Consider the following 72089-nt stretch of genomic DNA (forward strand, 5'->3'; position numbering starts at 1 on the left):
TTGTGTTAAATGTTGTGGTTGTAGACGATATCGTGATTAGTGTTGTTGATACTGTTGTGTTAAATATTGTGTTCAGTGTTGTGTTCAATGTTGTGTTCAGTGTTGTGGACACTGTTCTGTTTAGTGTTGTGGACATTGTGGCGCCTTGTGTTGTGGACACTACGGCCTGTTGTATTTAGCGTTGTGGACACTGTTGTGTTCAGTGTTGTTGACAATGTTGTGTTTAATGTTGTGGACCCTGTTGTGTTAAGCGTTGTGGCCACTATCGTGATCAGTGTTGTGGACACTGTTCTGTTTAGTGTTGTGGACATTGTGGTGCTTTGTGTTGTGGACACTAGGGCCTATTGTATTTAGTGTTGTGGACACTATTGTGGTTAGTGTTATGGACACTGTTGTGTTTAGTGTTGTGGACATTGTTGTATTTAGTGTTGTGGACACTTTTGAGTTTAGTGTTGTGGTCAGTGTTATGGACACTGTTGTATCAAATGTTGTGGACACTGTTGTATTATATGTTGTGGACACTGTTGTGTTTAGTGTTGTGGACACTGATGAATTAATTGTTATGGACACTGTTTAGTTTAATGTTGTAGACACTGTTGTATTATATGTTGTGGACACTGTTGTGTTAAGTGTTGTGGACACTGCTTTGTGTAGTGTTGTCTAAATTGTTTAATTAATGTTGCGGCCACTGTTGTATTTAATGGTGTGGACACTGTTGTAGTAAGGGTTGTGTACACTGTTGTATTACATATTGTGGACACTTTCATGAATAGTGTTGTGGACGCTGTTTTGTGTAGTGTTCTGGAAATTGTTATGTTAAGTGTTGTGGACACTGTTGAATTAAGTGGTGTGGACACTGTTGTATTAGTGTTGTGGACACTGTTGTGTTTAGTGTTGTGACCACTGTTATATTAAGTATTCTCGACACTGTTGTATTAAGTGTTGTGGACACTGTTGTATTAAGTGTTGTAGACACTGTTGTTTTTAGTGTTGTGACCACTGTTATATTAAGTGTTGTGGACACTGTTGTGTTTAGTGTTGTGGACACTGTTGTATTAAGTGTTGTAGACACTGTTGTGTTAAGTGTTGTGGACACTGTTATATTAAGTGTTGTGGACACTGTTATATTAAGTGTTGTGGACACTGTTGTGTTTAGTGTTGTGGACACTGTAATATTAAGTGTTGTGGACACTGTTGTGGTAAGTGTTGTTGCCATTGATGTGTCTGAGCTGTACGTATTTTTTTAATGTCGTTATTTTGTACAGATGACAGCTAATTCTTTCTTGTTCACTTTAATTAGTACAAAGAAGTGAATGGATTGCCTCGAAAAATACCTACCGGTAAATGGAACAAATAGCATTATGTTTTTATTCTGGTTATCAATTGTACGTCATTGATTATGTGACCAAATTGATTGCACTATATGGTGACAGCTCTAATTTTCAAAACAAATATTCCACACAAAAAATGATGTTATCTGTTTTTATGTATATGTTTTAGAAAATATTCAGAATTGAGATATACATCAAAACAAAACTGTTTAATACAAGCAAAAACAAAATACAAAACAAAAACAAAAAACGCACTCCCCCTACTTATCCATAAAAGTTGACTGATACAGTGGTGACTTTTTGTTCAACTACAACTACTTCCTTCTCAGTTATCCTCTACCACTTGTAATTGTGGATACCACAATCTCTTTTCTTTAGCGTCAATAACACGTTTACATACATTGAACTTTTTCACAACAATTACGAAGCAAATAAATCAGCTTTATATTATATTTATCACTCTTGTTGGCGCGGATGGTAGCGCACAGGGAGTCGTAATGTGAAAGAATACCGGAGTACTCAAAGAAAACCCACGTGGTCGCGAAGGTGACCTCATACCTTTTCACGTCCGCTAACTCCGGTCGTCTTTGTGAAAGGCGGTCGACTGGGCTATTCACTGCGCCACTCGAACTTTTTTTTACATCAAGACATTTATGGCCATCTCATAATCAGAATATGTCAAGATTTACTTTTAACGAGACGAAAATTAAATGGTCCTTTCACTTCCAAAAACTACCTGAAGGTGACAAAGTAGATTTAATGCATGATTGCTGATTAATGATTTAATGATTGCTAAATTTCATTTCTACGGTAGTAACATATATGCTAGCATTCTCTCTGATATATGGTATACATGTCAGGGTTGATTCGTTATTCCATATCCCATCTTCTTAGTCAAGGTTTCCTATCAGAAATGATTCATTCTACGCTTACTATACGCTATGGACATTTTACTTTCGTTATCGGCAACCTGGTTGTGTATTTACATTTGATTTAGTACTGCCCAATTTGACTTTCCCCATAGACACAAAGCAATTGCGTTTTCTGAAATCATCCCAGTTGTTAATTGATTTATTTACGTGTAGACCAGGCTTCGTTCACTCACGCGTACACAGTGTAAGGAATGATAACTATAGGTAGGGACTGGGCTTCACTCTCTCGATGGACCTTATAAAGACCTTAATTATTTCCACTTCTATTTTTATTTTATACGTGTATTTTCTTAATCTAATTGTTATGCTTATATACTTCCCTTCCTTCCACGATATACGCATGCTGGTAAGTTATTCGTACATTTGCATGCAAGTTTGTTATAATAGAAATTCAGTAATTTAGAGCTGATTGAATATATACAATGTATCCAATTCAATACCTTTTAAACGCAGATAAATTATATGAATTATATGAAAGCTTTATTTAAATTCGGTATAGTTACAAACTACAAAACATAAGCTCTAATGAGCTCTTAACTGAATACATACAAGCATAATTAAACAAAAACATAAAAACAAAAGCGTGCAAGCAAACCAAAAATATAGAAAGCACACATAAAAGTAAGAAGGGACTAAAAATGGCAGATCAATTTATATGTAAGCATATGCTATAAAAAAAAAAGACAATAATAACAAAAAGGCACATTGAAATTAACTGAAAGCATATCTACATGCCGAACAGTGGCATTCTGAACCATTCCAGGACTGTATAAGACTCTTGAAATGAGAGAAACTTTTTTCTGTCCTGAAATGGTCAGGAAGACTGTTCCACAATGTAGCAGCAGCAAATTTATCTGACAAATATGACTTAAGAAGAGAAACTTATTGAGCCGAAACACCATATGCTGACAATTTGTCAAGCAAAATTTCTTGTGGGAGGCAGTCAAAAGCTTTTGAAAGGTCCATCAAAACAGTAGCAATATAAAGGTTCTTATCAAGTGCTAAACGCCAATCTTCAAGTTGTCTTAGTAGTAGTAGTAGTAGTAGTTCCCTCCTCTTGTAGGAGAACCAGCTCGTGAGGCTGTATGTTGATTCTGAAGTCAGATACACTATATTTGACAGGCGGTTTGAAGCTGCATAGCTGAAGTGGGAGACATATACATATGTACCCTATATAAGTCTGTATTGCAATATTTGATGAGTAGTATATGGGAAAGTGGAGCTTAATCATTGATCTTTGTAGACTAAGTTTGGGTGAACTATAAAGTGAGGAGAAAGAGAGAGACAGTATATCTCAGTAATTATGTACAGGGTTAATAAGAACTAACTACCAGTGTATGTACCTATGTGCATCGAATGAGTGGAAATATGTATATACAGGAATAGCCATTATTATTACTTGTCTAGAGTCTCTTGGGGCATTAAATGGCAGAGGTCGGGCACAACGGTCTAGATACTCCCTACAGTGGCAATGTCCAGCAGAATACATCGGCGCAGGTGTAGGGCATAACAAATATTTCTAGAAATTTTCTCTATCTTATACACTGTTTCATCGCTCTGTAGGGTTAGCGGTAGAAGAGGATTGGTTACGTCAAGAACAGTTTGTAGAAACTTGTCAGCATCTCTGATGAGTGTTGAGCCAACTATATGGTCGCAGTTTTTAATGATTTCTTGATGTATGAGCGGCATGTACCGACTCCTGACAGGTTCCAGTGCTGGGCACATAAGTACAAAGTGTCGGATATCCTCACTACTGGCTTGGCACATGAGACATAATGGCTTGCAGTTTTTGATGTATTTCGCTCTGGTGCTTTGAAGCGTGTATGACCCAGCAAGAAGCTTTGCTTTGATGGTGGCTTTCCTCACTGCCAGGGTGTCCATGGGCACCGAATCAAAAACGTTGTGAACTGATGCAATGTGCATGGTGTCATGGTGTAGGTATGACAGCGAGGATTTTCCTTGGCGTAGGTGTTCCACATGTTTTTCTCCAGTAGACATTGATGGCAGTTTTGACGAGGTTTCGCCACTTTCCCACTGTATAGGCGGTGTCCAACAGATGGAGTGCTGACGGGAGTCCATACCGTTCTGTCAGTTGTTATATATGTATAAACCAACTGCTTGATGTTGCACTTTTGATACTCAGTTGTCTTCGGGCGATTTTCCTCTCAGGGGAGTCTGTTCTAATTACATTACCGAAGAGCATTAGGGCTTGCTTGTTTAGATAGGCCTCAACTGGGAGTTCTCCAGATAGGATGTATACTGCAGAGTCGGCGGTAGATGACGGTAGTACCATGATGTGCATTAGGGCTTGTTTATGGTAGCGGTTGATGTTGGGCATGTCCTTTTTGCTCAGGATAGCCGCTTCGAGCCCATACAGCATCCTTGGCCTTACATAAGTATTCAAGAGCTGAATTAGAACCTTGGGGTTCACTCCACTGTACCCGTGTAAGCCGGCTCCCATTAGTGAATAGGCTGTCCTCCTGGCAAGCTGGACCCTTTCTTCTGAGATGTTCATAACAGAATTTTTGCTAGATGATGACCTGTTTATCCCCAGGTGTTTATATGTTGATACTACTTCTAGACTATTGTTTTGAGGTCCAGGCTGACTTGGTCCACTTCAAGGAGTTTCGGTCGATTGAAGATCATGATCTTGCTTTTAGTGGAACACTAAGGGAGTATCGTTCTTTTGAGGCAAAGTGTCCTTGAATGTGGAGCATCACTTGTAGCTCACATGGGTCCTTTGACAGCAGAACTATGTCGTCTGCACAAGTTGGGCTGCTTACATGTGTCGTCCCTATTTTGAGGCCCAGATCTTTTTTCTCCAGGAGGTCCTGGAATGGGTTTATGAACATCTTATATGCTGTTGGCGACCAGCATCCACCCTGACGGACTCCTTGCTGTTCTGAGAAGCATTCTGAGATGTTGCCTTCCCATTTGATGCAGGATTTAGGGTTGTTGTACCACTCTTTCATAAGAAGCCAGGCAGTAGACTGGAGGCCGTATTGGTGGAGACGTCGCAACATGGAATTGCGCCATACTACATCAAAGGCCTTAGAGGCATCGAGGAACGCTGCGTAGAGGGTACTGCCTGTGTCCGTACACTCCGCAATGCATTCCGTCAGTAGTAGTGCCGCATTATTGGGAGACGTTCCTTTAGTGAAGCCCCTTTGCATTTTATTGAGGTGGCCTTCTATGACATTGCTGTTCCTTTGCAGATGTAATTTTTCAAAGGTTTTTCCGATGATGCTGGAGATAGTGATCCTGCGGTATGAGTTTGGGTTATCTATTGGTTTGCCCTGCTTCTTGTAAATAGGGGTGATTATTCCTGACTTGAAGGTTTCTGGGATTGTTTGGTCGTTGTGAATTTTGGTGAACAGTTCCGTCAGGACGATGTGGAGACCAGCATACTTGAGATGTTCTGCTGTTATTTCATCTCCGTCAGCTGCTTTCCCGTTGTGCAAGGTGGTGATGATCTTTCCGATTTCCTCCTGTGTATAAGTTGCTTTGGTAGCTTGTCTACAGTGGAAAGTTATATTTTTGATGTCACTGTTGACTTGTTCCTGGTATTTGTTGTCATAAATATTGCTGGTGTCTGGTTGGCTGAGGTGTTCAAAGAAACGAGCCCATCCAGCAGAGATCTCATCGTTATACTGAAGATATCGGTCGTCAACGAAGAGATGTGAGAGTTTACGGGTGCCGTTTTTTCCTCTCTGTTTGTTAATAAGGTGATGGAACAGTTTCATGGCAGACTTTTGGGCCTCCATTATATCGTTGTATGTTTGCTTCCTATTTTCAGCATTGGTTTGTCTCTGGTGTTTCCTTAGCGCCTTCTTAGCTTCCTTACACTTAATGAGCAGGTGGTTGTATGGACCAGATGGTTTTCCAGATTGTTTCCAGAGTCAGTATGCCTTTTTGCTGTCGGAGCACAACGATTTGAGTTTATCACTCCATTGCCGTTTATGGGTATTCTTTGTTCTGCCTTTCCTGGTAGGACAGGCTGTTTTAGCACATGATTGCAAGGCTGTTGTTATTGTATTAAGGAGATCCTGTGTGTCCATTCCATTGGTGTCAAGTTGGTTCAGTTTTACCGAGATAGACTGTTGATAGTTGTGTATGTTGGCCTTCTTCCAGTTGACTCTTGTTCTATGGGAGGTCGGATGATCTGATGGATTCGATCGGCTCTTTGAAATTACAGGTAGATTGATTGCTGTTGCTCCAGTAACCGGACTATGGGTGGAGAGATTCAATGGGTCTCTGTCACAGACTTGGATTTCGAGCCCAGGTGCTGATGGTGTCCGTAGTATATAGTCAATCAACGATGAATGACCTGTGTAGTGAAGGAACGTCTTAGTTGTTGGGTATGTTGGTTCAGTTATCAATCCCATGTTCTGGATCATGTCTCTAAATTTCCTATCCCGTGAGCTTGGAGGTTGCCTATGTAGAGAAGCATTGAAGTCTCCCATGGCTATAATATCTGAAATAGGTGAGTATTTTTGTATCATCTCGTGCAGCTGAGTCATGGAGTCTTGAAAGTTGTCTTCTGCGCTGCGCCCTCGACATGGGAGATATGAGTTAATTATGATCAAATCTCTGTTGGTCGCTGACAGCTGTATTGCGCAAATGCGCGTACCCCCTTCCATCAGAGTTGTGATATGAGGATCTAGGTCTTTTCTCCATAAGAGTGCCACACCGCCAATGCCCCTCGGCCTCGCTTTGGGGGATATAGGGTCTTCGCCGTCACTGCATTTGATCGTGCACGAGAATCCATTCTCATCAGCAAGTCTTGTTAGCTTCTCCTGTTCGAATGTGAATAGCCAGTGCTCCTGCAGCCAAACGATGTCAGACGTCTTCAGAAGTGATTCTAGAAATATCTGGTTTGTAATGACGTTTTCGACATTAAATGTGGCCAGTTTGATGTTGCGTAGTACACTGGATGACCTATTTGTCGAGGCTGCAGAGGAGCTGGGTTTCTCGACTTTAAGTATATTGCCAGAGGGTAATGTGGCATCATTAAAGATGTTTGGTTGGTCACAGCTTGATGTTTGAGTGGTATGGTTGTAGGTTTTGGGTGGTGCCTCTGTTTCTTCTTCTTGCCAACTTTCCTTTGGCCCCATCCTAAAAAATGGTTCTGTTCATTATTAGTGGTTCCAGAGTGTTTTTGTTGTTCTGGAATAGAGTAATGCATAGGGGAGTCATTCTGGTTCTGTCGAGCTCTTAGTTTCGTTGGAGAGCAGTCTCCCGTGTGGGTAATAGGATGATCTTCAATAACCACATGGCTGATCTGGGTACTGTCCCTTGATTCCACTTGTGGTGCTATTTCAGGTGGTGCTGTCCTTTTAAGATCTTGCGCAGGTTGGTTGTTTAGATTCTTTCTTATTAGAGTTGTGTGGTTGTATATTAGTTGACTGGGTTGTGCTGTCCTTGGTTGTGCTGTCCTGGAGTCCAGCATTGGTGTTATGCAGCTGTTTAGTTTTCATTTCCATTGGTGTATCTAACATCCCCATCATACTATTCATTCTGTTTTCGAGCATGTCCACTCTCATAGATAGTAATCCTGACTCCATTTTCTGCATTCTCGACTTTAAGTATTTGTCGCTGAGTATGTCTTGCATGCTGCTCACATTTCCAGGAAGTTCCTGGGCTCCTGTAGTGCTTTTCAGTTGCAAGGATGTCCTCAGTTCAGCAATCTGCTCCTCCAGACTAAGGGCGTATGCCTTAGATGATGCCAACTGTTTTGACAGGTCTGCTATCTTACTCTCTTTTACTTTGAGTCTGGCTTCCTTTTCCTTGATGGATTTTTCTCTTCTGTACAGTTCCAGTTTTTGGGTGCGCAGCTCCTCAATGTCACAGTGAAATGGATTGTCTGTGTTAGTCGCTTGGTCTACGAGTGTGAGGTGGTCATCATAAGTTGTAGCGGCATTGCTGTCGTTGTTGTCGGTAGTGATCGTCGGTGGATCGTTATCGTCATCGCTCTGGACTGTTTCAAGAGGTCTTGATTCGTTGGATACAAGTGAAAATACCGAGTGGTGGCAGCTCTTGCAAGTATATTGACGATTAGTGTTTTCCAATTCTCTAATTTCTTTTGGTGATAGCCCTTCACAACTATAGTGGAACCATTGGAGACAGTCGTCGCACATCAGTGAAAGTTCTGTGCAGAATTCATTACAGTGTGGACAGGTTGCATTCTTGATCGGGGTATTGCCTGCAGCTATGAGTACCTTCGGGTCGGTTTCGTTGTCGCTATCAGTGAAGTTAGGCTGTTCCTCGATTTGTGTGAAAGGGACGATTTGTTCCTTGTTTTGATAGGGTTTGCCAATAGTAGAGCTGGGTATAGTCGTAAGCTCCATCCCCGCTTGTGTATGAGTAGGTTCAAGCTGGTTGGGTGTGGCCTGCCTACGATCATCGCCAGATAGTTGCCCTTGGGTGGCACTGGGTGCTGCGAGTAGACATCCGTTTGACATCTGGCTGTCGGTGTTGTCTATTAGTTGTTTGACACCAGATATTGGTATCTCAGTTGATCTTCCTCTCGTTTTCTTTTCTCTACCTTGCCCTAGGTTGTTCATCATTTGAGCACATTGTTCCTTAATGTAGACATTTGCTTCCTCAAAATTCCCGAGAGAGCAGACAGTGTTCATCAGGTTTGGTAGGTGTTCTTCAATGAATAGTCGCGTTTTGGAGCCGTTCACACTGATCACGGAAGTTGTTAGATGGAGGTTTATTCTATAAAGTTGTTGTGATGTTTTTTTGTCTTGGATGGATATAGATTCCTTTACTGAAATGTGCTTGTTTTCCTCTGTGTTGAAGATCACGACCTTCAGATTGTGTTTCGGTAGGTGTCGGTCCAGGTTTTTGATGACATGCCTTGTAGCTTCAAACATGGCAGCTGAGAGTGTAATTACTAGGTGGTCTCCCCTTTTCATCTCAACCTTTTCCACCTGCCTCTCCGAGGCTTGAATCTTATTGTTGAGTGCTTTCTTCACATTCAGGTCATAGTTTGCACTGATTGATCTGGCCTTCGTTCTGTTAACTGAGGGAGAGTACGGTATAGGCGGCTTTTTGTTTCTATTAGAGGTGCGCGTTCTGACAGCTGACATGGTTGCCATAGCGGAGGATACACTGATCTAGAATGTATCTTAGATAGATATTTTGGGTATGGATCAAGCAGTCTACACAGCACACTAGAGTTTATTCATGATTGGATATCACGCTGCTCCGCTGTTCTCAACAACATACAACACAGTTCAGCTATAAAGGTATATTGGATACAGCAGCTATATTGACACTGTACACTAAAGGCTGTCGATATAAAATGCTTCAGTGCTCCCGCTCAGCGATAAGTTCATAAAAAAAACCCAAAAAACCCAAACACTGATAGTTAATTCTATCTATTAGTGTGCACGTGGTTTGACATCCATGACGGAAATCACAAAGATAAGGATTAAAAATATTTTCAAAATTTCACCCAGTTGTTTCTCAAAAACCTTTTCAAAAAAATTGGAAAAAATGGGCAGGACACTGGCAGGTCTACAATTTGATTTGTCCAACTGGCTATTTTTCTTGTGTAGCAGTGTAACTTGCGCCTCTTTCAATCTATTTGGGGAAAAAACACCTGTATCTATTGATATATTAATTAATGATGTCAGCTGAGGCGAAACAACAGATTTACAACATTTGACAACTTTAACTGGTATACCGTCCACACCTGTGGCTTTTTTTTTGCATTAGTTTTATTGAGAATTTTCTCAACTTTGTCAGATGTTATTTTCTGAAAATTAAAGTGGATGTTCTCACTGTGATTTTGTATTTCCACAATGCTTGGGTGATTTGAAGGGTCATATACCAAATCACTTCCGATTTTATTAGCAACAGTAGAGAAAAAAGCATTAAAATGTTCTGATACCTGTTGAGTATCATTTACAATTTGATTGTTTTCAAATAAAACTACTCTTTGTTCTCCAGAATGACACTTCTTAGAGAAAAAAAGGTTTAATTGTTGACCAGAAATTGTCATTTTTTGAACCACCAGAGCAACGTTCTAAAAAATAAATTTTCATAGACTTCTTTTTAAGGCTTGTAACTAAATTTCGTTTCTTTCTGAATTTCCCCCATGTTTTTTAATTTCGTTGCTTTGTATATTGTGTGTATAGCATGGGTTTACGGTATAAGGCCTTTCTTAGTTCACTGTTCATACATGACAAAGGTTTTTTCCTAGGTTGTCTTGTTTTGACTGGAGCATGTTTATCTAATAAACTTGTGAAATCTTTTTCATACTGGTTATATGCAGCATTTACATGCTCTGTGGAAAAAGTTTGATCTGCTGATGGTACCTGACTATTTGGTACATCTAGGTTGAATTTATCTGTATCAAAATTCTGATAGCTTCTTAAAGTTATTTTATTTTGTCTCTGATGTTTGACATTACCTTTTAGAGTCGGTGCTATCATATTATGACAGTCACTTATACCTGTAGGTATAGCATGTGTGTTAAAACACAAATCATGTTCTACATAGATCTACATTAGCTGTGTTAATGTAATGTAAATTTATCTACTTTATCATCAGCATGTAATTGCCAAATTTCTTATTAGTAGGAGGGCATTAGCATGAACATTTAGATCACAGCTATTTGCTTCGAATGCAAGGGGCCTTAAGCTTCTACACATACAATGTATATCAGTGTTTTCTATTGACGATACAGGCCCCATAGACCACCGGGTACGGTTATTTAAGATATCAGATTTTAACTTAAAACGAAATTTTGTTTCCTTTTGTGGATAGTTGTGAAGTGATCATATTTAAAGCAACATTGCTTTCATTTTCTTAACTCTTTTGATTATAAGGGCCGGATTATAACGTTATGTTTCGTATCTACAAACAAATGCGTTTCGGATGAATTTTGTAAAATTGAGAAACCCATTCAAGATGGCCGCCGATTAAAGCGAACAAAGTCAAGAAAGTATGGTCTTCTTGTTTGAGCCGGGAATAATTAGTGATACTGAACTACAACATTTGATTTCGTAATCTGACACATTTATGTATATGATTGTCTTGATATGCAACATGATTTAGCTGTTGACACTGAAATGATTTTGTGTGAGGCCTTCATATGTGAAGGGGGAAGAATTAGGCAAAATAGTGACTCCAACCAGATACTGCAAACTATAATCTGAAATACAAATACGTTCGTTGTAAAACTCTATTGTTGATAGATTGTCTACTTCATTGTATAATTATTATGCTTGGAGTTGGGCCATGTATGCCGAACACTAATTACTTTAGTAATAGTAACAGATCTGTGGCATAGTTTTTAATCCACACTATGTTAGTGTATAATCATGTCAATTTTTACCCTTTGCTATAGTAGCATGTATGTATAATACACTTGTATAGATTACAGATAGTGTTTTAACATTCAGTGTAGAAACACATCGTTCATAAATATGTGTCAAACCTCTGAATTTTATATAATAATACATAATATAAATAAGTGTCAAGCCTTATGATAATATTTAAAAATAATAATGTGCAATTGATTCTAACTTACATGTGATATTACCGTGTATTTTTCTGTAATGAAAAAATTGTCTGCTATGCTATTTATATTAACTCATTACTACTAATACTATTTCATTATGTTATTGTTATTTTACATACTTTTGTTTGTCGCAATAATAGCTCTCAAGAGCTAATGTTCCATGTTGATATGTATGCGACTCTAAATAAAGCTTCTTGTATCTTGTATCTTTTATAGTTTTTCAAACAAATAACTCACGCTTAACTGTACTCCAACACGGCGAGATACTTTTGACAGGCGTCGCAGTCGGCAAATTCATATCCGATAGAAAAAAGTCCGACCAGCGGCCTCTTATGTTATAGGAGTAGCCTAACTGGTCATCCACAGTGTTTAATTGACTCAGTTCAGAGCTACAGATTCTTTTCAAAAGTATAAACATGATCAATGTTAGATATCATGATAAACTTAGAGAAAACCTTATTTTGCTTTTACACAGTAGTACATGCCTCCATAAGAGTTTAATCTGCACTTTTTATCTATGTATTTTTCCCTCCACAGAGTTGAGTATGTAGTTGATTGCAAAGGACTCTCACAGACCTGTAAGTGGGAAGCTTGACAGAAGTAGCATGGCTGTGGCGAGGTCCATTGTGTACAGCCTGCTGACAACAGCATGTGGCGTGTTGTGGCTGGTGAAACTGACCAATGCGTCGTATGGTGACCGTTCCTATGTGTTCCAGCGATGCACCTACGCCTGTATGCAACATAACTGTACTGACACACAGGCTCTGGAACACTTTTCTGCTTCCCAGCCCTGGCACCAGAGAACACTACGATGGACGTGTGAGGATGAGTGTAATTATATCTGTATGTGGACCACAGTTGATGCCTTCCAAAAGGACGGTATTGGAACACCTCACTTCCATGGAAAGGTCAGTGTAGTTGCAAACGAACGTGTGAAGACAACAAAATGTTATGTGAAGACAACAAAATGTTATCTTTATTATGAGGAAAATTGATGGGCATGCTCACAAGAAATGTATGCTTGAAAATAACCAGAACGGGAAATTCTTTGTACTTGTATAGCTTGGAATAAAGTAGATTTGACTACGATCAGTATGTCTTGTCAAGTACAATATCAGAACTCAAGATCTGAATTTATATTCATAAATTGTATGGTAAGAATTGATTTTTTTCTTTTTGCAGTGGCCATTCATCAGACTGTTTGGAATACAGGAGCCTGCATCAGTACTATTTTCCATACTGAATGGGTTGTTCCACCTGCGTATCCTGACTTACAGACGACTGGTTTCCCCGTCCGTGCCCATGTATTATGTGTGGCAGTGTGTTGCAGTGGTTAGTACGACTCAGAGAGAAAACATAACCAAACAATACAGAAAATAATCTCTTGAGCAAGCAATAAATGTTATTTTCTTTTATTTAACATGAAAAATAAACAAATTGATATACAGTGAATTTAAAGATTGTCTTGAAGACCACCTTTCAATAAAGACCTACTGCCTAGTAAAACTATTACCTCACAACTACTCCAAAATATGTGCTTTATACAACAGCAATCTGTCTATACAGACTATACTATAGTAATCTCTCCTTTGACAATGGACACAGTCAATATTTTTGGAAGCTTTCAACATAAGTTTTCAATTAACATTTGTGTTTAAAAAACTCTTAGCTTATATTATTGTCCACAGTCCATAATGAAACATCTTGACAGGTTTTACAGTATCTGGATGTTGTGTAGTAGTAACTTTCTTACTTTAACCCTTCAACCATACATTTAATTTGTTATTCCTCAATGAAAATAAAGTAAGATTATGTAAGACTTATAAAATATTTTAACGTTTCATATATTTTTCAAACTCATATCTTTGCTCATTGCAGATTTCAATGCATACTTGGTTTTGGTCGACAATATTTCATACTCGAGACACACCTGTGACAGAGGTAAGTGATGCAAGTACAAAATGGCTTAGTTTAAGTCTTATTAAAAATGAAAAATAGTACATTTATCATGTACCTTGTAATTTCATCACCTATCACCATCCCCTATATTTTCATGTCATGTGTCTAGAGTACCTCATGATGCATTATCAGAGTTTGATTTGATTGTAAAATATATCGTTAGAGATCTAGACATTGGTATGATATTGTGATGTATATTAATGAAATAGAGGAATTACTGAAGCATTGAAGATATCATTATTAGGCATGCTGATATCAAACTTATCAATTCGTTTAATAACAAGTTAGAGATTTTGCAGGATGTTTGCAGTTAAGAGAAACAATGGCATTGATACATGTACTTAATATTGCTGTTGTTTCATCGCAGATGATGGATTACTTCAGTGCCTTTTCTCTAGTGCTATCCAACCTATTTTGCCTGTGTTGTAGGTAGGTACACTAACAGTAAAATCTTAAAAAACCTAGTGAGATTTTTTTTCTGATAGACTATCATTATATTTGTATTTTCCCTCCCATCTACTGTTAAACATTACCTAGTTGTATGTAGAGGCCTTTTTTAGGTTTCTTCTTTTTCAATTAGTGAAATATCATGAAAGTTTTGTTATAAGAAGAAACAGACAAACACAACTTGAACAGTGTAATATCATGAAAGTTTTGTAATAAGAAGAAACAGAAAGACACAACTTAAACCAAAATCAATTTGATATTATTTACAGGGTCCTGGGTACAGACCGTCCCCTCCGTCCAGCTATCTGTGGGGCAGTGTTACTGGGCATGTTCCTCCAGCATACCTACTACCTCAGCATGGTCAAGTTTGATTACGGATACAACATGATAGTTAATGTGACCGTGGGTAAGCTTCAGTGTTACTGGGCATGTTCCTCCGGCATACCTACTTCCTACAGCATGGTCAAGTTTGATTACGGATACAACATAATAATTAATGTGACCGTGGGTACACTTCAGTGTTACAATGTATAAAGCTGTGAGACATAGATACTTAGCGAGATTTTTAGCAGTCAAAATTGTGGATGCTTGCAGATACATGTATTTATAGTGAGATTTTTAGCAGTCAAAATTGTGGATGCTTGCAGATACATGTATTTATAGTGAGATTTTTAGCAGTCAAAATTGTGGATGCTTGCAGATACATGTATTTATAGTGAGATTTTTAGCAGTCAAAACTGTGGATGCTTGCAGATACTTATAGTGAGATTTTATTGATTATTTAAAACTGCGAGATGTTTACAGGAACATGATGAGATTTCATACCACATAAAAGAGGTATTTGATCATCTAATGATGGGTGATATACTTATGAAGAATTTGAAAACGCTATATTAAAAATGAAACTATGGTGTGACTGCATGTTTGTACTTCATAAAGATTTATAGAATGATGTTCCTCTAATGCTTGGTATATTCTGCTTCCTTCAATAAGTAAGAGTGTGTTTGTATTTAATCAGTTTGTCTTCTGTATATAATGTACAATATGTATTATTAGCTCACCGGGTCCAAAGGACCAAGGTGAGCTTATACCATACCGTGTCGTCCGTCCGTCCGTCAACAATTTCTTTAAACGACTTCTTCTTCTTAACCACTTATTGGAATTTAACTAAATTTGACTGGAAGCATCCCTAGGTGGTGGGGATTCAAAATTGTACAAATGGTGGGGCTGACCCTCCCCAGGGGGCTGAGGGCTGGGCCAAAAGGGGGCAATTTGGCTATATTGCTATTAACGACTTCTTCCATAAAACTATACCATGGATATTGATCATATTTGGTCGGAAGCATTCATGGGAGGCAGGGATTTAAAATTGTACAAATGGTGGGGCTGAATCCCCGGGCTAAGGGGTGGGTCAATTTTTTGTTTTACTTGGAAATGGTTGAGATCCCCACCATATTACCATATATACAATTGCCGAGTATAACGAGAGGAATGCACATTTGCTTCCAGAATGGCCCTAGGGTCTGGCCCCACCCTCGGAGACTTAACCCCTGGGTCATAACTTTGAAACGATTAAGATCCCCACCCCAAAACTATATATACAACTGTTGGGCATAAAGAGACGAATGCAGTCATGATATTAGAATTTATCCTGGGGTCTGGCCACAACCCTAGGGACCTAGTTTCTGAGTCACAGCTTAGAAACAGTTGAGATCCCCACCCCATAACCACACAAAAAATTGCTGGGCATAAAAAATCAAATACAGATATGCTACAAGGATTGGCCTTGAGGTCTGGCATATTCCCTTGGATCTCATTTGGAGAATATTTTGCCATGATTGCTTAGATATCCAGGTGAGCGATACAGGCCCTCTGGGACTCTTGTTAATGCTCATTCTATATAACTCGACTCTTCGTGAGTCGGCATCTTACAGTCCTGGTGTTCTACAAGAAAGATTGAAAACTTATTAAATATCATAGAATTAATAGGTTGTTAAAATATTCTTACCACAAACATGTTTTGTTGTAGGTGGTGTTAATATGGTGGGCTGGTTAATTTGGTGTTGTTACCACAGACATCGGTATGTCTGGCAGTGTGCCACTGTTGTTCTCGGGCTCAATGTCCTCCTGGCCCTAGAACTAGGAGAGTTCCCTCCCCTGTTTTGGGTGTTTGACGCTCACTCCCTCTGGCATGCCAGCACATTCCCTCTGTGTTACCTCTGGTACAGGTATGGAGGATTTTGTTATAACAAGTAACACAAGAGTCGTTCTTATCTTTGCTAGTATAGTGACATTTATTATTTTGTATATCTAAACTGATTTATAAGTAGGACACTAATTTTATTTTTTGTGATTAGTTGTGACAGCCTTATATGGTCTTGTAGGCTTGGTTTAATATGTTAAAGTTTTGCCTGGTAGTTATGTATCAGTAAATATAATTGTCTTGTGATTAGTACCATGGACAATAATACACCTAAGTGGTTTTTTCACATAACATTATTTGAAAACTTATTTTGCGAGCTTTCAAAAACATCTGGTTCCTTTAATTTGTCAAGCAAAAAGTGCAGAAGATTTTTCACTCTTTGCTTGACAAAAGAATTAAAACAGACGTTTTGAAAGCTCGCACAATAGGTTTTCAATTACTTTTTGTGTTCAAAGTTAACTTTAGCATTTATTATTCATACCAAACTAAATAATGTCATTCCAAATATCAACAAATACATTTCATAAACAGGTATCATTAAGGATTCCTTAATGAAATCAGCAATCTTTAAGTTTGTGATTTCATAAATTGGTTTGATACCAAGGGCATATCAGTTTTTTTTCTCTAGGTGTGTATTTTGAATTTAATAGAAGATACCTGATATGTAATTAATTATTCCTTTGTTGTTTTGTTGCAGTTTCATCATTGATGATGGTCTGTACCTAATGAATTTACAAAAGGACAAAATTTTCTGATCTGAACTTGTGCGAGTAGAAAATGGGACACCTTCAGAACGTGACACATTCCACACAGATATTTTATTCCGCATGTCAGCATCTCATAAACGGTCGGTGAAGTAGCAAGGAAATTTTACGGACTGATTTTCTCTGGTCTCTGGATGGCGGTGTTGTGTAAAAGTCAGTTGATAGATTGTGTTGCAGTGATGTAGCAAAGAAATATTACCGACTGATTTTATCCGGTCTCCCTTTGACTGATTTATGTAAAAGTCAATAGACTGTAAGACTAAGGTGATAGTGAATGATAAGATTAATTCCAAATAGAACAGGGGGTGTATATTATGTATATACTGTATAGTATATTTTCGTAATAAATATTGAAAAGTTTTGCTAGCATTTACTGAAAACCAATTCTATGTAACATCCCTGTGGATGGTGCAGGAAAATTCACTGTACAAAACTTACTTCATTCTGCAAACTCACCTATTTGGACATATTTATGAACAAACATTTGATTTCGCAAATGAGTAAAAAAATGAATTAACTTTTAACATCAAAAAACATAAAAATAGTTGACTGGCCCTTGACCTGTTGTAGTGCTTCCATGCTACTGCCATTTGTTTATGGAGAGTCATGTGATAGCTAAGTCATGTGATACATGTATAGTCATTTCTCTCAGTTTTTTCGGAAAACAGTGGATCATCCATTACCAATAATATGCTATATAAGTACCTGGTAATGGATAAGGATGCCAGAAAATGTGTAGTTACTAATTAATTACAACAGATATAAGTCTATGTTTTAACTGTGTTAGATAAGCTGTTTAACCTTGCCCACTTGAGTATTTTAACCATTGTACTCTAGATGATGGAAGAGTCAAAGACTTAGGACATAATATAGTCCTTACTATTGCAATAGAAGTATACATTTTGTTCGTTAATGTGGTAGACATATTACCTAGGCCGTTTTCGTTTATCGCGATCCAAACGGTTGAACCGGTTGGACCACTGTTGTTCGTTTATGAAATGAAGACAGACCCAGTAATCTGATGCTGCTTTCAGGCGAGCCTTGACCAAGCCTTGCAAGGCCTGCATAAACTTTTTCAGGTCCGCCAGGATTTATACCCGCAAATGTTACATTTAAAAACGGACATACCGGTTGTTCCGCATAAACGAACAGGCTTAGGTGTATTGTTACATCTAGTGCTACTATAGATGTAGTACTGATTGGTACATTCCACATAAGGTACTTGTCAGTGACTTATATTTTATATGTATTTTGGAGTTGATTTGTGGGGAGTTGATGAGGAGTTCATTTGAGAAGAGTGGCCCATGAACTCAAATTATAGATATCGTAACAGTTCATAAACATATCAAAACAATGGATATATATATTTTGTTTCTTCTTTTTTTTTCTGTCATTTCACTGCCAACAATAAAATTCTACCAGATATGTTGGGCACAATTTTAAGTGATTAGTGCATGTATTATTTTCACTGATTGTAAGGGGCCGCGGTGGGCATGTGGTAAGGTAGCTAGTGCTACCATTAGCCCTCCACCACTGGGTTGCAGGTTTGAGACCTACGTGGAACAGTCACCAGGTACTAGCCGTAGGTCGGTGGTTTTTCTCCGGGAACTCCGGCTTTCCTCCACCACCAAAACCACGCACGTCTTTAAATGACCATAGCTGGTAAAAGGATGTAAAACACAAACAAACCAAAAAATCACTGATTGTTAATATGTACCACTAGATGGAAGACAATTAATTTACCACTGGAAATGAGAGGTTTGGCTGCAATTTGTTGGGAGAGTACTAACATTGTACATTATACATTTAGATGTAGTTGGCAAAGTCCATACCACTAGTATATAACGAGTAATTTTAAATTATACAATCATTTTGAGTCCAGTGTAGATGAGCTCGATCAACTCCTGTATTGATAAATTACTCACAATTACTTAACTGTTTCAGAGCAAGGTTTAACTGGAACTTTTTTTATTAACCTTTCGCTTTTTAAGTTATAGTCTATCAGTTATTTGCTTGTTTTAGTCACTGTAAATTGTTCATCGCTAATTACAGTACCCGGTAAGTATTTTATGTAAAACTGTCAGCTATTGATGGTGATGTGTGTTGAAAATTAATATATATATGAAAAAGTGTTGGATGATTGGGTTGATCAGAATATTAAAAAATATTGATTTTAAAATGAAAGAAATGTTATAATGAATGTGGGTACTTATATAAAATTACCCAGATATAAATGGTTGTTACGAAACATTGACATAAAACATGGAGATATATGTGTACAGCTAATCAAATGACTGTTATAGTACATAATTGTGAAAGTATGGATGTAAAGAACTATTAAAATTCTACACATGAATATATAAATCATGTCAGAGGCTGTTCAGGTGTTTCTGTCATACTGATGAAATGGGAGTTTATCAAGGACAGATAGTGTTCTAACATCAAATTCAAAATTAAGAGAATTTCCATATTTGGTTTATGATTGACATATTTGGATGGTCAGTTAATTAATCGCCTGTTAAATTTAAAGGGTCGATCAAATTTTTTAATACAAAGTACCTATCATAGCGACAGTAAAACGCCCATTATAATGACAGAAGCACACACCCATTACAGGGTCAATGAAACCGTTTTAACTTCAGTCCATGTAATAGTCGGAATGTTTTGATTAGAGTGTAAATGATTCGCAAAAATAGAAGTGCCATGGAAATTACTACTTGTTTTGGGTTTGCTGTTTCAAAGCAAATTAAAACAGCAAATGTTTGTGTCTAGACAAACTATGTAATACAGCAGCTGTGTGGCCAATGTGAAAGTTTCCATATTGGATATAAAGAAAATTGGTTTGAGCTCAAAACACAATGAGCAAAGTGGAGAAAATCCATTTATAATGAACACAGAGGACTTAAGAAAATACAGGTAGTTCTATCCCAATGCAGACACATTTGTTACATGTTAGCTGCTTAAAATAATTTCTTTAAGAAGACACAAAAAAATCACAATGCAACCTATTTAACTGTATTACAATCATAGAAAATGTGTTACACTGATCGAACTGTGTATGTTAAAAGTGACTGTTTATGAATGGTGTTATGAATTTATAGATTTATAAATTTTATAAAACAGTTGATCAAGTGTTTGTGTTTTGATATTATGAGATAGGGTGAACAGCTCTCCATATATATGTAAATAAATGGTTTTACCTGTATTGTGGACTATCAATGAACAATTCTGCAAAGTCATATAGTATCATAACTTAACACTTATAAGTTACTATAATAGACAGGTACATACTCCACATACTTTTCAAGCTATAATCAACAATCATAATTTCATTTTTTTTCTATTTTTATTCCTTTCATGATTCAATAGCAGTAAAATACTTTTGTATATTATATATATATATATCACAGATAGAGTGCACATAACTGGCGGACTTCCAAAATATTTGTATGAGGACCTTGTACATCCTCGTGTCTGGAGACCCTAGGAGAGTAGGGAGGATTGAGGAACTAGGACTGCTGTGGGCTGGGTAGTTAACGTGTATAGACTCTAACTGTAGTCAATGTGATCAAGGTTAGAATCATTATCTTTTATAGCTGTATGTATAACAACATACACCAACTCCTCTTACTGATAATGGATCAAACGTAGCCACTTCAACGTGAAATCAATATCTAGAAATAACAGTAATTGGAATGTTAAAAAAGAAAAGCTACTGTTGACAATTTAAACAACACATTTCTACTTTAATGCTGATGGCATGTTAAATTGTTCATCAGCCATCTGGACGGATGAGAGAAGTACAAGCGATAGCTGACCTGGTATGTTGACAGTTAAGATGATTGTCTGACATCCTATATCCAGTACTAAGGACGGCAACACTGGACATTTTTATGGGTCGACCTGATAAACTACTGAAAATGGTATCTGCAGCACACATATAGCAACCTGATCAGGGTAAAAATGTTAGCAACATTTAATCTTCACTGGCCTAACAGTTACTACAGGTCTGTTCAGAGTTTTTAGAGAAGATAATGCTTGTGAGTCCGCTCACAAAATCAGATATATATGTAGTCCTGGCTTCATTGTTTCCACACAATTTAATTTTCCATGGTTTGGGGTAAAAAAAAAAAATACAACATATTTGTTTACTTGTTCATGTAAAACTCAACTTCCACAGTGGATTTCTGACTTCACGTTAATCACTACATGTTTCAATTTTCTTCTCCTTTGATTTAGAAATGCCACATTTGAAAAATCCATTTTCTTTAAACTTCAGCTCCTTTATCGCTTTATTACCATACCATTCCAAGGCGTTTCTTTGAGCCACTTTTGCCATAAATGGTTTTTTTGGTTTCCTCAGTTGTGTCCCTCTGGTAGTGTGGCATCTGTTTACCAGACTTGTCAGACACCATATAACTCGGTCGGATGCCGCCCTTTCCGTTGAAGATTGGTCCGCAGCCACCCCCAGCACCTGCCTGTGCCGCCTTACGGAGGGGGTACACATTTCGTCCCCCGCGTTCGCAGTGCTCAATGACTTTACCAGCATACTCCTGGAATTGGTCCTCTTCAATCTTGAGCAGCTCCATATTGGCCTTGTCCAGCATGAGAGCCTGCTGTTGTATATCCTGTGCATTTCTTACCCTCTCCTCCTGTAGGCAGACAGAAAGGTTATGATCAGACCTACGGTACGTGCATATATACTTAATTAACTTTATTGATATATTTATATACAGGTGACAGAACAATTACCATTGGAAAATTTCACACCGTGATCAGTTCAAAAAGTCGCAATGTAAATATTTTCACCAACGACAGTTGCCACATTTACAAATTACAGTCCCTTCACAGAAATTATACCCGGAATATTTCTTTGAAGACATGAGATGAAATCAACAGTTATATAATTTATGAAGACCTAAAAGGGCCTGTGGTTCTCTTGTCGCTCTAACCTACTCACCCCCTGAGTGCGTTGGAAGTTCTTCAGCCCTGTGGTCTCATCCCGTTTTCTCATACGCTTCTCCTCTTCGTTCCTCTCAAAGATCTCGTCGGCTGCCTTTCTGATGCGAACTGTCTCCAGCTCCTGACGACGTTCATCCTTCTTCTTCTGCTCTGCCTCCTTCATCTGGAGAAATTACAAAATTTAACATTCAATTGTCTTTCAGAGCTAAAATCTATAGCTGACGAAGTCACCAGATACTGGGCATTCTATAGCTAATATATGTTGTCAAAAAATGTTGAGCTTTACATTCTGCAGCTTTAACAAAATTGACTGATGTAGTGAATATTATGACCTTTATTAAAACAAAATTCACCTTGACCAAAGAACGACATTACTTAAAAATACAAAACTTGTTTTGACACTTAGGGACTCGGATAACCTTGACCTACCTGTCCATCACGATGTGCCGCAGCCTCTGACATCATTTTCCGTAACTTGGCCTCCTTTATTGCCTCCTCTGCACCCCGCCTCTCCTCCGCTTCTTCCACTGCTCGTCTGATCCTCTCATCCTCATCGCTCACCTTCTGTTTCATCTGGGCGCCCAGCTTCTCACGGATTTTCTCCAGGTGACGCTGCTTCTCCCTGGGAACATTTCAGTCACAACATTTGAAATCTCACACAGGTATCTACTTGATTGGTGCTTATGTTTCATCTGACTTCAATAACATATACTAATATACTTAGCCAGGTGAATACATGACACTACTGATCTCAGACTTAATGGACTTACATGTGGATTTCTGATTCCTTTTCTGCCCGCAACTTCATCATCTTTCTCTTAGCAGCTGCGAAGATACGACAATCCTCATCTTCCTCCTATTATGATAACGAAATTGAAAATCACATGTGAGGGTAAAAATAAAATCTGAACTTTATACATACATTGATATGTATTAATTTCATATAACTACTTTAATTATGAATTTACATTGTAATCAATTACTGGTGACTGCTGACTATACTACACTGACTTACAAGTCACTCTCTGATAATCATATAACTTTAATTAAGCTTTGTGAGGATGCAAGAACAGCATCTATTACCTCCTCCTGTTGGAGCTGTATTTGCTTCATCCTCTTGATGCTTTCAATCTGTGACATGTTGTCCTTCAATAATTGTGCCTTCTCGTCCCGCTTGATGGTTACAAGGTGCTCTTTCTCCACGTGGTACTGAGATGCCAGCTTTTTAAGCTCCTCCCCCTCTAGACGATCCTCCACCTTAACCATCTCATTGCTCTTCATGTGCTCTCCCACCCTGTAACAACATATATTATATGAGATCTGGAAGTGTGTCATGTAATGATATAGGAGTAAGCGTGTTTGTAATAACAATGTGAAATACTTTGAGCTGTGTATAACAAAGAACTGTGAAATCTGTAACTGTATGGTAATTAAACTAAGGCCAGGCAGTAGGTCTTGATGCATGAAAAAAGATCAGGAAGACATTACTTAAAGGAATGATGCTTAAGGGTGTGAGAACAAACTGAGATCTAAAAGTGTGAATACAATGTATGTATGATATTAGTGTGTATACAATATATGTATGATATTAGTGTGTATACAATGTATGTATGATATACGAATTGTGTGTGTGTCATGTAATGATAGAAAAAATCTGGAACACATACTGTGAGATTTGGAAATGTGCTGTTAGTTTAGAAGCCTGGATCCTTTCCCTGGCCTTCTGTTGATCAACCTGTATTGCCGCATCATAATCTCGTTGGGCCCGCTTCAAGTATTCAATGTCCTGACCCTCGTTGGCTTTCTGTTTCAGTTTCTTAAGCTCTAACTGAGCTTCTCTTTCCTTCAGGACTTCTGTCAGCATGAGAGCACTCTGGGAAAGTAAAACGAATACACATCAGAAGATAAATCACAGTTTCAGTAAATTAAAACTATTTCTTAATTTTGCCTCATAAATTTTCAATCCTGAAAATATTTACCGGTATATACTCTTGAAAAGCCATTAGCATATATCAAAAACATATTAACCACATCAAAACAAGTCTTAATTGTACATTCTAAGCCTGTTTAGCTGAATAATTCCTTTCAATGCCTTGAAAATTTAAACCAAATTGTATGAGTTTTTGTAATATTTACGCCATTTTGCATTAAGGCAATCACCTTTGTTACGACTTTCACTAGTCAGAAGAAAATGATCGGGTCAGTATGTATGGTCAATTATTAAGACTAATAGATGACTAACATGATTAATATGAAATAAGTTGATCAGGTAAGTACCTGTATGGTCATTTAGTCAAGACTTGCATGGTCGAAATGGACTGAGAAGCTTTACATAGAAGCTTTAAGCCAGAAGAATTTGACTAGGTCAGTATGGTTAAATTATATCATGACCTAGCTTACATGGAAGGACTTGACACGGTCAGTCTGATAGTATTGTTGTGTCTTTGCTTTTTCTATCGCCTCTTTGCGCTGCAGAGACTGATATTTGGCCTCCTCTAGGTCAACTTGTTGTCTCTCTTCCTCCTCTTTCTGCTCCCGTAATGTCCGTGCCTCTAGTTTACGCTGCCTCTGTCCCTACACAACAAATATGATAAGAGAATAGTTAGCATGGAAAATCTCCTTTTCTGTGGTTGACAAACTTATCATAAGAAATTGTAATGTTCCAGGATTAAAACTATTTTTTTCAGTCAATCATAAAATAATAAAGTATTGTGGAAAGTTATTTGACATAATTTAACTTACTACAATAGTGTTTCCCCAGTCTTTAATCATTTCCTTTGACATTTTCTGTTTTTCTTCTTTTTCTTCCCTTATTTTCCTTGTCCTTTCTTCCTCTATCTGTTTGCGATGAAGTTGCATCTGAATGCGTTCCCAGTCGTTCTTTGACAGAACTGTGACCTGTCGGAGGTCAGTACCATCAGCTAGATGCATGCCTTGTGTAAGATTTTCAGTTGAGAAGGGCATGTCTTTTTGGCCTTTGCCTAAAAGGTAGAGTTAGTATAAGGTGAAATATATAGTCATCAATCCAATGAAGCTTGTGATTATCTAGTATATATAAAGATAATTGTAATAAGAAACCCTTATTCAAGTTCTTATATATCATAACACTTTTTATTCATTACAAATAATAATGTTTTGAGTCTGGTGTAGAGGATACGAAATCCTGTGCCAGAAATCTATCATTAAATACAATATGTGATATTATGCCTGGGGAACTGCATTTTCAGCAAAAGTCTATTTCATTTTTTTTATATACATTTGAAATTCGGACTTAATACTTTCACTGTTCCCGATCCCCGATGGCATAATCATCAAACTGATGGAGCCCTCGTATTAAGAAGAAGATCCTGTGACCTGATAGTATGACAAATCCTGGAAGCGTTCGCGAATTGACGAACATGATACATTACTTAACTCACCGTATAAATGATATTATGCGAAAATATACTTTTAGTTAGAGCAATATATAATAATTTAAACATTGCTTATACAACCGAGACTTTAAAATGTATAGAAACACATTTGATGTTAATCATGGTCGGGGAAACTGTTAAACATCTGAACAACTTCACCAAGATGGTGGCAGTGTTGAATACCGTGTCATCAATCAAAATCATACGATTTGATATTTCTGTTGAGTGTTTGCTATCATAAATGATATAATTACCTTGAGGACTGCCTTTTCTTCGTCCGTGCATGACAGTAGTCATTTTGGTAGCCTTATATTCCCTACTAGAATTAATATTTCACACAGACTTCTAGCAGGGTACTGTTGTCAAGACAAACATCGGGAATTGTGACGTCACTTCCGTCTTTACCTTCAGGGGGCGAATGTCCTTGACCCTAATCGTAAACTTCCGACGGCCAAAGGTTTTAGGACTGTTCATCACGTAAGACCTGTTATCTTAAGAGCTGGATTACATAACAACGTGTTGCAACAAATGATTAACAAACTTATACAGTTCATCACTCGACGCCATAACATTAAGATTGAAAAGGTACGGGTTCTGTATTCATATCAAAATGCGTTGACAAGATCCATTACTGGCATGATATGGCCATGGGTTGTCATTCGGCAATACAAATATTGGGTGAAAACCACACCAAGAATTGTTGTGTTGCTCCAGGCAGTATAGGCTGCAGCAGCAAAGTCAATGAATGCATTTGTTGGCTATTAATAATCATGACTATAAAATATCCCTTGCATATATCATACAGTATGTGTTATCTAACTCATTTGTTGTTGCTTGCCATTGAAATGAATATGAACATTTATCAAATTATGTAATGTATTATTTTGTGAAATTGAAATACTGTGTGTGGCGTTATATGGATGGCAATTGTTAGCGGTTGAAACGTGAATGTTCAATGATAATGTTTATACAAACGATGTAATAATCTTACAAGGAAATGGCAGAGGTAGTTCATTCATGTGACAATACAACTTAAACAACAGCTGTTTGAAATTCTGACTGTAAATTGAGATAAAAATCTCCCCTTATGTCCTTATTTTTTATATGATTTTTATCTCAATTTACAGCCAGAATTTCAAACACCTATACAAGATGCTTATTGCTTAAAACTATTTTTTCTGGTGTTTGATAATAATCGCAACTTCAAATAACAATTATATTAATTATTGATCCATGGAAATCTGAAAATGATTAAGTCATCAATGATAATTGATTTAAACTGCAGGTAAGATCTTGGGGGATGCAATAATTCTATAGACTGCCAGGTGCAAGTTCTTGAAAGCCTAGGGTGTGTCAACATCTATTTGAGTGCGGTAATGTGTGTGGGTGGTAGGTAACGGTAATTTGATAGAAGTGCAGGTGATTGGGTGATGGTGTGACACAGATATATGGTTGATGTAATAGTTTGTGATTACTGATATGTGGTTATGATTTAGATTTGTACAGAGGTTGGTCTACAGTAGGTGCGGTGTGTGTGTTAGTCTGTCCCAAGGCACAGATGATGGTAACGGATGATTGGTATATGGGAAGCTGGTATGACCTAGGTATGGATGGTTGAAATGTGTGACCTACATGTGGAAATTGGGTGTGTTCTGTGTGTGGATGGTGGGTTTGATCTAGGTATGGATGGTGGGTGTAACCTATATGAATGGTGGGTGTGACCTATGTGTTGATGGTGGTTGTGACCTATGGATGGATGGAGGGTGTTACCTATGTGTGGATGATGGTTGTGATCTATGTTTGGTTGGTGGGTGTGTTGATTGTGGGTGTGACCTATGTGTGGATGGTGGGTGTGACCTACAGTTTATGTGTGGATGGAGGGTGTGACCGGTGTGTGGATGGTGGATATGACTTACATGTGGATGGTGGGTGTGACCCATGTGTGGATGTGACCTATGTGTGGATGGTGGGTGAGACCTATGTGTTGATGGTTTGTGTGACCTATGTGTGGATGGTGGGTGATACCTATGTGTTGATGGTCGTTGTGACCTATGGATGGATGGAGGGTGTTACCTATGTGTGGATGATGGTTGTGATCTATGTTTGGTTGGTGGGTGTGTTGATTGTGGGTGTGACCTATATGGATGGTGGGTGTGACCTATGTGTGGATGGTGGGTGTGACCTACAGTTTATGTGTGGATGGAGGGTGTGACCGGTGTGTGGATGGTGGATATGACTTACATGTGGATGGTGTGTGTGTGGATGGTGGGTGTGACTAAAGTGTGGATGATGGATGTGACCTATATGTATGTGTGGATGGTGGGTGTGACCCATGTGTGGATGTGACCTATGTGTGGATGGTGGGCGAGACCTATGTGTTGATGGTTTGTGTGACCTATGCGTGGATGGTGGGTGAGACCTATGTGTTGATGGTTTGTGTGACCTATGTCAGTATGGGTGGATGGTGGGTGTGACCTGAATGGTGGATATAACTTAGGTAAAGTCTACATGGCTGATGGGTGTGACTGACATATTGATGGTGGTTGTGAATTATATATGGATTGTTGATGTTAGCTAAGGTATGGATGATGGGTATGGATGACTTTGGGTATGTAGCTTTAGATGTCTGTTTGATCAGTGTCTTCATGTTTAAAATTTTAATTTAAAAAATATCATAAGCTTTTTGAAAGATTAAAAATACTCTGTTTCCTTATATAACATATATATAGCAGTATTTCAGACAAATTAATGGTGAGTTGTGCTGATTCAGTAGCCAATGTCTGTATTGACCATTCTGTTGTGTTGTAGATGACTGGACGATTGCTGCTGGCTTTTGACTTTGACCACACAATGGTTGAAGAGAACAGTGACCTATGGGTGAAACGGCTGGCCCCAGGGGGAGAACTTCCCCAGGAGATTGAGGACAAATACAGTAATGATGGCTGGACAGATTACATGGCCACCATCTTTGAGTTCCTCCACGGCACTGGTATAAGACAGCCTGACTTCAAACAATGTCTCGCAGAGATCCCACTGACTGTTGGGTTTAAACATCTACTCGAGCATGTTCATAAACAGGGACATGAATGCATCATCATTTCAGACTCCAACTCCACCTTTATAAGATATCTCTTAGAACAAAACAATCTGGAAAATATGATTTCTAAAGTGTACACTAACCCAGCGAAGTTTGATGAGGAGGGCTGCCTTAGAATTGACTTTTACCACCACCAGGACTGGTGTGACCTCAGCACTGTGAACTTGTGTAAGGGTCACATCCTCACCGAACACATCAGGGAACAGGCTGAACAAGGACGTACCTACAGTCATGTGCTGTACGTCGGGGACGGCTCCAATGACCTCTGTCCCTCCCTGACCTTGTCAGACAAGGATTATGCCTGCCCAAGGGTTAATCTTAGTATGTGGAAGAAGATTAATGCCATTCTCGCTGGTGACGACAATTATAAACAGTACAGTCTGAAAGCTAATGTACTGGAATGGGAATCTGGAGCAGACATTTTGAAACTAGTCAAAGAACTGGAATCTGGAAAGTCATGATCATGATTTTTCTGTTCTCTTGTTTTTGACCTTTAATTATGACAGACAAAATGACTGTTTCCATGATCACGAGTCTGATATTATACAGAATTAAACAAGAATACAAAAATACCTGTCCAATTTAATTAGAATTTGATCTTAATATACATGTCCAACATGATTATAGGCATAAGCTGATCTAAATGCACCCGTATTATATGATAAAAAGCAGACCTTTCAATGACATATTTAACACTCAGCTGTGGTATCATGTGACCTGTAACTACAATACCTAGGCAGCTAGGGCTCAGCTAGTGCACATGTCAAAGATGCAGAATTTCATTGATATTTTACACTTGAGTGATTAAGAACTAAACGGTTATCTTTTGTCATTTGTCGGTTACTGTAAAAGTTAATTTAGACAGCTATATTGATGAATTTAACATATATTTTACACAAGATTGCATTCTTCAGGAATAATTGGTGAAAATACTAATAATGTTAATACCTTTGCTTTATTCATACATGTATTTTGGTTTGATTGATGTAAGAAACATTAATAATATGAAACGTGGTGCTCTGTAGCAATCATAGTGAGGTATGCTACATGAATTGTAACCAGGGTGTCATGACTTGTATACTGAGCAAGGGATATCAATGATGACAATTATTATTATTTCTCCTTGTTGCAATGTTAATCAAATTCAGATCTTCACATTGCTCCTGTTAAGTGTTATGCCAAGTACGTGACATATTAGTAAAATAAAATCTATGCATCGCTCCCATTTACTGATATGTCACCGTCTCACGTACATGGCATATCCCTAAATGGGAGCTATGCATAGATTTAACCCCGGTACTAAGATTGTCCTTGTTGAATTATATACATCTGTAATTTACTGAATATCTAGTCGAACATCCAGAACATCTACCACAATGAAGGCCTATTGTAATATAGAATTTATATACATCTACTGCAAAGATAACGCAAAGCGTGACATTATCCCCCACGCCCCGCTGCTTAAAAGAAAGACACACAATCATATTTAAATATATATTTGTTAATATTACAATAACTGAAGTATTAACTCCATTCCACCACTCAGTTACTGATATTTTGATGTAGATCAAAAAAGGCTTGATAAGAGCACTAGCTTCATAAGTGTACAAAACTTCCTGTATACATCTTGAATGCAAACGGCTCCAATAGAGTGCTAGGTTGATAAGTGTACAAGTTAAATTTCAATTTGTTATTTTTAATAGTTTTAAGATCATGCTAATCAGAAACCTCAAATTTCATATTATTGCCTTTTTCCATGGCAACAGAAAAAAAAAATCCAAAATAAGAACTCCTCCAGTAGCAAAATGCACCAAGAGAGTGCTAGCTTGTACAAAGTGGACAAAGTTTCAGGAACATGTAGTTCTATCTTGAAAGGTTTTGACATTTTACTCTGGAAGCAGCAACATTTGTAGTTTTGCCTATCTTTTTCCATGGCAACATTTTAAAAAAAAATGAGAACTCCTCCATAGCAAAAGTCACTACCAGAATGCTAGCTTGATAGTTATACAAAGTTTCAGATAGTTATCATTGGAGTCATAATCCATTCAACTGAAATTTGTAATTTGGCCTATCTGTTACCATGGTAACAGAAAAAGTATTCAAATGGGGAACTTCTCCATAGCAAAAGGTACTACTAGAGTACTAGCTTGACAACTGTACAAAATTTTGAGTAGTTACCTTGAACGGTTTCAGGGTCCTTTCGGAAAAAACATATGCACGGAGTCGCACAGACACCGACACATTTCTTAAGCTATAATGATTGGGTTTACCAAACAACTGTTGTTGTACATTTTACATGGGTATCAATATCTGACATGTGTTAACTAATTATTAAGGTAATTATGGCCCTTTGCATACTTCATGCAAGCATTAACAACTTGTTTAGACAGATGTTTTTCCGTCTGATTTCCTTCAAATTTGCTAAGATTCAATATTGTTATTATAGTAGCTGTATATCTGGATATCAATACCTTACAGGACCTTTTTACATGTAGACATACGCGCAACGGGAGATCAGGGATATACACTAATCCCGTAGCTGGAGTGCGCAATGGGCGATCAGGGATATACACTAATCCCGTAGCTTGAGTGCGCAATGGGAGATCAGGGATAGACACCAATCCTGTAGCTGGAGTGCGCAATGGGGGATCAGGGATATACACTAACCCCGTAGCTGGAGGGCGCAATGTGATATCAGGGATATACACTAATCCTGTAGCTGGAGGGCGCAATGGGAGATCAGGGATATACATGTACACTAATCCCGTAGCTGGAGTGCGAAATGGGAGGTCAGGGATATACACTAACCCCGTAGCTGGAGTGCTCAATGTGATATCAGGGATATACACTAATCCTGTAGCTGGAGTGGGTAATGGGAGATCAGGATATACACTAATCCTGTAGCTGGAGTGCATAATGGGAGATCAGGGATATACACTAATACTATAGCTGGAGTGCGCAATGTGAGATCAGGGATATACACTAATCCCGTAGCTGGATTGCGCAATGGGAGATCAGGGATATACATGTACACTAATCCCGTAGCTGGAGTGCGTAATGGGAGATCAGGGATATACACTAAGCCCGTAGCTGGAGTGCGTAATGGGAGATCAGGGATATACACTAATCACGTAGCTGGAGTGCGCAATGGGAGATCAGGGATATACACTAACCCCGTAGCTGGAGTGCGCAATGTGATATCAGGGATATACACTAATCCTGTAGCTGGAGTGCGTAATGGGAGATCAGGATATACACTAATCCTGTAGCTGGAGTGCGCAATGGGAGATCAGGGATATACATGTACACTAATCCCGTAGCTGGAGTGCGCAATGGGAGATCAGGGATATACACTAATCCTGTAGCTGGAGTGCATAATGGGAGATCAGGGATATACACTAATCCTGTAGCTGGAGTGCGCAATGGGAGATCAGGGATATACACTAATCCCATAGCTGGAGTGTGCAATGGGAGATCAGGGATATACACTAATCCCGTAGCTGGAGTGCGCAATGGGAGATCAGGGATATACACTAATCCTGTAGCTGGAGTGCGCTGGAAACTCAAGTCCTCTAATGTTATTGCACTCAACCTTGTCCAGCAGTTTGTTCCAGTCAGCGGCAGTCTTTGGAAAAATTATATTTTTGTAGAGGTTTGTCTTGGATTGAATAATTTTGAAACTCTTAGTGTTATTTGTTGATCTCTTGCCTTTTGATGTGGTTTGAAGAGACCGTCACAGTCAGTAAAATGCTTGGCTTTCCTCAGCCGTTATAGGGGTTAGATGAGTATGACATGGTTGGCACTTGCCCCTCAATCGCACCTTGTAGAAGATTCCTTCCTATGGTTTCTGAGTGGTGGAAGATCTATCTGTAACTACAGAGAGTAATTTCCATTTGTGTACTATATTCTACATGTATATATATAAATATACCTTCATCAAGCTGTAACAGATTAATTTCCCTTTTGATAACATGATACGGAATAATTTCCAATATTGCATGGATGGAGGTCTTAATTAATTATTTATTTACCTTGATTATGTACCATGATTTGTTACAGAGTAATTTCCATTGAAGTATTATGATCTATTACAGTGTAATTTCCATTTTAGTTACATGATATTTACAGAGTAATTGCCCCTTGTGTAACAGGATCTAATACAGTGTAATTTCCCTTTGGGTATATATATCCACTTTCATAATTTATTAGATAAGACATATTACTAGAATTAGTTATGTAGCTTTGCTGTATTCTTATTGGCAGCCATTAATGAAGATATTTTTTTTTCCAAATTAATTTGAATTTACCACTGCATAATGGGTTTTTGTGATACATTTAATGAAATACAAAATGACGGCACAATTTGGAATAAATATTTATGTGAAACCAGATGTATGTAGCTTGTTTTTAAACTGCATTATCAGTATTATAGTAATGTATCAATAATATCAATATGACACCAGGTACATGTATACATTATCAATATTATAGTGATGTATCAATAATATCACTATGACACCAGGTACATGTATACATTATCAGTATTATAGTGATGTATCAATATTACACCAGGTACTTACATGTGTACATGGAGCTTAGTTTGACACTCTAGGGCTGATATTCATAATAAAGCTCAGAGGACAAATAAATATGTTTATTCACAACATAGGTCATTGGACCCGAATAATCTGCTTGTTTGGAATTAAATAATTTGCTAAACTTGTTTGGAATTATATAATCTGGTAAACTTGTTTGGAATTAAATAATCTGCTAAACTTGTTTGGAGTTAAATAATCTGCTAAAAGTTTGTACAGTAATGAAGTGTGAACGAGGACCCATTTTACCTGAATTTTTTAACTAAATACTCTGTTAAATGATTGTACAGCAATGAGGGTCAGGGAAACCCAATAATCTGTTCAGAACACACAGGACTTCTGTTGTCTCTCATGGGACTGAAATAATCTTTTGCAAAACAAAGTTTGTTTCTTAAATTTCTCTTCACCAACAGGGAAACCAGAGTTCACAATTTGATTTGTTACCACATTCGTTGTTCTTTCAGTGATAAATAAGATTACCAAATTGTATCTACAATACACAAAACAAAAATTCTAATGGTGTTTGTGAGAATGAAAGACTCATTTAATCAATACACAACAGCAAGGTTTACGAGTTAACAAATCAAGGTACAGTATGCTACAAAAATTACAATATATATCAACAAAACCACAATTGGCTCTAATTTCTTGAGAAATAAACTTATGTTCAGCATGAAGTTTACCACAATTTTTGGTTTGTATTGGTGTGGTTTTTAAAAAAAAAAATTGAAATCAAATAACATCAACAAAGAAATAAATAGTTCATAATCCTTATTGTTAAAAATATTTATTGGGGTTTTCTAGATTCCCAAGTGATTTAAAAACGATTTTTGTTTTTTTAATTTGAGTGAAACATTTTGTTTGTAAGTTTTATGTTTTCATGATTTATGATTTATTTCTTTTTTTTCTTCATAAAACGTGATCAGAAGTGTTAATGAAATGAAAAATCAAGATAAAATCAAAAAAACATTCAGGACCCCAGTGTTTACCTGGTATCTTCTCAAAACTGTATTTGGTTGTACAGGACTCCTATAACAGCAGATGCAATGATCTGTATGTCAGTGTGTGATCAAAGTAGTGGAATTTCATGTTTAGGATATTTTTTGACAATGTGTTATTAATCACACTTCAATATACAATGATCAAGATGTAAAAGTACAGGTGTGGAATCGTGCTGCATTGAAAACGCCTTGGGTCAACTACTCCACCATATTGGTTTGATTTTAGGACTCCCATGTTACCATGTCCTGCTGTACATTTCCATCCGGGTCAACAAGAGTCATTTTTTTATATACGTGTAATTACTTATATTATTTTTGTCAAAGGAGTTTCATTTTAAATTCATACAAATTATATTTATTGACAAATTAAAAAAAAAAAAAAAAAAAAAAAAAAAAAAAAATGACGGTCAAATTTAATGTCCGAATAAATATCACAGTAACCTATCTGTTATCACAGGATGTCAGATATACACATACTTTTGAATAAGGAAAAACAATGTATTATCATCACATAAAATGCACAGAGTAAAGCACTGAAAAACACCTAATATTGAAGACAACATACACTGTTTCTGGCTGCTGAATCCCAGAAAAAACCCCAGATAGATTGCGGTCCATGCCTACAAGGGAACCTCCTCCCTTAACTCCCCAATGTACTATACTTATCAGTGAAAGTAATTGCTGTTCCCACCGACAGAATCTCTATTCTGGAAGTGGGGTGTGGAGGTCGGGCTTGCTCGAAAATCTTACACAAATGAACTCTTGAAACTTGCAGTATTAGAACTTAGTTTATATAGCTTGTATGCATCTGGCAATAAGCCCATGCTTGGTAATAAGCCCACCCATGTCAAATACAGTCCAGTAGAAATGCTAACAAATGGTGTTTCATTGTCCTGCAATAAGCCCACCCCTACTCCGAGTTAGAGTTAATGTTCCTTGGCTTATAGCAGGAGAAATATGGTATACAGATTGATGTATATATATATATTATATGTAAAACCATGTGTTATAATAAATACTTTCTATATAAAGTCAGGCACATTATTTGTAGATATATATTTTGGTTTATAATCAAAGAGTAAATTAATTTGAATTGTAAATGATAACTTAACCACAGATCATATAACTGACCTATTATAGAAGTTTGCTATATATTAAAATGTATGCATATACCAAAATGGATATGTTACATACAGCCATGATCTAGTTCAGTTTGAATTTGAAATAAATTGGCAATAAGCAGTATGCTGGGCTGTCCATGCACTGAAAAGATTTGATTCCTATCAGCATATATACTTTAATCCTTTGATTTGTTGTATGTTATATTTGATTTGGTGAATCACTCTCAATGATCAACTGTGAGATTAGTGTTATTATTACTTGTTAGTTAGAAGCCATTACCATCATGCTATTTCCTTAGTAGGAGTGTCACAGTCTGGTGTAGTGTATTTGGCTTTCCACCATCATAAACATTTCCATTACATTTGTTCACAGTGATAAGTGACACAGCACTACAGACATATTGTGGTGGAAGGACAATATACATATAATTATTCATTTGATCTCATTGGAGCAGCTACTACGAATTTCAAAAGATTACTGAAATTCCTCTTATTTCTAACTAAATCTAATTTTTCTAATATGAACTATTACTTGTCATTAGTTATGAAGTCACTGTCATCGTTTTCAGTGACTAAATAGCTGTCACATGTCACTAATTATTATATGTTACATTTCACAAATAGTAAAAGTCAATGATCAGATCTATACGATTGTCTAGATGAACGTTAATGGGCATTTTAAACATAAAAATAAGCTAAAATATAAACAGACAACTGCACTAGTACTTCTGACTGTCCAGCAGAGGAATTGTTTGTGAATGGGATCATCCCACCACATACTAAAACCATGGCTCAGCAAAAAATATCTACAATCAATTTCAACCATTTTTGTAATAAAAACAAAATATTGCTGATCAAACAAAACTTGAACATTAACAAAATCAAAAAAAATCAGAAGAGTGTCTTCAGAACTAAGTCACAGTGACCTTTTAACAAAGGTCGTCCAATGTCCTTGTGATGGAAGTCACCTTGTCACTGTAACAGATGACCTATCACCCTTGACCTTTTACTTTCTGGGGAGTCCAGCTTGAGGTGGGTAAGGTGAGTACTGTAAAAGAAATGTCACACATTCAGATAACTCTTGACTGTAGATTTAGACAAATTTGCGGATAGAAAGGAAAGGGGTTATACTAAAGGATAGGGTTATACTAAAGCATAGGGTTATACTAGCCAGTATTGTAACTGTGGATGGATTTTTTCTGGTTTTCTGGTAATAAATAAATTCCTCTCAATTAGGCATAATCTTTGTTCCAGTATATTTAAATGGTAACAGTCATTTCACAACATTTATTTCATTCTGTGTTAACTTGAAAATAATAAATCTACAAAATGTAATGTAAAACTATTTCGCATATCCACAGTTTTTCAGTATGTATTTCCAAACACACTCCACATTTTTCTTTTTTAATCACTTAACTAAAACATATTATTGACCTAACAACACCATATCTTAATACACCCTAAAAGTTGTTACTATCTGTTTATGTCGTCAAGGAATTATATAAACATCTAACAATACAGTAGTGACTTTGTGATACTTACGATGAGTCGGACACCAAACTGTCCGTGGTCACCACCTCCTGTGGCGAGGGCAGACTTGAGTTGTCCTGAGGGAATCACACCAACATACTGTCCACCCACCTTCTTAGACATGATGGTGACAAACTGTCTACCAGCCAAGGACAGCTGTAGAAGTGTCTCCACACCATGCACGGCTCCTGGGGGCTATTAACAGACAAACAACTAAATATAGCGTATCCACACCATGAACGGCTCCCGGGGGCTATTAACAGACAAACAACTAAATATAGCGTATCCACACCATACACGGCTCCTGGGGGCTATTTACATAAAAACAACTAAATATAGTGTATCCACACCATGAACGGCTCATGGGGGCTATTAACAGACAAACAACTAAATATAGCGTATCCACACCATGAACGGCTCATGGGGGCTATTAACAGACAAACAACTAAATATAGCGTATCCACACCATGAACGGCTCCTGGGGGCTATTAACAGACAAACAACTAAATATAGCGTATCCACACCATGAACGGCTCCTGGGGGCTATTTACATATAAACAACTAAATATAGTGTATCCACACCATGAACGGCTCCTGGGGGCTATTAACAGACAAACAACTAAATATAGCGTATCCACACCATGAACGGCTCCTGGGGGCTATTTACATATAAACAACTAAATATAGTGTATCCACACCATGAACGGCTCCTGGGGGCTATTAACAGACAAACAACTAAAAATAGCGTATCCACACCATGCACGGGTACTGGGGGCTATTAACAGACAAACAACTAAATATAGCGTATCCACACCATGAACGGCTATGCATGGCTCCTGGGGGCTATTAACAGATAAACAACTAAATATAGCGTATCCACACCATGCATGGCTCCTGGGGACTATTAACAGATAAACAACTAAATATAGCGTATCCACACCATGAACGGCTCCTGGGGGCTATTTACATATGAACAAATAAATATAGCGTATCCACACCATGAATGGCTCCTGGGGGCTATTAACAGATAAACAACTAAATATAGCGTATCCACACCATGCATGGCTCCTGGGGGCTATTAACAGATAAACAACTAAATATAGCGTATCCACACCATGCATGGCTCCTGGGGACTATTAACAGATAAACAACTAAATATAGCGTATCCACACCATGAACGGCTCCTGGGGGCTATTTACATATGAACAAATAAATATAGCGTATCCACACCATGAATGGCTCCTGGGGGCTATTAACAGATAAACAACTAAATATAGCGTATCCACACCATGCATGGCTCCTGGGGGCTATTTACATATAAACAAATAAATATAGCATATCCACACCATGAACGGGTCATGGGGGCTATTAACAAACAAACAACTAAATATAGTGTATCCACACCATGCACGGGTACTGGGGGCTATTTACATATGAACAATTAAATATAGTGTATCCACACCATGAACGGCTCATGGGGGCTATTAACAGACAAACAACTAAATATAGCATATCCACACCATGAACGGCTTATGGGGGCTATTAACAAACAAACAACTAAATATAGTGTATCCACACCATGAACGGGTCCAGGGGGCTATTAACAGACAAACAACTAAATATAGCGTATCCACACCATTCAAGGCTCCTGGGGGCTATTAACAGACAAACAACTAAATATAGCGTATCCACACCATAAACGGCTCATGGGGGCTATTAACAGACAAACAACTAAATATAGTGTATCCACACGATGCAAGGCTCCTGGGGGCTATGAACAGACAACCAACTAAATATAGCGTATCCACACCATGAACGGCTCCTGGGGGCTATTTACATATAAACAAATAAATAAAGTGTATCCACACCATGCATGGCTCCTGGGGGCTATTAACAGATAAACAAATAAATATAGCGTATCCACACCATGCATGGCTCCCGGGGGCTATTTACATATGAACAACTAAATATAGCGTATCCACACCATTCAAGGCTCCTGGGGGCTATGAGCAGACAACCAACTAAATATAGCGTATCCACACCATTCAAGGCTCCTGGGGGCTATTAACAGACAAACAACTAAATATAGCGTATCCACACCATGAACGGCTCCTGGGGGCTATTTACATATGAACAACTAAATATAGTGTATCCACACCATTCAAGGCTCCTGGGGGCTATGAACAAACAAACAACTAAATATAGCGTATCCACACCATGAACGGCTCCCGGGGGCTATTTACATATAAACAAATAAATATAGTGTATCCACAACATTCAAGGCTCCTGGGGGCTATGAACAGACAACCGACTAAATATAGCGTATCCACATGATGCACAGCTCCTGGGGGCTATTTTCATATAAACAAATAAATATAGTGTATCCACACCATTCAAGGCTCCTGGGGGCTATGAACAGATAAACAACTAAATATAGTGTATCCACAGCATGCACGCCTCATGGGGGCTATTAACAGATAAACAACTAAATTTAGTGTATCCACACCAGGCATGGCTCCCGGGGGCTATTAACAGATAAGCACCTAAATATAGCGTATCCACACCATGAACGGCTCCTGGGGGGCTATTAACAGATAAATACCTAAATATAGCGTATCCACACCATGCACAGGTCCTTGGGGCTAATAACAGATCAACAATTAATATAGTGTATCCACACCATGCATGGCTCCTGGGGGCTATGAACAGATAAACAACTAAATGTAGCGTAATCAAACGGTGCACGGCTCCTCGGGACAAACAACATTTAAACACACAAAGGAGGACAGCGAGGACTACACTAAGGATGTCTTTCCATGGACCGCAGTAGCTGTGACAGTCTGTCCTCATCTGAGGAGCTGTCCGACCTCAGATTGTGACCTTGATGGGCAGGACTTTTGAATCTAAGGGCCTGGTAAGCAGAAATTTACCCCGTCACGTCAAATTTATACACACAGTAGTGACCCCACACTGTACTAACCAACCAGCTTATACACACAGTAGTGACCCCACACTTTACTAACCAACCAACTTATACACACAGTAGTGACCCCACACTGTACTAACCAACCAACTTATACACACAGTAGTGACCCTACACTGTACTAACCAATCAACTTCTACACACAGTAGTGACCCCACACTGTACTAATCAACAAACTTGAACACACAGCAGTGACCCCACACTGTACTAACCAACCAACTTATACACACAGTAGTGACCCTACACTGTACTAACCAATCAACTTCTACACACAGTAGTGACCCCACACTGTACTAACCAACCAACTTATACACACAGCAGTGACCCAACACTGTACTAACCAACCAACTTCTACACACAGTAGTGACCCCACACTGTACTAATCAACAAACTTGAACACACAGCAGTGACCCCACACTGTACTAACCAACAAACTTCTACACACAGTAGTGACCCCACACTGTACTAACCAACCAACTTATACACACAGTAGTGACCCCACACTGTACTGTACTGTACTGACTGGTCAGAAAAGACCTATGTGTGGTATTGCATATGAATCAAAGCATTAGTTAAATAGCATACGTTGAACATCATATAGATTTCACGAGTATGGCAGAACAGTGATTTTTTTTTCAAAGAAACATGATGCAAATATTATTGCATCAAAAAAGGGTGGAATTAGTAGCGTAATAGTTGACATCAGGGTTTTAATGACATCACACTTGACAACGATTCTGTCATATGCTGCTATTATGATATTCTATTAAGATTTCAAAAAAAAAAATGATTTAAATTGTGAAATTATGTGAACACCATAATTTACATTGTAAAGGTGTACCAAAATAATCACTAATTTTGTCATCGCTTCATCTGAACTTGAAGCTGAAAATCGATGCAGTGAATAGAAAGTACCATTCTGACCTAACAAAACTGATAAGTGATATATCTTAACATGTTTAGATATAACATTTCATGTACCATAACTGCAGTGTATGAAAATATAGTTTTTTATCAAAAAGGATAATTCCTGATATTTCACTGGTAAAAATGTAATAAGTACAGTTTATATCATACTGCATCATCAACAGAGAGTGAAATCCATTTAATACCGCACCTCAGAGAGTTGTGCCAGGACCTACATTGTATTATTGTGTAAACTTGTGATTGGGTAACATACCATGTTGACAAGGACAGTGTTGCCGTTGACGATGGCCAGGTAGTTGTTGTTGTTGTGAAGGCGCACCTGGTTTTTCCCTTCGTTAATCACAGTCCAGACCGCTATAGAAAATTGAAGTATTCAACATTATCATCCTATAGGTTCATTGTTAAAATAATGTTTACATTGACATTTCAGTAATGGCTAATTACGTACTTCTGATGAAAACATGAAAGAATACCATTAATGATTACAATGCTAATAGCATGACATTGTTACAACAGGATAAGAACACAACCAACACTAAATATAAGATGTGTATCATCTATTACTGATCTACAGTGTTTTCCCATCAAATTTTAACAACAGCCTTTTCCTATATAAATTGGGAAAATATAGCTTTATTGTTTTGAAACTGGGGAGATATATCTCATTTTTTCTTTGCTGATGAAAAAAAGAGCATTTTTTTATAGGGAATTAACATCGAAGCATCCAGCTGTATTCGGCTGTAAAAACGGCAATAAAATCACTGACCTATGGCCCTTACTGACCACTGTAGTGGGTTTTTCTCCCCACTATTCCGTCTTTGCGTATTGCAGAGTTATCTTCTCTTGGGAGCAGGGATTGATTGTTACGTCACTTATTTATGAGAGTAACGTCATCAATTTTTGAGAAAACGACGTAATTTTCTCGCACAAACCAATGACGTAACAATCAATACCTGCTCCCAAGAGAAGATAACTCTGCAATACCAGAGACGGAATTCATTGACTCTCGGGTGTTTGCCCCTAAAGGTTAAATACTCACCATTGGGCACATTTGGTCCCTCTAGACCTGCCCCATCTACAACTAAATGACCAGTAGGAGCAGCCACAATCTGTAAGGTTCGGCCACTGGCTCGAGATATAAGCTGGACAATATTATTGGTCTTGAAATGGTCCTGAAATTTAATTTTAATCATGATGATAAAACGACATACAGGATTTCTTACCAGATTTTCACATAAATATTATAAAATAAATGTGAAAATTGATCATGAAAGTCAAACAACATTATTTAACAAAAAACGGTACTTTAAACACCAAAAAGATCCTGCTAGATAAAGCTGCAATATGATGACATAATATTACTCACATTGAAATCTTATTTCAAAACATAAGCCGACATCTAAGGTAAATCCACTTCTTTTATAATTCTGAATTTTAAATTTTAATCAGAAATTTATTAAATTCCTTACACATATATTTTGCTTTAAGCTGAATATTTAAAGCCTTTTGGTTTCCTTTACACCAATATAAATATCAGGTAAATAAATCCTAAACTTCAGTAAATACAAGAAAAATAGTAACTGTAACTGTAGTTCAGGCTACCACCCAGGGACAACTCCACTAATCTTATACCTGGGGCTAAAAGATTTCATGTTACAGCTAGTGAAAATTTTCAGTATTTAATATGAATTTTATGTTGGGCCAGCAGAACTGTTTAGAATTGTTTGTGCACTCTATATATGAAATTGTACACTGTTGCTAACTATCTCTTGATGGACCATGTGACCTGTATATGGAGACCTGTCTAGTGAGAGACCAAATGTGAAAAGTTATGGGGTCACTTGCCCAACCATGTGGGTTGTCTTCAGGTGCTCTGGTTTCCTCCCACATTAAGACCCCCTGCGTGCTAACATCAGGGCCGGAAAGAATAATTAATATAAGTTGTAATAACTTGTTTCATAATTGATGTAAAATAAATAAAATTTATATTTGTTTTAGTAAGAGACCATGGGACCTGTCTAGTGTTAAGTAGTATAAGCAGTTTACCAATACTGGGCTGATAGCGTTCTGGTCTACATGCCCGACCGCCTTGTTAGCAACCCAGTTGATCTCGCGCTCAGTCATCCTCCCCATGGCGTCCACCTCCTTGGACAGGAACCCAAGTATACCATGCTGGAAAATTAACCACACAAGGTTGATTTCACTTTGAAATATCTGACAATATCAAAAGAATCTTGCATAAAATATTCTTGGATGTTCAGACTCACAACTGGGAGTATATTTTCTTAATTAAAGAATTATATAATATCATGTCAATCATAGATACCACAGCTAGGCTTCAAGTCTGAAATATTGTACATTTCCATCACAAGCGGACACCATAGGGGTCAAGGGTCATGTCAAGGTTACCTTAGGAGTGTGTACTTACTGAGTTCTTCGGTGGTGGTGCGACCACTCGCTGCTGGACTATAATGGTTGGCTGCCAAAAGAAATGAGGACAATCAATAAATGAACTGAGTAAAAATTACTGAATTCAGCTAGATTCCAGCGAGCGCTGATTATCAAATAATAAATCTTCAATTTTATGAAATATATATTATATCTTTAAAAAATATCTTTTAATAAAGACCATATCACATGCACTTTGGGTAGATAGGTTACACTAATTTAAGTACTTGTTAAGTCCCTAATTCTAATCAAACAATAAGATAATAAGTCTGTGCTGTAATGCTAAATTTAACATTATGGCGCTACATACCCCAGCTGGGGCTGGGTAAGCTGGCTGTGGTGCGGCACTGTATGGGGGTGGCACTGGCCCACTGGGATAATAAGCTCCTTGAGGCTGCTGATAAGCTGGGGGCATGTTCCCACCAGGGTAACCACTTTTATCTGCCATGTTGATTATTTCTTGTGCTGAAAATGAATCAAAGATATATAGTGTTTAACAAAGTATATCAAGTGATACACTCATCCCTTCTGATCACAGCCGCTCAGCCTCATCTGCCAATACATCTAAAATAATCTATAATGCCGTGTTATCTATCAAGTGTATTGACAGGTGAGGCTAGCGGCTGTGATATACTTACACTGTACCACCCAATAGTGTTTTATTTTTACATGGTTGTGCAATGTTTGGGCAACTCTTTCAAACTTATAAAATAAACTTAGGTAGCAGAGTACAGTAGAAATGACTTGATCCTAAAAAATAAAGGGCATGTCTCAGATAAACATGGATAGCAGATTTATCCTGCACAACACACCTACATATATATATATTTATAAACTACGTTTTGAATACATTGTTTTTAGAAGAATTTTTTTTTTCAAAAAGTGTTTTCCCCAGATTAGCGACTTGTGAAAACCATGGTTAACACATCAAAAAATGCTAAAAAATGCCAAAAAACATGATTTTTAACCCAAAATTTGACCCATGCAAGTAGTATTTTTTTTCTTAAAACCTGTCTTAAATGAATATCACATTTTAGCATAGGTCGTTCAACTGGATTTTTTTAAAATGTGAAGCCCACATAGTCCACTTCATCATGTATATGCCAATTTTAGTGTTTTTTTTTTTAAAAACTTTGATACATGTTATATAACATGGGTTATACATTGTACAAAAATATCACCCATGGCCACCGTACGCTACTGAACACTGCTACCTTACACATGTTATTTCATTTTACAAGAATTACGAAACAAGTTTTTCAAACTTCTAGTTTGATTTGATTTATTTAGATAATTTTGACAATATTCATTTTTATTTACATAAATGAAAAATGTTAGGTATTACATCTGAGCTGGGTGTCAGACGTTTCGCCCCAAAACCGTTACGCCCAAAATTTGATTCATATCACCCCAACCAGTTCGCCCCAAAACAAGAGGCCAAAGGGGCCTGATTCGCTAACCTGGTATTAATCTTACACTTGTTATCTAAAATAATGCTACAGGCAAAATAACAGTAATTGATTCAAAAGAATCTATTTAAAGATTAAAATATGTGACACATGTGACCTTGAAAGTCAAACAAGGATATTAACTTGAACAGACTTTATAGCCTTTCATACCAGCATGCTTCTGGCCAAATATTATTACCCTAGACCTTTAGATTATTTAGAAGTTGTTTGTACAAGTCAAAGTGGTTCATTTAACGAACGTATCACTTTGTCCCAGCATGTTACTGGCCAAATATCATCAACCTTAGGCCTCTTGGCTATTGAGAAAAAGTTGTTTTAAAGGTTTTAAACATATTTGACCCCTGTGACCTTGAATATAAGTCAAGTTCATTCATTTGAACAAACTTAGGCATTCATCCCAGCATGTTACTGGCCAAATATAAACACCACAGGCCTCTGACTTATTCAAAAGAAGTTGTTTATAGGTTTTCAACGTTTTTGACCCCTGTGACCTTGTAATTGGAATTGGTTAACAAATATCCTGTGTGTGAAGATTTAATCGTGGAGTGCAGGCGGTCTTGTAACGTGTACCCTTGCACCCTTTAATTAGCATCATGTGTTATATGTCAAAATCTGTCCGCAACCAGAAAGTTGACTTAAAATCCTGACATATTATGTCTCAATATACGTGTACATTCTACTTGTAAATTATTGTTATCATTATAATGCATTTATTCAAAAAGCTAAATTGTTTAAACAAGTGCATTAATAAAATTCACAACATGTGTATATTTACAAACGTGTTATTTTATCTACTGAAATGGTATTTATATGGTATAACTTTTGGTCGGATGTATACGATCTCAAAATAGTTCATTGAAATTTTGAATTACATTTAATCATAGGAATTCAGCATTTTTTCAATATTCAATGACTATTGAGAAAGTTTTGACTCCATCAAATGATCTTTGATTCTGAAATATTAAAGAACATGTCTATTTGATATGTTTCATATCTTTGCTGTAACCAAACCATTACACATTGTAGTATCTTTTTAACATAATAAGCAACCCCCCCCCCCCCCCAAATAATTTTTCTTGTCCCCCTAATCCATAACTTACCAAATGACAAATAATGTCTATTATGGCTTATCTATATAATTTTGAAAGATTCAGCAAATATTCTTATTTTCCCAAATTGTTTTCAATAAATTATTGATACAGGCCTCACAAACAACTACATTTATATATAGCTATGTAACTAGTTTGAGGTATACTAATAATTAGGAACCAGTATGATTTAAATTTGCATAAGTCATTTTAAATTTTTCAATATCAAATTCAAAAACATAACTTTAAAAGTAACAATCCATAATGTATTCTGCCCAGTTACATTCACGTCCTTGTACATTTCAAACCAGCTTAAGCATTTTTGTTGTTCCTATTAGAAAATGTTAAATGGCTGACATTCTGATATCTTAATATGTTTAGGGTAAGAACAGTAATTTTGCTTCTCAACTGATTAAGTCCGGGTAAAATACTTATATAATTATCATGTAATAAGAAGGGCAGAAACTCAATTGGCATATCATTCTGCCTATATTTTACTTTTCAAAAATTGACAGACAATCTCTTTCATCAACATGCAAACTGTAAGTCATCAAAACAATTAATATTTTACAAAAACATTACCAGATCATTAAAACAAATAACAATGTAAAAAAAATATACCAATTGAGTCTTTGGGTAACGTGTTCCTAATCAGTTATATTCAAGCGAAACTGGCAATAATTACCGACACTTTCACACAAGATCAGATCAGACTGGATATTAGATATTCGAAACAAGAAATGAATAATTAATATTGACAAGGAAATAGTCACAGCTCTGATCTACATGTATATGTACATACATATGGGTAACTTCATATTTTAGAATTGTAATGATCACTCACTGGCTAGTGTTATATACTTATTTAAACCCCTGGTATACCACAAACACTGGCCTCCCTGTCAGTTCACGTGAGTGTATGTACACAGACGTAAATAGAGACAGCTAATAATCAGGCTATTTATTGTCAATTTCAAACACGTCTGTTATTTTTATTTTGCATTAATGATGTCCTAGCAACATAACAACTTAGAACTGTGTTAAATTTAACACTTGCGAAGTAATGAAATGGGACAACTCTTTTGAAAATTTACAAAGATAAGATTAAAGACTCAAAGACTAAATACTGAAATGCACACACTTGTGCACACACTTGTAGGACTACAATAGACTAAATAATGAAATGCATGAGTGTCCATTATTCAACATTCTTATAAAGTTATGATATCATAAGACGTCGACGTACCTGTGTAATCTTTTCGTGACTGTGACACTTCGCCTGACAACTTGGTTCTGATTAAATAATGCCTGATGATTCGTAGTCACAAGGCACAACAAATATCTACTTCCGCGTATTCGAACTCCTCGGATTTTTTCATACAATTATTGGACAATGACGAAAGAGGTACCGAATGACAAAAGACAAAAAATCTTAGACTTTTGCACGCTTAAAACTTGATAAATATTACTACTGCAAATGCAAACGCACGGACGACTGTCAGTGTCCTCCATCGTCCATCATGGACACTTTGCTTGAGGTATTTCTGTTAATATCGTTTGTGTTTTTCCTACAACAAACAAGTTCTCAGCTGGTTGTCAATGTCAAAAACCGTGGAGGAGATGTTGTAATTGAAACCATCCAGGCAAATACATCGAACGACGTCGTTCAACTCCAGTTCCAGAACACGGATGGCACTATTGTACATCAGTTCATTGACTACAAGTCTGTAAGTCAATTAAAAACAAAACAGGATTGAACTCTTCTGACTTGAGAGCATATGCAGGAACTCCTCAAAACACATTTGTATACATCTATCTGTGAAAGATTTACCCAATACAACCCAATACAAGTGTCTATTTACCCAATACAACCCAATACAACCCAATACTACCCAATGCAACCCAATACTACCCAATGCAACCCAATTATGCAATACAAGTATCGATTTACCCAATACTATCCAATATAAAGTTAAATGTACCCAATACAAGTAACAATGTAGTGCGGACCTGGGTATTTTTTGGCAAGATCGTCGTTATTTGGAAATCCTTGATTCAACCATTTCATTTCAAAATATTTCATTGTTAATGAAAACAAAGATAAATACAATTATTATAGAAGAAATATAACAATACATGTATTAACAAAGGGACGAGACAACAGGCTTAATCTATAAAGTCTTTTCCTATAGATACTGGTATTCAATCATTTTTATTTCATTAATGTATTGAAGTTATGGGTGGAAGATAGCTAGGACAATAACGATTTTTTTTTATTTATTAACTATAATGAACGAGCACATATGCTCACGCACTTTCTACTACCATTCATAATTGGTATATTTTATATCGTTTGAACTTGCATGTATAAAGATATTACTTATAAATTGAGGATAGTTCTTTATGGGAACTAGTATGATTAAGTATATTTCTATTAGTTTCGTTAGACATATCAACGACACCATGACAACATGAAGATTTACAAATCCTAATAGATTATACACAAAGAAGATGTGTTGCCTAAAATACCTATAAAGAGGACATTCAAAGAAAAAGTGTACTGTTTTTTTTTCTATATTTTGCACCACATGAATAGGAACTCAAGCTATGTTTCATTCACGAATGGAACAGTAAACGAATGGATACACATTAGTGAAATGCTTTTCTTGATGAACCTCGCCATATATTTTTTCTTGACAACAATATACTAACAAGTAAACGATGTCTGGGAAGAGTGCTGGAATATTTCATTAGTGGTAGCTAGATAGGACAATAACGGACAAAACATCATTACAATCACTCACTCTCATATACTACCATTTGTACTTGTTATATGTTTTGTTGTATTGTTAGAACTTACATATATAAAGACATTACATAACAATTCATATTTTTTAAAAAAAAGGGTCATTGACAATATTTCTGTTTGTTTCTAGAATAATGTATTGGAATATAGGAGATCACGAGCAGCAACTAATTAAGCATCATAGTTATACTAGTATTTTGAAAACTTACGAATATATATATGTGTAAATATTTGTATTCAAGTTTCGTTGTTCTTGGTTTTTTAAAATTAAGTTACCATTTTGATGAAATTTTAACCTTTTATTATTTCTGGGTAATTGAATGTTCCATGTATATATTTAGTGTATGCCTATTTTTGTCTAAATAGTGATTGACTATTAGTTCTATTCATAATTGTACGTACACAGACGGACGGAGAGGAAAACTATAGTCCCCCCAAAAAAGTTGATAATTTCTGGCATCTATCTTTATGTACTAAAAATGATTCTTTTACAAACAACAAAGGACAGCATTTTACTTTCAGAGAATGATTACTCAGATTATTAATATATACACATTCTGCTAGGATACAAACCAGTTATTCTTTAAATTACAGTGATCAAATTAATATTTTATATTATAATAAGCACCAATTCTAATTGTAGGAGGCCCAAGTTTTTCGAGCTCATGTCCTGTGGGAAGAAGAGCAGGGATTTTCTCAGTACAAACCACAAGTCCTCTGTTTTGTAACTCGTTTTAACAAGAATGAGTTTATATCTGCAGATGCTATGTCAAAACTGCGACAGGTATGTACTCTCGTAGACATGGAAATTGGAATCCCACAATTCATCCTTGTTAGAACACAAGAGTAGTGCCAAATAAGTAATACTTTTGTAAAATATACTGAATATTTTCTATATTGTTTTAATGAGTATTCCAATAAGTCGAGATGAATAGATATCAGTTATAAAATATTATAATTTTACTCTGACTTTTTTGTTATTTTTGCTTATATAAAAAATATTTGTATTGTTCAGACTATATGATTCATCAGTTTCTATTGGTGATAATTAAAGTTACTAACACAGTTTAATACCCAGAATTTTTACCACAATCACCACTTACTGTCTTAAAAATAACTACATTTATTGATGATTAATCACGAACATACAAAGTATTATATGTGGTCATGCAGTATTGATCATATAACTTCCTAAAAATCTTGTTTTAACCCTTTCACTCCTAGGTAACTTTAGTAGACTCTACCAGACATCGATCTGGCTGAGTCCATTATAGTCTACAGTGGTGAAAGGGTTAAGATTTTTTAGTAGTTACAATAACCAATGAACTTAAGTGAGAATTTCCTGACGGTGTATCATATAAGTGATATCATTTGTATTCAACATACATCCGTATAGACTACAGGAACCTGGCTGTTGTTTGTTGTAGAAAAATCCAACAGCCATCCGTCAACCAGAAGAGGAACGCCCCCCAGAGTTACACACAATGGACACTCAGGTGTACCTGGACCGGGCAGGACTCATCTCTCCACATCTCACCAACACCTGTAGTGATGCTGCCGAATCCATCTACACCAAGGAAAGTGACATCAGACTCTGGGCCAGGGGTAAGTCATTTATAGTACAGTGATGTTGTAAACACCATCTACACCAAGGAGAGTGACATCAGACTCTTGGCCAGGGGTAAGTCATTTATAGTACAGTGATGTTGTATACACCATCTACACCAAGGACAGTGACATCAGACTCTGGGCCAGGGGTAAGTCATTTATAGTACAGTGATGTTGTAAACACCATCTACACCAAGGAGAGTGACATCAGACTCTGGGCCAGGGGTAAGGCATTTATAGTACAGTGATGTTGTAAACACCATCTACACCAAGGAAAGTGACATCAGACTCTGGGCCAGGGGTAAGTCATTTATAGTACAGTGATGCTGTCAACACCATCAACACCAAGGAAAGTGACATCAGACTATCGGTCGGAGTCAAGCAATGAATAGTGTAGTGAGAAAAGACTAAAAGTAATATTTTAGTCACCTGTATTTGTTTCTTCCTTGTCTAACTACATGTAACTGTATGTGTGACCAGTATAGATGTTTGTTACAGGCCTTGGGAGGGAATATTTTCCCTATCATTTTGATCATGTTTCTTATTCAAGTAACCTCCACGAGGCTGCTGCCCTTCATGTGTGTATGATAGTAACAGAGAAGGAATGCTGCCTTCTTGTAAACCACAATTTTGTTGCTTTCTTGTCACATACCTTTCTTTGTTGTCAGTGTTTATGTGGTGTTTGTTGCAGCCCCAGGGAGAGATGGCCTAATGGGCACTGTCCAGCGACTTTACCCAACAAAATACCAGCACTGCCACCTGGTGGAGGACGTCACCAAGCCGTGTCTGTGTACCTATAGTCTCACTGTGGGTTGGTACCCTTGTGGCCTGAAGTACTGTCGGGGCAAAGACTCTACCGGCAAATATGTTAGCTACCGCTGCGGCATCAAAACCTGTAAACGGCATCTCTCCTTTGACTATGTATCCAAGCAGAAAATGTTTTGTATGTGGGATGAGACCTAATAGAACGGGGAAAAATACATAGTGATTGAAACGTCAAAGACAAGGTAAAGTACTTACCTGTTACATTTCTAATGGACAGATAGGTAGCCTGACCAAGAACTCCCAAACAGTCTCGGCGACTTAATGGTTTGCACACGAGAGCGCCACTGGTTTTGTCGATGACAGTGTATACAGTAATGATCGATTGGTTTCAGTGTTAGCCCTGCATGTTTTCATATAAAGGGTCCTATTCAGTGTAAGCAGGGTCCTAATGGAAATTGCATACCAGCTGACGTTATCCCTTCACTGCAGGAAAAAAAACAGTTTGGCCAGTGCAACTTTTTGCCGTTTACATTTAATTACTAAATAGTGTACGAGCTGTAAAATTATTCACTCTCATGAATAAGATACCTTCATTGCTCAGTCTGAAAAAAGTGAAAGTGAAACTGCAGTGGATATTTCCCTGTGAAAAGTAGTTACAGTGATTTAAATGAAACATTATGAGCTATTTTTGAGTTCTTTCCTCAAAAGGACATGAAGAGGAATAAATGCAAAACCTGAGTTTTTTTGTTTTTTTTAGAAAGGGACCATAGATGCTAAGTTAACTCCCTATGACTGTACCCAAATATAGAGACTTTCCTGGATTACAGAATTAATATGCCTAGATAACAGGTTTCAGAGATCATGCTAGCCCTCAGTATCTGTAGAATAACTATGCAGACCCTCCTGGGTCAACTGATGTGCAGGTAGAGAAACAATGATATAAGGTCGATAATAGAGTGTGTGTAACCTCGTAGATTATGTGAGAGGTTTTGTATTATACCGAACGATTACAGAGCAGTAGTTGTCATATCTACAGTGCTTTCATTAGTTATGTTGTGTTTGTTTACAATGTGAGAATGATCTTCAGTCCTATGTTCATATTTGTGACAGTGTAGTATTCTTTGTTTATAGTTGTAACATTATATACAATTTGTATCATTTTATCAAGTTTTATACCAGAAAGATGTTATCCAGATAAAAATCCAGTGATGTACATGTACTTTATAGTTACATTTCTGAGGCTGACAGTCTCCAAAATCAACAGATAAGCACACAAAGTCATTTTCATGTTGTAGTTTTGTACATTTTACATTTTGTTTTAGTATAACGTTATAAATTATTATTTGCATGAATAAAATTTTCATAAAACATTTTTGATGTTATTCTGAATTTTCTATAGCTGTCTTTTCATAAAAAATCTGTTTCACATGCAAGAGACATATAATTACTGCCATACTTGGTTGTAAGACATACCATGTGATCTTTTATGTTTTCGAAAGAAAATTCTACCTTATTTGTCCCTCTTTATCAACTCCCAGAACAATTACAGAAAGTGATCTTATGACAGAAAATGCCTGAATTCTCTACGTTCAATGGAAAATGATCAAGTGAAAAACAGTTCTATTAAAGTGGAACATTTCTTCGTGATTGTAACTTGACCTTTACCTTAACAAATGGTCCAACACTTCATTAGGAGCTCTACTTCAGTGCTACTTGTAGGTTTGGTCCCAGACACCAGTACCAACTGTGTTTCTTCACATGTGTTGTAAGTCTATGTAGTTGATCATTGTGTTTCTGTGTCAGTGTTTGAGGTGGTTCAACATCTCTCCGCAGACACTCCATATATACTATATACAAGGCTTATTTTGTTTCAATCTGATTAAAATCTTTTATGTTTTCGAAAGAAAATTCTACCTTATTTGTCCCTCTTTATCAACTCCCAGAACAATTACAGAAAGTGATCTTATGACAGAAAATGCCTGAATTCTCTACGTTCAATGGAAAATGATCAAGTGAAAAACAGTTCTATTAAAGTGGAACATTTCTTCGTGATTGTAACTTGACCTTTACCTTAACAAATGGTCCAACACTTCATTAGGAGCTCTACTTCAGTGCTACTTGTAGGTTTGGTCCCAGACACCAGTACCAACTGTGTTTCTTCACATGTGTTGTAAGTCTATGTAGTTGATCATTGTGTTTCTGTGTCAGTGTTTGAGGTGGTTCAACATCTCTCCGCAGACACTCCATATATACTATATACAAGGCTTATTTTGTTTCAATCTGATTAAAATCATCTGTTACATGGCTCCGCATGCGTAGTACGAAGTTAACGAAGCCATGTAACATATTATTTTAATCAGATTGATTTTGTTTCCCAATGTTTGTAGACCTGCAGTATGTTTTACAGATCTGCTATATATATACAATGTATAACAAATTCCTCACGAATTGACTAACAATGGAAAAAGTTGTCAACTCAAACTTGGTAAGACATTTAAAATTATAGCCACTAGCTGTACTCTAAAAGTGTGTGAATAACCATCTGCTGTTCATGGATTGTAGCTCTCTTGGTAACAATGTGAACAGATCTGTGATACAGACCTTGGAACCGCTTGTGGAGAAATGCCTTAAAATTCAAAAAATATTTTTGTGTGCCTCTTGTCTTTAGATGAATAGTTTGAATACATTTTTGAGACATTTTTTTTTCAGTACAATTTGGTATAATATTGTATAAGTTACAATGTAAATATGACAGATCTTCATCAGTAGCCTCAACATTACAGCATACTACAAACGTTTCTTGTTGTCATTTCCATATAGTGTTGGTAATGTTAGTGCTGTTGATGAAATAAAGAGTTGACATGGGGTACACCCTAGTACATATGTAAGTAATGATATGTCAGCAACCCCAACATTATTGGGAAATGTGTAATGCAATAAGACTTATAGAGACTCTTTGCACAATTATCACATTTACTGCATAAATAAGTATACAAGGACATAATATATTGACTCCAGAAGGCCAAACTCTTCCATTCATACAAAAAGAAAATCCATGTCCAAAAGGAATACAGATGATAAAAAAAATATAGCACTTGCGAGTTGTTCAATCAAGTCCACTTTGGAAAAACAAATAATTGCACATTAACAGAATAGATCTTATTGCATTACACATCTGGTCACCTTAAGTAACCATGTCACTGAACAGCCATGAGTCAACCTGTTGCTCAGCAGCCAAGAGACACCATATCACTTAGCATAAATGAGTCACCATGTCACTTACCAACCATGAATCGCCATTTCACTAAAGTAGTCACGAATCACTGTTGATGAGCAGACACAAGTCACTGTATTACTGAACAACCATGAGTCACCATAATGCTGTGCTGCCACCAGTTGCCTTTTCATTGAGCAGCTATGAGTCAATGTCACAGAGCAGCCATGATCGAGACAGTCACTGAGCAGCCACGAGTCACCCTGTTGCTTAGCAGCAATATGACACCATCACAAGTCGCCTTGTCTTCGTGCAATTATAAGATAAAGCCACTGAGCAGCCATGGACCAGAAACTGAACATCAGATACTACCACTGAGCAACCATGAGACACTGTCACTGAGTAGCCCTGAGTCACCATGTCATTGAGCGGCCACAAGTCACCATATCACTGAGCAGCCATGAACCACAGAAACTGAACATCAGATACTTCCACTGAGCAACCATGAGACACTGTCACTGAGTAGCCAAGTCACCAAGTCATTGAGCAGCCACAAGTCCCCATATCACTGAGCAGTTATGAGTAACCTTGTCATGAGCAGCCATGAGCCATCATGTTGCTAAGCAGATATAATGAGCTTGAGATGCTAGTCACTTAGCAATGAGTCATGAGTTATTGTGTTACTGAGCAACCATTTGACTCTGTCACTGAACAAAAATGACAAACATGTTATTGAGCAGATGGAAATCAATGCTACATACATGTATATAAATCAAAGCTCTACAATGAAAGTTTGAAGACACATGTTTTATTACTGGAAATAGATATTTCTAATTAAATGCCACAACAGATTGAACGACTCCGATAGTACAAACTTGTTGAACACTTCTTAAATATTTATGATATTATTAATATCTTAATATATTATATTGTAAGATTGCTACAAGAAGAGAGATAAAAGGTAATATCTAAACTGTGAGAAGATCAAGTTTTAAACCTGGTGGAGAATGCTGATGTTATCACTGGAACATTGTGAGCTTCGTGGTAATGATTAAACAACATCCAATACATGCATCAAGTTATTTCCTGTTAAAATGAAATCATGAGCATCGACCAGCTTTGGTGGTCTTGTTAGTATATATAACATAAAAGAACCCGAGTGATAAATTGCACATGAATTTAAATGACTGGGGCCAGTTATAAGGTGTTCACTAATACTGGAATATTGTAAATGATTTTCAGTCGACAAAAATTAACAAATTATATTACAAGATGATACAACTCTTCAGCTCGGGTGTTTTTGAGTCACGTTCCTTGTCACAATAGTTCTTTGAATATCAATGACTTGACACATCACAATATAGATTTATAATGACGTCATGACATTAAAACTGTTCAGTGTGTAAAGAATGGTTCTACCTTAATTGAGCTAGTTTCAGGTGATACTTGTTCAATCTTTAAAACAAAGTAGAAACCCAACATCCTGAAAATCTGACATAAAAGACATGTACATGTTCTATAATATGGTATGTGGTTCAATGTCTCAACAGACTGGTTTATCTGGCTTTAACCCTACGAATACAGTATCCAACACAAACACCCGGCGCTAACTGATGTTGGATGTCCCTTTATTACAATTTCTAATCCTGAATATAATACATGTAGCTATATAACATAAATATATACACTTTTTAAAGGTTTTAAATAAAAGACATTTCTTATAAAAATTTCAATACATTGATTTACATATAAGACTGCAAACAAACCTCTCATTCACAACATCTAACTGAAATTAAACAGGTTTTTTGCAATCTTAAACCACTCCAATCTGTACAAGGTCAAGGTAGCTTGGAAAGAAAGAAAATCATCTTTATAAATCGAAGCAAACATACTAACACAGACCTGAAGCATTAAGTTTATTAATACTATTGCACCGAAATACCCAAATAATTATCCTATACACGTTGAGATCACATTGTTCATATTTGTCCCTTAACAATTGGCCATATAATGAAACCACAATGTCCTTATCTGTTTTATACCCTAATAATGCCAACATAACGTGACAAAGATATAAACCATAAAATTTTGTTGTCTCTGTAAGAGAACAAATTTGCTGGAATTTTATGTTGTAATGCTAAATGTCTAAAATAAGGCTGTACACAAAAAATCAAATAGATTGCCCCCTCTTTCTCTTCAAGAAGTTGTCAACACATTTGACATACATGTATCAGTTTTTCTTTCCGGGGTGTATTTCAAATAGCTTGCTGAATAATTTCCAAAGCATAAATCAAACATTGTTTTTTTTAAGTTATCTTTCTTGCTGAAGCTCTTTTGTATCAGTTATCTCCCTTGTATAAATTAAAACTAGCTTCCCTGTATAACAAGTATATCTCCCCTGTATAAGTTATCTATCCTGCACAAATTGTGTGTCAATTTCTCCCCTTTACTTGTAAGTTGTATAGAGCATGTGAATCACAGGAACTGGCCTTCTCTGTCAATACACCCATAATATAGGTGTTTAAATAGACGAGGCCAGTACCTGTGTGTGAATCACCCATTTATAAAGGAAGGCTAATTTCCCAGTATGATGTGAACTACGCCTGTATAACAGCAGTCCTTTTAGCCTTCATGATCACATGGAACAAACACAGTGTGGAATGATTTGACATACAGTTGATGCTTTGCATGCTGTTTCTCTACCAAATAGCAACGAGCGTAATAAACATGATCCTGCTTTGCAGAAATGTACAAAGTTTCTAAAAAAAATTCCTATTTAACTCTTTCACCACTGTAGACCATGATGGACTTATCCAGATTAATGCATGGGAGGGTCTACTAAAGTTGCATAGGGGTGAAAGGGTTAAAGTGGCATTTGGGAAAATCTATTATAATAGAGGTTGATACACTTTACCAACCCAACAACATTGACTTTCACACAGAACTCAGAACTGTAACCAACTTTTATTCCTGGTTTATAAATCTTTCAGTTAATGGGTTGTATCACACACAAACAACAAAGCATGGAACATTGGTGGAACAGCCATTTCCTTACAGACACATCACTATGAACTGGACAGTAATTTCCTTTTTCTCCAACTTGACAAATTTATTATTATTATTTGACAATCTATTTTCTATTTGGACAAATCTGGTGCCAGCATCCTGACTGTATATCCTGGATCAGATCTGAAAGAAAGAGTGAGGAAATTTACGACAAGTTTACATTATGACAGAAAACCAATGAACAGATCTGGGCGAGAGGTTTAACCTACAGCTACATTAAGACTGAACACCATGGACTTTTAATAACTGAAAACACAGTTAATAACTTCATTTTACGACTGTGGTTTCAGTGATTCTCAAGGCCAATACTGATGATTTTCAGATATTTCATAGGATGTATCATTTTATGTATCATTTGATTATATTTTGCTATTATTGTTTAGTTACCTTCATCATTTTCATTTTTGGTTGTTTCCTCTTCATTTCTCTTCTGCTTTCTCGCTCCTTAAAAACACAAGTATCGGAATCAGTCATTTCAGTAAATAACAGTGCTAAGAGTATCTGCATTTACAGCAAACATCAATGATAACAATCACAGATATAAATCACAAATTAGTTTAAGAGAGTAGGTCCTACAATGTCTGCACCTGCGTGGGGCAATACCTCAATTATGGTTAATAATGGTTGTTGGCAAACTAAAATGGTCGTTATCAAACTTATCCAAGCTTTTATGAATTAACCTTTTTGTGAATTTTAAAGTTTATCTGTTGAAAATCACTCAAGATATCAAGCGAACTCTGTTTTTGCAAGTGAAAATACAATGTACAATAATATTGATCATCAAACTAGTCTGAACTTTCATGACAATTAACCTTCATATGAAGTTTCAAGATAATCTGTTGAAAATAACTTAATATCATGCAGACACTGAGTGTCTCCTCACTTGATAACAATATGTCCCATCTTTAGAAGGGTGTATAAAAAGAAATCTAACCACAAAATTATAGCACAGATCCTATTAAATTTAGCAAATATTTTGAATATTATTTGAATACAGGAAATGTGTATTCCTTTGAAGGTAAAAAGTTCATCCAGGTGTCAACAAACGCTCATTATCTTAGGTAACCTTGATTTTAAGGACCCAGATAAAGGCTGAAAACATCCGAGATCTACCCCCTACTTGACCTAAAACTTTAGCCATGTTGGTAATGGCCACATACACTGACTCTGACCTACATCCATACAAGGTTGACCTACCTCCCATTTCCTATACACTAACCCTGACCCTGACCTACATCCATACAAGGTTGAACTACCTCCCACTTCCTATACACTAACCCTGACCTACATCCATACAAGGCTGACCTACCTCCCACTTCTTATACACTAACCCTGACCCTGACCTACATCCATACAAAGTTGACCTACCTCCCACTTCCTATAATCTAACCCTGACCCTGACCTACATCCATACAAGGTTGACCTACCTCCCACTTCCTATTCACTAACCCTGACCCTGACCTACATCTATACAAGGTTGACCTACCTCCCACTTCCTATACACTAACCCTGACCCTGACCTACATCCATACAAAGTTGACCTACCTCCCACTTCCTATACACTAACCCTGACCTACATCCATACAAGGTTGACCTACCTCCCAATTCCTATAATCTAACCCTGACCCTGACCTACACCCATACAAGGCTGACCTACCTCCCAATTCCTATAATCTAACCCTGACCTACATCCATACAAGGTTGACCTACCTCCCACTTCCTATAAGCTAACCCTGACCTACATCCATACAAGGCTGACCTACCTCCCACTTCCTATACACTAAACCTGACCTACATCCATACAAGGTTGATCTACCTCCCACTTCCTATACACTAACCCTGACCTTGACCTACATCCATACAAGGTTGACCTACCTCCCATTTCCTATACACTAACCCTGACCCTGACCTACATCCATACAAGGTTGACCTACCTCCCACTTCCTATACACTAACCCTGACCTACATCCATACAAGGCTGACATACCTCCCACTTCCTATACACTAACACTAACCATGACCTACATCCATACATGGTTGACCTATCTCCCATTTCCTATACACTAACCCTGACCTACATCCATACAAGGTTGACCTACCTCCCACTTCCTATACACTAACCCTGACCCTGATCCATACACGGTTGACCTACCTCCCACTTCCTAGTTTTATCAGGATCCTCCTCATTCATGATGCGTTCCTTCTCATTGCGACGTTTCTCTTCACGACGAAGCTGTGCTGCCTCTTGAAGCTGAGAATGAGCGGCTTTCAGGAATTGTTCTTCTGCTTTCTTCCTGTTCTTTTCTGATTTATTTCTTGCCTGAAGGATAAACTTGTTGTAAGAAATCTCTATATCAATGTATCTATGTGGACAAAGTCCAGTAAAGGCAATGGTCGATTACAGGACTCTGGTTTTTCTTTACATGACCTATTGGTTTCTTTAACCCTTTCACCACTGTAGACCATTATGGACTTGTCCATATCAATGCAAGGTAGAGCCTACTTTAGTTACATAGGGGTGAAAGGGTTAAGGCAGTTATAATGTGTGACAGCAATGCCAATAGAATTAAAAACATTCCTCTAGCCAAATCAATTACAACTGCCTAGATGGTTCACTACTTGAAAAATACTATTCCTCCATGGAAAGACCTCATCCTCGAGTCTTCTTCGTGCAAGCATGCTTGTAAGTGCAAAGCTAAGAAGATTATGGATAATGTCTTGGTCCCTACATGGGCACTAATGTAACCCAGAGATGTAGTCAAGGATCCCTCCAAATATAATGAACTGGTCAAAATTATACTGAGGCTGAGGAGAGCTCCTACAGGGGGCCTTATAGCCTCCTAAAATTCAACTGATGACAAAGATTAAACAATAAATGCAATGCTTGTTTGTTCCAGAAAAGTAAGATAAATTCAATATTTTTGCAATAAGTTCCTCAACTATGTCCTTTTCTACATAAAACTTGTGTAATATTTGACAGTAACAGCATCTTGTCAGAGATAATGTGACATTGCTATGATCTGCTTACCTCCTTGCCAAGCTGAAGGCGACTGACTTTCTCCAGGCAGTAGAAGACTAGCTGTAACAAGGGTTTCATCTGCTCCATGTCTGTAGGCTTGCTCTTACCTTTACCAGGTACTGAAATGTAAAAACCAGAATATCACAATCCTGACAATTTCCTCTGTCCTCGTAGGTCTTGAAGTAATTGAAGTGATATATGAATCATAACAATATTATAACAGGCCTAAGACTATAAACACCCTCCTCAAATTTCCTGTTATCACTTATTCCTGCTGTAGATTAAATTTGACAGTAAAGGTTAAGTGCACTAGATCTACCCAGCATTCATTGGTTTGGGATCTTTGCCGGGTATCTATTACCCAACCTTTTTCTCTGTAGAAATTTCCAAATAAGATGTTACTTTAACAAAGAAGAAAATTTGATGCAGAGAATCGAACCCAACATTACATTTTCTGTAAAAATAAACGAAGTTTAATACAAGAATTATGGAGAGGTGTCTTCAGTGCCAAAATGGAACAGTGAACTTTCCGGAAAACTTACCATTAAAACAAAATATCATTACAGGTTTAACCTCAGGCATTTTTGTGGCTTGGGACTCACTGTGGAAAAAACAAAACGTACTGTCAAACAAATGTATTCCATGTATTAAGGTGATACTGTTAACCGAAGTGTAAATATCAAACTTTAGAGGAGTCATTAAAGCCAACTGGCGACAGAAATACAAAAACTCTGATCGGGCCCTCAAATATATACACTTACTCTTGTGATTTAACCCCCATAGAACTGGCGACAGAAATATAAAAACTCTAATCGAGCCCTCAAATATATACACTTACTCTTGTGATTTAACCCCCATAGAGCTGGTGACAGAAATATACGAAATAAACCAAGCTCTCAAATATATACACTTACTCTTGTGATTTAACCCCCATAGAACTTGCGACAGAAATATATGAAATACACCAAGCTCTCAAATATAAACACTTACTCTTGTGATTTAACCCCCATAGAACTGGCGACAGAAATATATGAAATACACCAAGCCCTCAAATATATACACTTACTCTTGTGACCTTACCCCCATAGAACTGGCGACAGATATATATGAAATACACCAAGCCCTCAAATATATACACTTACTCTTGTGATTTAACGCCCATAGAACTGGCGACAGAAATATAAAAACTCTAATCAAGCCCTCAAATATATACCCTTACTCTTGTGATTTTACCCCCATAGAACTGGCGACAGAAATATAAAAACTCTGATCAAGCCCTCAAATATATACCCTTACTCTTGTGATTTAATCCCCATAGAACTGGCAACAGAAATATCTGAAATACACCAAGCCCTCAAATATATACACTTACTCTTGTGATTTAACCCCCATAGAACTGAGGACAGAAATATGAAAACTCCAATTGGGCCCTCATATTTATACACTAACTTTTGTGACTTAACACCCATAGAACTGGCGACAGAAATATATAAAATACACCAAGTCCTCAAATATATACCCTTACTCTTGTGATTTAACCCCCATAGAACTGGCGACAGGAAAATAAAAACTCTGATCGGGCCCTCAAATATATACACTTACTCTTGTGATATAACTAACCCCCATAGAGCTGGTGACAGAAATATAGGAAATACACCAAGCCCTCAAATATATACACTTACTCTTGCGACTTCGCTCCACAAAACTGGTCTGAGAAATGCATAAACTCCACCTGGCCCTCAAACTTGGTCAGCACTTGGCAAACCTGTCGACAAAACTCACAAACTTTCAAAGACATCAAAAGTTATAAAAAAGGGCATTTGAAACAAGAAATATGGAATAACCTACCAATCAACAATAAAAGATTCCGTCGCTCATATACCATGTTACATAAACTCAGCTCTTTTTCTTAATTATGTTTCTTGCTTATCAAGACATTATGTAGTATATTCGTATGAGACACATTGCTTAATTACTCATTTCATTTAATAAGAAATCTCATGAAGGAAAATCTACTGTCAAGGTTTGGATACAAACTATTTTTATTTTCTCTTCAAACTAGACTAAGGAAATTAGTGAACAAGGGAGACTAAAAGGAGGAATGTCATACAATTTCATCAATGCCCAGAGCAAAATTATATAGACACTGTAGCAAATGGTAGTGGCAGATGGCAATTCTATTGGAATATCGTTACGATTATCAGTTTTTTTCTGCTTATGGAGAGTGATTTATTGATTCTCTGAAGCTTTCAGAGATAGGTCTACTAATGATCACTTACCTTTTTATCTAAAAGAGCATTAGATGCCTCTCCCACCTCACTCAGTAATTGGTATGAGCTTGGCATGTCAGAATATTTATCTAAATTCTTCTTTTCTGTAAACTGACTCTGTCAAATAAAAACAGCACTTACAGATCACTTTGTGTCTCTTTATGTAACAGAAATCAACCACACATTTTATTTATTTACTTTGTGATAAACTTACCATCCTTTGATTATTTTGTAATTTATATATACAGTCATTAAATTTCATCTCTGGTTCATTTTCTTTGTTAAAATATCAACAAAGAATAAACTCAACACAGCCATGCTTACCAAATCTATCATTTCCTTGTGTAGCTTGGCACAGCTCCTCTTCATAGCAATGGCGAAAACAAACTTGTCCATCACGTTCTTGTCTAGGTCTATCGTCACCAACTACAGGTAATACAAAATAGCCGAATTATGAGTGGGGTCTTTATTGCTAAAATTTGGCATTTCGAGGGACACAACCTGAAAGTACTGATCTGGGAACAATTTCAAATAGAAAAGTATTTTACATTTAAACTCTGTAGAAACCTGTAATTTTTGTTCGAAATGCTCTCCCTTTCCTTAGAAGTTAAAAAAGCAATTTTTCAAAAGAATGTTTTTCTAGTTATCAAAAATGATAAAGTAATACATGTACTTCAAACATAGACTATCATACTGTCTGTATTTTCGTGTTAGTTTGAACACAGCTTATAGATAATGTTTGTTGTTTTTACATTATATTGAATTGAATACTTTCTTGATGATTGAAAGAAATTCTGAACTCCCTCGAAATATGATCTACTTATTTGACACCAGTTGCTACATACTATTTGATCTGAGGCAGGTTTAAACATGTTCGTCATGGTGCTGATGAGATCCTGTCTTTTCAGGAGTCTAAGTTCCACCAGCATACCCTCCAGAGCAGACCGTCCACTGCACCACAGCGCATACACATTCTCCGACTCCTTCATCAGGGTGCCAGCTTGTGCCTCCTTTGTGGATCCATCATCACCTGATGTACATCACATTATATAGCAGACATAATGAATGTCACATAACACAGCAGACCTGATTATAAAATGGTTGTTTTATAATATAACAGTAACACAATTTAGTAAACCCTGGCATATAAGTTCACAAGCTTCTATAGCATTATCCATTATTAGGGTTTAATTCCAACAATTAGGATGCAGTAAACTGTTTGACAAATTCAGACAATGGCCTCAATTACCCCCCCCCCCCCCCCCCCCCCCCCCCAATTTCTGGAAGTGTCTCTGTCCTGCACTGTTTGACAAACTCACCAACAATATGGAAGTTGCTCTCCAGCAGGTCACGGTTGGACTGGAGCCAGGCCTGGGCTAACTTGTGGTTCTTGTTTTTACCGTGGATGAAGTTGAGGAAGTAAACAGCCAGACCAGCCAGCATCAGGATTTCCATGTAGAAACTGTCCCAGTTAGTACGTAGATGACCGGGAACCTGTTAAGGTCATGACCTCATTATCAATAGCGGAACAAAATGTTGTAATAATACTTGCCTGTAGAAGCATTTTGTAATATTGATTTGTTTTAACATATATTTAAGTGCTGATATTTTTTTCGATGTTAAACTTCTCTATACTTAAAATTGAAACATCATTCAACAGGCGGTGAACAAGCTGTTATAGCTAGATCACGTATCTCCATATATCATTTTTTTATTACAAACCTCTGTCATTTTCAAATTAGGAAGTTTGTCTTTAGATTTTCCTGAGCTGGGACTTTGACCCTTATCAAATCCAATGAACTCATCTTCATCTGTGAAGTGCTCAAACTCATCATCATCATCTTCATTCTGAATAATAAAAATGAATATGAAGAAAGACAAACCAAATTCTTGTTAAACGTTAACGTTGTACATGTAGTAATAATGGCTTTATTGGACACTGGAGATAGTTTTTCAGTCAAGGGAATGCTGACATTCTTAATTGAAAAAGTGTGAATTTCCTCATTTGTCTCTTTAAAATTACCAATGTTTAAATTTTTAAAAAAACACACATAAAAGCATGAATTTGAAGAAATTTCTTCACGTTCGACTGAGATCTCAAAATGCATCAGATGTAGTGTGTAGTATGCAAGTACCTTTTGGGATGGTTTTTGGCAATCTAGGATATAACACTGGTAGCCAAACCGCAACCAAGTACATGGTTTAATACCTGTTTCAGCCCCCGTTATGACAATTAATTCTTACTTATAAGTTAAACATTCTTACTTATAGATTTAGACATACAGCTAAAAGTCAAGGAGGCTAAAGATGATTATTAGTTTACCTTCTAAACACAGTTTTATTCGTTTGTGTGGTAAATTTTGTTAGTTTAACAATCTGGTTATATAAGTACCTCTATAGTTGTCTCCTCATCGTCCTCTCCCTCAGCTCCTCCTTCCTTCTGTTGCTGAACTTCAACATCATCAGGAAACTCTGCCCTGTCCTCGTCCTCCAACACTTCAACTGTGGGGACAACAAATAAAACTCCTGTTAGGCCAGTATCAATAACATAATTGTTTGATTAAACCCAACTCAGGATTTTAAGTTTCTTTTATCTATTTTAAAAAGTCACATTTTAACTGCTTGCAATAAATCCTTAAACCATTTCTTGGTTTGTTGCATGCTTTGAAAATGATATACCAGGTAGATAATATGTACATTGCCAGATATAGACATTTTGGTAAAAGCAGATATATTTGAAAATAGTAGGCCTGAAGATGACCATTTGTCTTAAAGAAAGTCAGCCATGAAGAGCTATATTTTGTTCTGCTGCATTGTTGATGTTTGTTTCAGTCTGCATACATCTAAACAATTCTTATAAGACTGTACTATTAATATTTATTTTTTCCAACCAATATCTTTAGGATTAAATTATCAACTCTTGTATGACAATTTATTCTGAATATTAATTCAAATTTATCATAGGTTACCAGATTTGCAGACATTTTTTTCTACAATCAATGTTCAATCAAATTATTTGAGCAGACTACTTTTTATTGAGTCAGCATATTTATGTAGGGGAACAGACACAAATAGGATTTTTATTAGGGCCTGATCATCATGACCACAGTTAGTATAATATCCCTATACACTTAATTACACCCCAGTCAATTGTAATTTTCACATCCTCTATTAACAGAGCTACTAAAGATCAATTAGTTAGATATTTTGGTTTTCCCCCTAATGATTTATTACACTTGTTTAAACATGGGTTTTTTAACACCAAACTTTTCATGTTAGATATAAAGCTCACCACCATCTTCAAAATCTTCAAATTCTGCGAAGTCGTTGTCCTCTATATCAGCATCATGTGGGTTCCCTGACTTTACCACGGTTATCCCTATCACAAGGATAAAAGTCAATACTAGACAGCAAGATATGCTCTTCATGTTACTCATCTGGGAAAAAAAAAGAGAAAATATTTGAATTCAGTTATCACATAACACATAATTGATTTTATGTATATAGGTCTATATTTCTATCTTCCTGGCCCTGGACGTCGGGCTAGTGGAATTGTATACAGGAGAGATTAGTATCAGTAGGACGAATCAACCAAAGGTTGCTCTCAAATATCCCTGGTTACACAGTAGATCACGCGGGAGCTTCATTCGTCCATTTAATGCATGTCGATTGTTGGTCTTGCTAAAAGTATATTAGTATGAGTATGTATTGGAAAAGATTCACAAATTTCAATCATCCGTCAAAAGTGGTGACGATTACGTTTACTCCGTAGTCTGATGCCGGTTCATCAATTATGCGAAACCGGACATTTCTTCGGGTATTATTCAATCGGTGATGCTAATTATTTAGTGGAGTAGATAACAACACATATGTGATCGTGACGAGGGATCAATTCATAACAATTTGGGTTCTGATTGCATTTTAAAACACAAATGAGAACATGTGAAACTCACCTGAAGTAAAAGGAAGCCTGCCTCGTTCTGATATTAAGAGGAGAGTTCCAATAGGTTGTACTTGTGAATTACCTCCCCTGAACTAGCAGTGTCAAGCTGAGTTAAGATTTCGACGCTATGTATTTTTTCTTTAATTTCCACATCAAATATTGTTTTCAATGCTTAACCAAATAATTCATATTCTTATCACACACATATTTTTTGTTCCATGGAGTTAGGAAGAACAATCAATAACTAATCAATCATCAACGAATCAATTTATCAATCTATCAATTAATAAAACAATTTACTAATAATAAACCACGCAAATAAAGCATCATAACATTTTGGTTACGTAAAGTCAAAAGAAAATTATGAAAAAAAAGTTTTTGTCTTTTTCTACAGCTACATATGTACATAACACATGCCATCAAGAGTCCAAAGTTGGTCACTGAAGCAAGAAGGAAAATAGCATCACTCAGTCTCCCCGTTGAATGTATCTATTGATGTTGATATGCAATTTGTTTTCTCCAATGTTGACAACTAGTCGCACAATCATCAAAATGAAAGTTTCAAGTGCATCGTACCATTGCACCCATCTAGTCCTAGAAATATTTTGAAGCTTTTGGCTTCTGGTTTGAATCTGGCGGTAGTAAGAGGGATTGTTCACTATAGGAAACTCTGGAGCTAAGGAGAGAAGTTAAAGAACCGCAATATTATAATCTTTTGGCAATGTCGACCGTGTTGCGAATCCCTGTGATAGATGATATGTCTTTTGCACATTGAATAGATTCAGTTTATATATGAATTCCTTCAGAGGTGCACGTCTAAATAATTATTCACAAATGATATTTAAAGACCGTTTGAGATGTATTTCACAACAAGGTAGCATTAAATGAATGGCCGTTTAGTCCGTCATTATTCGTTCAGTTCGACGCTTCATCTTAAAACATAAAAATATGGAAAAAACCATAAATAAATGTGTTGTCAGCATACAATACATCTAATACCTTAATCCTTGTCATATATGTACATATGAGCCTCCTTTCCTAAAAATACTTCTTCTATCAGAACATTTCACTTATACCTTATACATTCTTTATATCACACCTCATGAGAAACTAAGCAACGTCTTCGTTCTCTCAATTTATTTATTTTCCCAAGAAAGGTAAACGGCGATAAAAAATATAGTTGTAAACTATTTTGAAGTTTCTTTTGGGCAAAAAACATGGCAAATGTCAAAATGAATTTATGCTCGAGAATGATCGAGTTCCTGGTTGAGAATAACTGTGTTGGGGTTCTGAAGTTCTGAAGATTTTCAAGCAAAAACATGCTTTTCTTTTAGGCGCTTTGTCTTTGTTTTCCATTGAAATTTATCAAGGCTGGTAACAAAAACCTTGCCAAGTTCTGCAATTTCACTTTGAGATATATCTATATTTAAACAACGGAAATATATTCACCACGTCGATCGTATACACTCATGAGCTTGAAATCAACGACACTAAAGATTCTTTACCTGCAACAAGACCAACAGGGACGGCTCACATCTAAGTTGTGCGATGAGCGCGAAGATTTCGATTTCCCCCTCCTTGACAGTAAACATATCTGCTCCCCAAACCTAGGGGTTTGACTCGGTATTCAAGAACTTGCTACGAATGTTGTGAGTTCAACGAGTTTCAAAAACTTACAATACAGAATGTGCAGGCTGAGTCAAACTACGGTCACGTTTTTATGGGCGCCATCACGATGTATTGGGGAAAATGCTATTTCGCTGTGTGATTTGAAAGAGGTTGTTCTCAGAAGTGTGTTTTATTGTTTCGTTGTCAATACTCCGTTCCTTGATTTACTTCGATGAAGCATCTGGGCCGGTATTCACGAAACCGTTATCACGCTCATGCATGGATGTTGTACTCAAGTTTTATTTCTTGTTTTAGTGTTAAATTGATAAATAGATCTTATTTTTTCAATGATTTGGAAAACAATTAAGAGGTTCAAAGCATAAAACTATTATCAATATTTCCATTTGACGTTTTGATCGTTTGACATGACTTAAGTGAGTTACAAAAAAGCTGGTATGAGCACAAAATCAATCCTTGAGCATGAGAACGTTTTCATGAATACGGGCCCTTTAATTGTACTTTTAATTGAGTTCAAATTAAGGTTTTGTTGACATATGTGTATTGTCCCGATTGTTTTTTTTTTCTTCACATTCTTGACAATTTTTTTTTACGAGTGTCTGTATTTGAAAGATAATCTTGCGTTCCTCATATTGGTCAAACTGGACAAGGGGAATGAATACATTCAGTTTTGTATTGAAACAGAAAAATATGTTTGTTCGGTTTCCTTCAAGGAAATATCTAAATGAGTTTACCTTAACCCTTACCCCGACACGTGTCATTAAACTATTTCAAATTGTGTAGTTTTAAACAATCTGGTTCTAGAACGTCCTGTCACCATGACTTGACAATACAGTATACGTGTGTTGTGGATAGCAATACACCCGTAGTCGATACTAGCATTGCTGTCCTGTCTACTGGTTTACATAGATCTGTGTAATATGTGTTGAATTTGCAAACAATTAGAAGAAACATACAAAAAGTCACAATCATCACAGTTCGCTTTAATACTGTTATCTGGATATATTGGACACATCTATAAAACAAATACCATAACATAATTTGAACACGAGAATAAAGCCAACTTTTTGTAGAAATGTCAAGAAAGATATTTCTACATTTTCATCATCATATATTTATAAATTTTTTTGCACAACAAATTAAATATACATTTCTGTACACTATAACACTAATAATACATAGCAGATTAAGAGAATATTGCTGTATATTGAGGAATACCACAAACACTCGTGGATTTGTTACAGTTTTTTATGTTTGGCCCTATCCTGATATGTAGAGAGTGATATTAAAAGCTTAGGTTCAGAAAAAACATCTCTCGCTATGATATATAAATACATATTCCTTTTTTTCGTATTGCAGAGTTATCTTCTCTTGTGAGCAGGTATTGATTGTTACGTCATTTGTTTGTTAGAGTAACGTCATCATTTTTTGAGAAAACGACGTAATTTTCACGCACAAACCAATGAGGTAACAATCAATATCTGCTCACAGGAGAAGATAACTCTGCAATACGCAAAGACGGAATACATCATGATTGTCCAATCATACAGACTGTAACAAACCCCGAGGTCCCATTGGGAAAACCACCAACTTTTCATCCAGTGTGATAAATACTGTGTTATTTAAACAGTGTTCATGGGAGTTTTGAGAGGTATAGATAAACATGAAACCCATTCTTATTATCACAGACTTAAAGTGTTCATCTTTAACGTTTGCTAAGATATAATATATCCGGACTGGATATTAGACAAATGTTGACTTAAAATGTCTACTTGTACGTTAAATCCTGAGTTTACCGACATCCGATACACAATAAACGACCAAATTAACCCCGCCCCCTTAATGTCGGTAACGTCAGGTTTTACTGAACATGTAAGGTCAGTGCTCATAAGAAATTATAACTTCGGCACGTCTCTAGCTTCGATCACCCAGCTCGTTGGAAACTCTTTCTTTCGTCGTTCTCGTTCACTTTCAATTGCCTCATGATAGTAGCCATAGTAATCGCCACGCCCTTTTCGCTCTACCGGAACAAATGCATCACTCTTCGGCCAGGGATTTTGGAAAATGTCTTTTGATGGCATTGCAGGAAGGTTCCGAGTGTATCCGAAGAGCTTCAGATCGGCTTTACCAGTCTGCAGTAGGCCTATGTTTTCATTGTAGTAACCTGTTAACAACAAATGATTCAATAATTATTGAAAAGAAAAGAATTAATGAATGTTTGTCACATTTAAAATCATATGGTACGGGAACTAAATGTACAGTCGAAGATATGCAGAAATTTACAATATATGTAAGGCAGGGAATACAAAAAAAATGAAACAAGGTCAAATTAACGAGCAATTATCTGTTGCCATTTTATTAAGAAAAACTAAGAGCAATTAAATCTCATCCGTCGAAATTGAATTCAAAATTGGAGAGTTTAAACTCCAAAAACGAACCAGAGCACTTTTTCGTTTTCGGTGTGATCTCTATAATGCTGACAAGTGACAAGGAGCGTTGAATTACACATTCGTTAATCGGAATTTTATTCCAGCTCCAATATTCGATAATATTAGACTCGGACTAATTTGGGGATGCACCGTTCAATTATTTACCAGAAGGCGTGTCTCGGTTCCTCATGAAGTCCACCCACTGGTCCTCTGACTGAATATCGATAGCGTCACGTTTGGTTTCACGTGGCAACGATCGAAACTGGTCCTTGGCGATCCAGGCCCTTTCTGAGGGGACGTAGTGGGCCATGCCTCTGTACGCGTGCGACTTTCCGTCACCACTGACGTAATTGTGGAGGGGGACGGCGTTAGTGGGACCACGCTCCTTGAGGTAAGTCCCTCCACTTGTGGCGTACTCCTTCCGGTGCATGGCTTTCTGGTTACCTGGAACACAAAACCTGGACAGGTCATTTTTTATAACAAACATTTTCTCCAAAGAAAATAACAAAAATCATTTATTTTGTGTTCCGAATAACCATTGGGTTGGAGATGGGATGGAGGAGAGGTTATTTAGAAAAAGACGGAGAGAGAGATTGGTGATTTAAGAGATAGCCCTGGATAAAGATGTGGAAGGGCGGGGAGATTGAGAGAGAAGCCGAAGATGGCATTCGATGAAAGATAAAGGGGGACGGGATACAATCACAGGGATTGAAGGGATGGAAGGAAAGAACTCTGTAAAAGGGAGATACGGTTATTGAAAAAAACGTGGAAAATTGGGGGGGTGGGGGGGGGGGGGGGGGGGGNCTATACTAATGAAACATAACGTGACGATATCTACCTCGATCTTTCTGTTACAACTCATGTATTTTATTTTACATTGTATACTCGATTTGATTGGAATTCGAAATTTAGTGCACATACAAGTTCAAAAACCCTTCAAGGCTCCCGCCTTTCACATCAGCAAGTTTCAAACAAATAATTTCAATAGGAGTAATCTCCCCTCCATCATGTAGATAGCTCCTGTTAACACCTGCGATGCAATTTGACACACCTGCACACAACTGCGTTCAGCTGCAGTAATGTCTTACCTGTGTTTCAGGTAAAACAACAACCCGATTGTTAGTATCCTCCCGTGCTTAGCCTGTACGGTCTTCCTAAGCTCCTCGTGTTGGATAAAGTTTAAATGACCCGTAGTCAACACTGCACAATCAGCCGTCTGTGTGTAGATGGCGCCCTAATCAGTTTACATTGGTTACACGACGTAACACCACACAGGTAAACATCCGGTTTGCTCAGTCACGACAGCCACAGGTAAGTGCACAGGTGTGATTGTGATCAAAGTCATGAATTACAAAAAACTATTTTATTGTGTTCGTGATGGAAATATTATTCCACATAAACAAAACCTTATTGTCGGGTTACTTATATAAGCGCATGCGGAAAAGGAACGTCACACCTGTATACAGGTGTAGTATACAGATGAGAAACGATCGATAATCATGTAATAAAGGGGAGATAACATCTACAGGTAGATATAA

General features: G+C 37.0%; 8 protein-coding genes across 11 annotated transcripts in view; 4 read left to right on the plus strand and 4 right to left on the minus strand.

Annotated features, from left to right (window-relative positions):
- The first annotated feature begins 11174 nt into the window (after nt 1-11174).
- Nucleotides 11175-18179, plus strand: LOC110442703 (post-GPI attachment to proteins factor 3-like). 4 transcript variants are annotated; one of them, XM_021486421.1, is made up of 8 exons: nt 11175-11219; nt 12336-12706; nt 12981-13130; nt 13677-13739; nt 14125-14186; nt 14474-14610; nt 16234-16432; nt 17105-18179. In XM_021486421.1, the coding sequence occupies exons 2-8, from the start codon at nt 12404-12406 to the stop codon at nt 17160-17162; spliced, it is 972 nt and encodes a 323-aa protein (XP_021342096.1). In that variant the 5' UTR covers nt 11175-11219; nt 12336-12403; the 3' UTR covers nt 17163-18179. The 4 variants fall into 4 exon arrangements, with proteins under 4 accessions (XP_021342096.1, XP_021342097.1, XP_021342098.1 ...); XM_021486422.1 differs by having other exon boundaries at nt 11213-11280; XM_021486423.1 differs by lacking the exon at nt 11175-11219 and adding an exon at nt 11228-11298.
- A 3210-nt stretch (nt 18180-21389) lies between these two features.
- LOC110442688 (coiled-coil domain-containing protein 173-like) lies at nt 21390-25938 on the minus strand. Its single transcript, XM_021486406.1, has 9 exons — nt 25801-25938; nt 24876-25114; nt 24534-24707; nt 23801-24006; nt 23217-23427; nt 22904-22989; nt 22563-22755; nt 22132-22296; nt 21390-21823 (listed from the first exon to the last, which is right to left on the minus strand). The coding sequence occupies exons 1-9, from the start codon at nt 25841-25843 to the stop codon at nt 21467-21469; spliced, it is 1674 nt and encodes a 557-aa protein (XP_021342081.1). The 5' UTR covers nt 25844-25938; the 3' UTR covers nt 21390-21466.
- A 32-nt stretch (nt 25939-25970) lies between these two features.
- Nucleotides 25971-31389, plus strand: LOC110442689 (pyridoxal phosphate phosphatase PHOSPHO2-like). Its single transcript, XM_021486407.1, has 2 exons — nt 25971-26131; nt 28355-31389. The coding sequence occupies exons 1-2, from the start codon at nt 26075-26077 to the stop codon at nt 29102-29104; spliced, it is 807 nt and encodes a 268-aa protein (XP_021342082.1). The 5' UTR covers nt 25971-26074; the 3' UTR covers nt 29105-31389.
- A 2366-nt stretch (nt 31390-33755) lies between these two features.
- On the minus strand, nt 33756-47175 carry LOC110442690. The gene is made up of 8 exons (XM_021486408.1): nt 47052-47175; nt 43559-43713; nt 43229-43279; nt 42847-42972; nt 41840-41972; nt 41054-41154; nt 36903-37085; nt 33756-36408 (listed from the first exon to the last, which is right to left on the minus strand). The coding sequence occupies exons 2-8, from the start codon at nt 43694-43696 to the stop codon at nt 36367-36369; spliced, it is 774 nt and encodes a 257-aa protein (XP_021342083.1). The 5' UTR covers nt 43697-43713; nt 47052-47175; the 3' UTR covers nt 33756-36366.
- Nucleotides 47176-47283: 108 nt separating this feature from the next.
- Nucleotides 47284-51916, plus strand: LOC110442697 (out at first protein-like). The gene is made up of 4 exons (XM_021486417.1): nt 47284-47532; nt 49255-49395; nt 50039-50216; nt 50911-51916. Exons 1-4 carry the CDS (start codon nt 47326-47328, stop codon nt 51180-51182), a joined length of 798 nt encoding a protein of 265 aa, XP_021342092.1. The 5' UTR covers nt 47284-47325; the 3' UTR covers nt 51183-51916.
- A 3073-nt stretch (nt 51917-54989) lies between these two features.
- On the minus strand, nt 54990-66567 carry LOC110442692 (coiled-coil domain-containing protein 47-like). The gene is made up of 14 exons (XM_021486409.1): nt 66507-66567; nt 65846-65990; nt 64946-65055; nt 64276-64401; nt 63873-64047; nt 63399-63583; nt 62878-62979; nt 62563-62670; nt 61966-62048; nt 60826-60884; nt 60293-60402; nt 59417-59584; nt 57652-57708; nt 54990-57387 (listed from the first exon to the last, which is right to left on the minus strand). Exons 2-14 carry the CDS (start codon nt 65988-65990, stop codon nt 57382-57384), a joined length of 1434 nt encoding a protein of 477 aa, XP_021342084.1. The 5' UTR covers nt 66507-66567; the 3' UTR covers nt 54990-57381.
- A 3008-nt stretch (nt 66568-69575) lies between these two features.
- Nucleotides 69576-71784, minus strand: LOC110442695. Its single transcript, XM_021486415.1, has 3 exons — nt 71640-71784; nt 70717-70995; nt 69576-70286 (listed from the first exon to the last, which is right to left on the minus strand). Exons 2-3 carry the CDS (start codon nt 70979-70981, stop codon nt 70018-70020), a joined length of 534 nt encoding a protein of 177 aa, XP_021342090.1. The 5' UTR covers nt 70982-70995; nt 71640-71784; the 3' UTR covers nt 69576-70017.
- A 12-nt stretch (nt 71785-71796) lies between these two features.
- Nucleotides 71797-72089, plus strand: part of LOC110442696 — a 5902-nt gene continuing 5609 nt past the window's right edge. The window contains exon 1 of the mRNA XM_021486416.1: nt 71797-71862. The gene's annotated coding sequence lies outside the window, so the exon portion shown is untranslated. The remainder of the gene's footprint in view (nt 71863-72089) is intronic.

This window comes from Mizuhopecten yessoensis, unplaced genomic scaffold (genome assembly GCF_002113885.1).
Source record: "Mizuhopecten yessoensis strain PY_sf001 unplaced genomic scaffold, ASM211388v2 scaffold716291, whole genome shotgun sequence".
Taxonomy (NCBI): Eukaryota; Metazoa; Mollusca; class Bivalvia; order Pectinida; family Pectinidae; genus Mizuhopecten; species Mizuhopecten yessoensis.

Coding starts and splice junctions, on each gene's coding strand:
- LOC110442697 (XM_021486417.1), top strand. CDS start 47,326: ATGGACACTTTGCTTGAGGTATTTCTGTTAATATCGTTTGTGTTTTTC. Junction 47,533..49,254: donor AGTTCATTGACTACAAGTCT/GTAAGTCAATTA, acceptor TTCTAATTGTAG/GAGGCCCAAGTTTTTCGAGC. Junction 49,396..50,038: donor CTATGTCAAAACTGCGACAG/GTATGTACTCTC, acceptor TGTTTGTTGTAG/AAAAATCCAACAGCCATCCG.
- LOC110442688 (XM_021486406.1), bottom strand. CDS start 25,843: ATGACTACTGTCATGCACGGACGAAGAAAAGGCAGTCCTCAAG. Junction 24,708..24,875: donor ACTGGGGAAACACTATTGTA/GTAAGTTAAATT, acceptor TTTGTTGTGTAG/GGACAGAGGCAGCGTAAACT. Junction 22,756..22,903: donor AAGGAATCAGAAATCCACAT/GTAAGTCCATTA, acceptor AAATGTTCCCAG/GGAGAAGCAGCGTCACCTGG.
- LOC110442692 (XM_021486409.1), bottom strand. CDS start 65,990: ATGAGTAACATGAAGAGCATATCTTGCTGTCTAGTATTGACTTTTATC. Junction 62,049..62,562: donor ATGCTCTTTTAGATAAAAAG/GTAAGTGATCAT, acceptor TTTTGTCGACAG/GTTTGCCAAGTGCTGACCAA. Junction 59,585..60,292: donor GCCTTCAGCTTGGCAAGGAG/GTAAGCAGATCA, acceptor TTTATCCTTCAG/GCAAGAAATAAATCAGAAAA.
- LOC110442703 (XM_021486421.1), top strand. CDS start 12,404: ATGGCTGTGGCGAGGTCCATTGTGTACAGCCTGCTGACAACAGCATGT. Junction 13,131..13,676: donor TGTGGCAGTGTGTTGCAGTG/GTTAGTACGACT, acceptor TGCTCATTGCAG/ATTTCAATGCATACTTGGTT. Junction 14,611..16,233: donor GATAGTTAATGTGACCGTGG/GTAAGCTTCAGT, acceptor GTTTTGTTGTAG/GTGGTGTTAATATGGTGGGC.
- LOC110442690 (XM_021486408.1), bottom strand. CDS start 43,696: ATGGCAGATAAAAGTGGTTACCCTGGTGGGAACATGCCCCCAGCTTAT. Junction 41,155..41,839: donor GGGACCAAATGTGCCCAATG/GTGAGTATTTAA, acceptor AATTTTCTATAG/CGGTCTGGACTGTGATTAAC. Junction 37,086..41,053: donor ACACTGTCCTTGTCAACATG/GTATGTTACCCA, acceptor GTCTGTTAATAG/CCCCCAGGAGCCGTGCATGG.
- LOC110442695 (XM_021486415.1), bottom strand. CDS start 70,981: ATGCACCGGAAGGAGTACGCCACAAGTGGAGGGACTTACCTCAAGGAG. Junction 70,287..70,716: donor GAACCGAGACACGCCTTCTG/GTAAATAATTGA, acceptor TGTTGTTAACAG/GTTACTACAATGAAAACATA.
- LOC110442689 (XM_021486407.1), top strand. CDS start 26,075: ATGATTAACAAACTTATACAGTTCATCACTCGACGCCATAACATTAAG. Junction 26,132..28,354: donor ATAACATTAAGATTGAAAAG/GTACGGGTTCTG, acceptor GTTGTGTTGTAG/ATGACTGGACGATTGCTGCT.